General features: G+C 39.3%; 3 protein-coding genes across 3 annotated transcripts; 1 reads left to right on the forward strand and 2 right to left on the reverse strand.

The window, feature by feature from the left end:
- Window positions 1-22,916: 22,916 nt before the first annotated feature.
- On the reverse strand, window positions 22,917-32,840 carry IMPA1 (inositol monophosphatase 1). The gene is made up of 8 exons (XM_021550555.4): window positions 32,562-32,840; window positions 31,103-31,236; window positions 29,171-29,275; window positions 27,871-27,916; window positions 27,619-27,727; window positions 26,765-26,873; window positions 25,140-25,291; window positions 22,917-24,710 (listed from the first exon to the last, which is right to left on the reverse strand). The coding sequence occupies exons 1-8, from the start codon at window positions 32,622-32,624 to the stop codon at window positions 24,592-24,594; spliced, it is 837 nt and encodes a 278-aa protein (XP_021406230.2). The 5' UTR covers window positions 32,625-32,840; the 3' UTR covers window positions 22,917-24,591.
- A 3,433-nt stretch (window positions 32,841-36,273) lies between these two features.
- ZFAND1 (zinc finger AN1-type containing 1) lies at window positions 36,274-42,872 on the reverse strand. The gene is made up of 8 exons (XM_021550542.3): window positions 42,809-42,872; window positions 41,735-41,777; window positions 40,467-40,506; window positions 39,975-40,102; window positions 39,798-39,889; window positions 38,902-39,026; window positions 36,919-37,074; window positions 36,274-36,775 (listed from the first exon to the last, which is right to left on the reverse strand). Exons 1-8 carry the CDS (start codon window positions 42,861-42,863, stop codon window positions 36,605-36,607), a joined length of 810 nt encoding a protein of 269 aa, XP_021406217.1. The 5' UTR covers window positions 42,864-42,872; the 3' UTR covers window positions 36,274-36,604.
- A 996-nt stretch (window positions 42,873-43,868) lies between these two features.
- Window positions 43,869-60,702, forward strand: CHMP4C (charged multivesicular body protein 4C). The gene is made up of 5 exons (XM_021550564.3): window positions 43,869-44,203; window positions 51,156-51,333; window positions 52,567-52,681; window positions 55,244-55,352; window positions 57,521-60,702. Exons 1-5 carry the CDS (start codon window positions 44,008-44,010, stop codon window positions 57,583-57,585), a joined length of 663 nt encoding a protein of 220 aa, XP_021406239.1. The 5' UTR covers window positions 43,869-44,007; the 3' UTR covers window positions 57,586-60,702.
- The last annotated feature ends 2,571 nt before the right edge of the window (window positions 60,703-63,273 follow it).

A 63,273-nucleotide genomic window follows, 5' to 3' on the forward strand; every position in this document is an offset into this window, starting at 1 on the left:
CCAGAACCAGACAGATTTGGAAAATTATTATTGAACAGACATATCTCAGGGTAGAAAAAATGTCTAAGATTAGTTGTAAATGTATCTATATTAAATTGCAAACAGGAACATTGCAAAAGAGATTAAAACAACTAAACTCAACACTCCCCCACCCCCCTGAATAATTTACTTATTTCTAGCAAATGAAGAACAAGTATCTCTGCTCTTACCTGCTGTGTCCTTCAAATGCTGACTCTTTTTAAAATGTTAATGGTATTTGAAAGGTTTTTCATTAAAACATTGTTTTCTTGCCTTCTAGATGCAAAATTTCATCCTTTTGATTAAGGTTTTGATGTTTCCCAATAAAAATATTTCCCATTTTTTCTTATGGAAAATAAAAATGATCCTTAAGGTATTCAAACTTAGCTTATAACACTAACTCTGTGATAAACATACAATTTTTTACCAAAACTGCTTGTGTCTGAAGACTGACATATAGGTTATTAGTAAGTGCTTGTAATAGCAGAGAGTTGACATTCTCTTGCAAGTGAAGCAGAGTACACATCCCAGGTAAACCTCCCAGAACAGGTTATTCCCTATGGTTTCATTGTCAGCCTTTGCTGAGTCTAATATTCTTTCTTTGCCTACCAGATATTCTATTGATATTCTCTGTCTTCATAATTATTGCCACCTTATTCTTGCAAATAAGATAGCAAGTGATTTAATCCTTTCTCTTTTATCCCTACTTCTCTTATTTCTATTTTTAAGTGTTCTCAATAAAAGTTTTTTTAAAGTATATAATATATACATTCACATATATTCTATACTTATAAATGCATACATATGTGTGCATGTACATATATACATTCACATATATTCTATACTTATATATGTATACATATATGCATGTATGTACATATAAAAATATACATAAAAACATGTCTTATTAAGTTATTTCCTATATTACAATAATTTTTTGCAGGATGTTGATCTCAAGTTCCCAAAAGATGATCAATGACCTTTTTGGATATGGTGAAGGATAAAAAGAAACAATTTTTTCAGTATCATGATCCAAACAAGACTCATTTCCACTCTGTCCCTAAGTTACCCTATCCCCATGACAAATAAAAACCAGAATTTTCTAGTGAATGATGACACATGCTGCTTAGGCAGAACTGATGTGTAGAAGTGTCTCAGAATCCAATCCACAAGTTCTTCACTTTCATATCTGTCTTCAGCCCACAGTATTTTACTTTTCCCATTAACAATTCGGCTGAATCTGAATTCCCATTAACAATCTTCATCTGCTTCCCACTCCTCTGCTCCATTCTCAAAGGCATAAGAGGGCAGGCTCAGATAGGTGACTTGGATGTTCAGTGCTTTGGTCCTTGGCTAGCATCAGCAATAGGCAGGAAATAGCAGAGGGAGAGAGTGGAGAAATATCAAATGGAGTCATCTGATACTTAGTAAATCTGGGTTTAAGATGTGGCAGATGATGGTTTAAGGATAGTGTAAAGTAATGATGAAGAAAAGAAGCAGAGTAACAAATGAGGAACAAAGGACAAGAACTGGTGGGTTTGAGAACTTGATTATACAATGACAAAAGACTTTTTCTGGAACCTTTGAAAGACAAAGCAGGGGTGCAATGTCTGAGGCACTGGGAGGGAGTGAATGCCATTGAAAAGGAGGTGAGAAAATTCAGAGATCTGTAATGAGTAGAGAAACAGTGAAATCACTTCTGTATGTTGTCAGCAAAGAGAAAAGAAAATAAGAGAAATATTAAGAGTTCTACTCAAATAGTCTGAGGGGCTGGGGGAAAACCTGCCCAAACAGCTTCAAATATCTAGAGAAGGAACATGAGTTGGGAGCTATCCAGGCAGTATTCAAAGACTTCTCTGTGTAATTGATGGAGATGCTGTTGTCAAGGGCTCAAAGCTGTATATATGTTTAAATATTAACTAAACAACTGCCCTTGCCTTCTGCTGGTGCTATGTGTTTTTGATCCTGCTTCTCCATTATGGCATCCAAGGGCTGGAGCTGGAAGACCAGCAGAACCCAGCAGGCTGTCTGGCCATACCACACATTTTGTACCATGGTGCTTATGCAATAGCCATTGAGAAGGTGAATAATTCAACCTCTGAGTAAGATCCCAATAGAGGAACTGAGGGAAAAATAAGTTTTCTGGGTAGAGGGCTGTTCTGAAATTCTCATCTGTGCTTTCTATTGCTTAGGTCCTCCCTTGATGTTAGAAACAGCTGCTCATTCTGTGACCTTTTACTATCATCATGATTGGGGTTCTAACTATTTCACTTAATGTAAGTCACCTGGCACATAGGATTTTAAAATTAATTCATACTTAATGTCTGCTGAATGAAAATAAAGTTGACCAAATAATTACTTTTGAATTTGGCCAAAAACCTTCATGCTTTTGGAGTGGCTTATTTCCATGGGGATGTACTATCTTTAATATCTTTAATATCTTTAATATCTTTAATATCTTTAATATCTTTAATATATATAATATCTTTATTATCAGTAATCTAAACCAACCAAAATTGTTGAGGACAAAGACAAGACTCATTCACCTTTCATAAGATTTTTCTTCAGATCTGAAATGTATGTAACCATTGGAAAAACTAAGGTTGGTTTGGAAGCAAAGGTTTTCTCAAAGGAATTTATTATTTCTGAATGGCTGTATTCATCACATTACCTTTTGTCTCCAGAGTGTTACATTCAGGTTCCAGAGTTGTTTATAATCACACAGTACAGCTGAAAACTACTGTTTGCTTGGGAGTCAGCTTGAAGAGTTTTCAGACAGTCCAAATATGTCATTGTGTAAAATTTGTCATGATACAGTGGGTGAACATAGCCTACCCACCACTCTGAAGATTTAGGAAGATTTGTTACACTCATGCCTGGGGAGGGTGAGGGTGGGTGACTCTCTGCTCAGTGCACTGTGCAGTAAGAGTGCTTGTGCTCTTGTACCCCACAGAGGGCTTGTGCTCAAAACAACAGAGTGATGTAAGCAACAGAGAATGATGTAAGCAATACAGCTCCTGAGATTAATATGTCCTGCTGAAAGTCTGCTGCTTTGTGACTCTGTGAAAGGACCTGGCAAACTCAAGGTGCATCGAAGCTTAATCTTAATGAGGCACCCCCCTCTGCAGCTAATGCTGACCAATTATTCAAGCTACCACTGTGTTATTTCTGGTGGCCAGCTCTTCGTGCCCTTACCATTTCCCTAATCTTCTTTTCACTAAATCCTTTTCTAAATAATTACTTAAGAGAGAAAGCAGTACCAGGTAAAGCAGGATTAAAATACTGATCTTCTCAATGAACTGAGACTCAGAAAAATGAAGGCATCTCACAAATATGAAAGCCTCTAAGATTTAGTTTACTTCTGCTGAGTAGGATTAAAAGGGTTTTGACAACCTGCTGATGTTTCTCCCAAGGCTCTCCTCCCCAGCACATACCCCAGACAATAATGTAGAAACCTACTGAGGAAACTGAAGAGTACTCTCAGTTTGAAATTTTAGAATAAATCCTTAACTGAGACTTGGTGTATAAAAAACACTGAATTATGTTCAAAATGCAGTGATGGATAAATCTTTGTGATGTGCTGAAAAATTGTTATTAAAGAAGAGACTCTTTAAACAGCAGTTTTATCACCACTGGGGCATAACAGTCCAAATAGTCTTCCTACCCCTGCACAAGATATGTGCAGTTTGCCCTTGGGAACATATCTGGAAAAATACAGGCACCCTCCAGTACCTGATGGGAGCCTTATGTGTGCAGGCAGGGCTGGCTGATAAAAATCTCAGATGTACCAGCAAGGCTGGCATATTGCAGCCACAGCATTTTCTTTCCAGAGGAATTCAATTTTATTTTTTTGTTTGTTTTTTAAATGTAGCAGGTGCCCTGCTAAGAAATGCAGTCCAAGCTGTGCCAAAGCCCTGACGAGAAGTAATGACGAAAAGAGCCTGTAGCTGTGTGCCTTCACCTTTGGTGAGCATAACTGTGCTCTGGAAGCCTTTGACCAGCTGTAAATAAAAAAAAAAAAATAGTTGAAAAAAATACCTTAACATTTATCTTTCTAGCAAAACAGGATATATTATGCTGTGTACAAAAACAGAGCAAGCATTTCTTGCCTTCACTGAAGGAGATGTGAAATTCTGTTATGACACAGATGTTGATGTTTTCTGCTATTTACCTTTTTTTCCTCAATATGAGTTATTCTGTGTTAATATCAAGTGGATTTGAAAAGCATATAAAATCATTCAAAGCACTATAATAGATCTAACCTTTTTTGTAGCTTTCTTTAGACTATTTTTTCCTAAAAACTGTGGCCATTTTTTTATTCCATCAGTTTTGGAGTTATTCTCCACACAATCTGCACAGAATATCTCTACTCTGCTATCAGTGTTTCCAGCTGATGATTTCACCTGCATTTCTCATTCATAGCTTCCTTCAAGTTCCATGGGAGACAGACTTTTGTTTAAAAACTGAGTTTATAACTTTGTTGACTACAAAAAAAGCCCAAACCAAAACCCCACTAAAGATGTGTACCTGAAAAGAAATAGCACCTAATTTATCAATTTAAAATACATATATTTAAAATTACCCATATGAGGTCACCATTGTTTGTTGGGGTTTTTTAATACTGGGGACTGACTACACTGAGTTTCCTTACATATATATTTATTTCTATATAGTGTGACTAATCAGAGGTTGGTATTGAAGGGCTGACTATGTCCTTGCTAGTACCATGTGAGACCAAGTCTCCTCTGGCTTGTACCATCAGAGGACTCTAAATTCTGCTGAGCCGAACCCACAGAGACGTGTAAGAGAGTGGTGGGGTTTGCAAGGGTAATAACAATGTTTACAGAAAACCTGACCTGTAGAAAGAAAAAAGTGGACTAACTTCTGAGCCCAGCAGCTCTCCCAAAGTTGTCTTTGATTTCTTGCAAATCAATGTCGTTGATTTTCAGTCCTTGATGCACACAGAACTGCAGGTACATCAGCCCTGTGGGCTGCTGCCCATGAGGCAAAAGGCCCTCTGCTCAAAATCACACAAACTCTAACAGCAGCTCAAAACTTGCAGTTTTGTCAGTGTGCCCATGAGTTCTGAAATCTCTAGCAAGATCCTGGTGAGCTGGGTTGCTGAAACTCCTGTTTGAATGGTTTCCCACCAGGCATTAGGTCTGGACACAGCTCATCCAAGGGAAATTAGGACCTGGACAGGTTCCCAGCCATGGCCAGAGTGATCAGCCTGAACAACTACAGTGCCCAAGAGTACCAGAAGTGCTGGCCACCTGTATTATTGCCATGGTAGTCATGGCTCTGGATGTTGTCCCCTCCTGGCTTTGCCAGTCACAGTCACAGTGTGAGCCGTGCACGGCGTCTCTCCCTTCACCCATCACGGTGGCACGGCAGCCTGTGCTGCAGAAGGAGCTCTCCCAAGGACAGGTCCCAGACCCAGAGGCAGTGCAGTGAGCTGGGAGAGCAGACCAGATAAGCTATACCCACAGGACCTGTAATCTCATGGACCCATTAGCCACAAAACCTTAGAGTTACTGCTGATAAAGTAACACTTTTCTGATAGCATCATAATAACAGATGCAAAAGGGTTTCTCACTTTCATACATTGTGCTTATATACACAGATAACTTGCATACACAGATAGTTGGGTGGGTTACTTGAAAAATAATTCCCAGGCTCTTTAAATTTTGCCTTCTGTTTGTTACTACGTGAGAAGTAAAACTACAGAGCCCAGCCTACTGCTCTCTAATTTTGTCCAATAAGGGGAGGCATTTTTGCATTTTGGAGACAAACTGTGACAGAGCACTCAACAAACAGAAAAAAATAAACCCCAAACCAGTCGCTTGCCTCTCTGCTTCTTTCACCATTCCCTAAAATGAAAGTATCTTAAAATAAACTCAATTTTCATCATATAGTTTGATTTTGTTCCATTTACTTCTGTGCATTCAGAGTATTCTAAATTTCTCTGTGTCTAGGAGAGTGAGAAACACATTCTTCAGATAGAAGTTGTAAGTGCAATTTTTTGGCTTCTGACTGGGTTTTGAGAAGACAAAAATCCTCAAAAACAAGAAAGAAAACACAGAATTTATGAAATATTTTTCAGCTTGGGATAAGCTTAGTACAGTTAGCAATACAGTTAGTACAGACTGCAGCCATAAAAAGAAGGCAGCAGTTTTTTATAAAGACAAATGATGCTGTCAGACTGACAGTTTAGGCAGGAAGTAAAGGGGTTTAGTTTATCTTGATAAATAAGATGTATATTACTGTCAAATATATTATTGTCTGGTAACCAGAAACAAAGAGAGAAACAAAAGAAAGGGTCTGGCTCACTGTGGATGAATTATAAAATACCTGGAGGGGGAAAGAACTCTGAGAACAGCGTGAATAACACCCATCATACTGAGTGAGGGCTGCCTGATCCAAGCAGAGCACATACATATAAAAGTGACATTAGTTGTGATTTCCTTTGGAAATTACTGATGATGTTCATTTTAAGAGCACTGAAAATTGAAGGGTCTAAACTCAGGGGACTCCTATAAAACTGCACCTCCCCTTTCATCCTGCATACTAATACTACTGGATACTCAGTATCACCCACTTGTAATTTAAGAGTTTGTAGAAGATAGGAGCAACAGATTTTAACAGCATTTTTAGGAAGAAACATTTTTCTAAAAATAGCAGGGACCCAAATAACTTAACCAGTAATTTTTATCTCTCCTTTTTTGCTCCAAACTGTGGTTCATATACGGCAGAACAGCATCACAGGGGTGGGCTGAGATAGCTGGCTTTCACAATGTCCTACAGCTTTTCAGCTAGGTCATCAGTCTTAAAAGGAAGCTTTGATGTGCCAAATTAGGGCTAGAAAGTAATTTAGGCTGGGTTTCCCATTTCAAACTATCTGTGCCAGATATGGACATCAAATATTTCTCATTAGCTTCATGTTTTCTGGAATGAGCAAGAAATTTTCTGACTCCAAGAAAAGAATTGGTCTTTAACTCTATGGATGAGCCTTACCCTGACCTAAAAAAAATCAGGTAAATCTGAGCTGTGTGAGGATTCTTCCACTCCTTGCCTACTTTGAGCTGTCTCCAACCATGCTTAGTTATTCTCTGTGTTCTGGCTTTTGTGGGTGCTGTCTCTATGACCCTTCCTTTCCCCCCTGTTCTTTGCTCCTGCCATCTCTGCTGACTTCTAAAGGAAGGAGACCTGAGAAAAGACACTGTGCTCCAGGCAGCTGGAGACAGGGTCCCTGGAGCCTGCTGGGACACACTTTGGCCACGCTGTGTGCTGGTTTTGGCTGGCGTAGTGCTAATTTTCTGCACAGTAGCTGGTAGGGGGCTGTGTTTTGAATTTATGCTGGACACAGTGTTGATAATATAGAAATGTTTTTGTAACTGCTGAGTGAGTCTTGCACAGAGCCAAGACCTTTTCTGCTTTCCATACTGCCACACTGGTGAGGAAGTTGAAGGTACTTGGGAGGCTGCGAGGAGACACAGCCAGGACAGGTGACCAAAGGGATATTCCAGATCATAAGCCATCATGGTCAGTATATAAAATGGAAGGCAGAGGAAGGAAAGGTGGGAGTACATTTGGAGTGATGTCATTTGTTGTCCCAAGTCACTGTTAAGTGTGTGGGGCCCTGCTCTCCTGGAGATGGTTGGACACCTGCCTGCCCATGGGGAGCAGTGAATTAAGTCCTTGTTTTGCCTTGCTTGTATGCATGGCTTCTGGCTTTTTTTGTCTCTATGTCAACCCAGGAGCTTTCCAGCTTTTACCCTTCTGATTCTGTCCCAGATCCCTGGTGTGAGTGAGTGGCTGTGTGGGGCTTGGCTGCTGGCTGGGGTTAAACCACAGCATCCCACCCCAGAGTGCACCTGTATTTCTGTGTGTGTCAGTTCCTGCTTTGCAACTTGGGTCTTATTTCTCCAGTTGCCCAGTGAGAACCCATGAGCCCTCTTAGCTCAGTCCAGCTGTTCCTGAATACTTATAAAATTTGTTTCAAATTTTGTCCAGGTCAGCATGACTCTGGACAATTTTCTTTTTTTTACAGGAGCACCTCTTTATATTTTCCCAGCATTGCATAACAGGTAGAGAATTTAGTTGTATTACAAAATGCCTGGGCTGGGCTGCTTGCATTTTGCTGCAAATGTAGCTGAGAGTAGAGAGACAATGTCCAAAAACCCGAGATCAGAAATCAGCAGGTCTTGTTTTAACAAGTCCATTGAATCCACTACAAGCTTTTTGCTGAGTGTGCAAACAGCAACAAAGAATATTCAGTGCCCAGGTGGTGTAACTACTCCATTCTCTTCCCAATGGCTCACATCTGGCAGCTCAATGAGCTAAGCTGCAGAAACAAATAGGACACATTTCGCTGCCTTTGTGCATGTCTTAACAACATATTTTTTCCACTTTCATCTGGACAAAATCCTGCATTTGATGCAGCAGTCCTGTTCAAGATCAGGATTTTCTGTATGTGAGCTAAATTCTACCATTTTAGAAGTTTAACTACCTTCATAATTAATAGCTAGGGTTCTGATGATGTTGCCATAATAGATATTGAGATCTTGACTGCTGTAGTAGTGGTGCACACTGATGATTAGAGAACCTCTCCACTCCCTCCTGGTGCCACTCCAGTTGAGAAGTCTACTATTACTTGTTACTATAAATATTTATGCATCTTCCAACTTTGCAGCAAGCCCTAGAGGAATGAAAGTAGATTCTGTTTCCAACTTCTAAGTATCCTTACACTTATCATATAAACAGAAGTTTTGATTTCTGCTTCCATGTTTGTTTGGTTTTTATGGTCAGACACTGTCCCAGGGACTTCCAATCTCCTGAGGCAAAGAAGCAAAGGACAGCAATCTTCTAAAGTTTTTAACCGGATTTCTTCCTGTTGCTAACGTCTGTCAAATATGCATCTGTTTGTATTTTATCATAGAAGTCAGGCAATAAGGCTGGAAAGGACCTTGAGAGGACCTTGACCCTGAAGGGATCGACACTAACACTGCATTTCTGATGCATATATCCATATGTGTAACTTATTCTTGTCAGCTTGCAAGTAGATATTTCCCACCCTCTCCCAGATTTTTTGCCTTATGAGAATTAATATTTCTTGCTGCAGTTTAAATCTATGATCCCTTGTTCTGTCTTCACTGACTGTTCATTCTTTTACTTTTTGCAGAAGCTGCCTGAATATTTCTGGTAATAATAAATATGCCCTCAGTTTTCTCATTTCTGTTTAACAATTTTCCTCCTTCACAGTCCAAGTTTTTCAGGAGTCTTTCTCACTCCCGTTCATCAACATAGACCAACAGTAAAATGGTCTTTTAAAACTTGCTGCTTCTTTTTTTTGCTGTCAATGCTAAGGATTTTGCTATTCATTACTTTTCAGTAATGAATAGCAAAAAAACTTCAATATGATTCTGTGGCTGGTCCTTCTGCAGAAAACAGTTTAAAATATACTTTTATTCTGAGATGTATAAAAACAGATTATGAGGATAGTTAGTCTTTGGCTTTGTTTTCTTAGTCATCCTTCTGGCAGAAATACAACACCATTTACGCAGAAAGAGCTCCAAAATTCTTCCATGTACAGACTTGCAAGTAGGAGGAAAGGCAATTGGTGACCCATTTATGTGTAGAAAGAGAGGCAGGCTCTTTGTGAGGAAAATGTGAATTTGAAGAAATTAGTTTCCAAATGAGGAATTAATGGTCCTAACCAGAGAGATTTGGTCCTAACCAGAAATATTTAAGGGCTACAGCATGCAAACACACAAGGTAATGCTTTGAAATTGTATGAACAGTATGAAACTGTATGAACAGTATACAGAAAACTCAGTCTAAACTCAGCTAGTTAAAAGTGTTCAAACACTACCTGGAACATTTTCTCCATGACCAGAATATTTCCCTTTTGTTACCAGAAAGCAAAGCAGGAGCTTCTGCTGGTTCCATGCCTGTGCTCATGACACGTGATCATCTGGTGATGGTTGAGGCAGATTGAGCCCCAACTACATCAACCACCTGGGAGAAATGCTAAGAGCACCCCCAGGATTTGCATCATGTTGTCTCTACCCTGTAAACATTTATTGCCTACATTCCTCTACCTACACTGACAATTCAACAGATTGTTGAAAACTCAGCAGATATATTCATTTTTTCCAGTGCAACTTAACTGCTGCCTGGACACAGGGCTAACTTCCTTGTGCTGGAAAGGTTTTAGATGCTGCTTTCACTAAATAAGCTTTATAAAGTGTGAAGCTGCAAATGACATAATAAGTTTGGATATAGTGCTGTTATCAAGATCAAGAGGTTTTTATACATACACAGTGTGAAGCAATCTTTACAGTCAGAGGTTTGAATCATAGAAAATTATGGCTGGAAAGAGTTTCCACAGATCAGCCATTCTACCTCCCACCCAGACACTGGGTAAACTCTACCTACAGCTTTCCTGGCTGATATTCGTTTTATGTCTTGGTTAAAGTCTCCTATGATAAAGATTTTCATAGATTTCCTTAGACAATTTTTTCGAGTGCTTAACTATACTATTATTTTCCTAATGTGTAATTTAGACAGAGTTATCTTTAGAGAAGAAAGCAGTATGATCAGAGAAAGGTAATGTTTCTATTTATCACTAGTACGACTGCAATAAGAGAGTGACACACTCATATATCTTGAAAGCACTGACCCAGAGAGACCTGTGTATAAACATACATGGATCTCAGCATGGCAGCAGCAAAACTGGCAGGGAGTTATGCAAACAAGGTGGCTGGAAGTGCTGAGCTCTGACTTTTTACTAGAGTTCCTCCCTTTCAATGGCTGAGCCAGTGCTAAAAAGTGATGCTTCCCTCCATGCAGATTTCACAGCTCTGAATCTTCACCTGGGACACCTCCTTTAGCAGCAAGTGAGAGCTCACTCCTGTTCATCAGCACCAATTGGCAGGAGGAACAAACTCTTTTTGTAAATCGCTCTGTTGGGGAGCATTCATGTGAGTTGAGGAAAATTGGGTTCAATGCCCTCTTTTGCCTGGTGAGTTCTGACTCATAATTTGCACTCGGGTGCCTTGTCTTCAGATTGATCACAGTTTTCCGCTTTTGCAATGCCCTGCTTGACATGGAAACAAGTTTAATTGCACTGGAAAGCAAGAGTGTGACTTACAGTATTGCAATTAGATTCTTACAATGAAGCTTGGAGCAGTGGGTTTGGGTCTGGCCACAAGGATTGCATCAATATTTTATGCAATATTTGTTTCATGTAAAATGCAAACACAAACTTTGGCTGAAAGAGCATCACCCTCCAGCCCAACTGCTTCTCTCAGGAATCATGCTTACTTTCTGTGACTCACTCAGCGTTTAACTTTTCCACACAGTAGAACAAGTTCAGCAGGTGAAGCAGAGCCTCCCCTGCCCTTGCTTACACACCCTTTGGAAGGTGAGCAATGGTATTTTTAATCCTTTCCCACAAAGAGAACAAACCCTGTATCCCAGTTCCTGGTGATTGTTGCAGAGTGCTTAAAATATATTTTTTTAATCTGGCTAAATTTTTAAGGAAAACAGCAGCTTCCATTTGCCTTCATGTGCATCCAAGGTTAAGAGCTCAGCATGACCTTGCCTCCCACAAGGCAGGCAGAAGAATGTCTGGGGGGACAAGACAAGGGCTGAGCTGCACACGGCCATCCCAATGGGACCAGAAATGGAGTATCAGAATGGAGACCATTGCAGAAACCCCCCTTCCTTCATGGTGAAATATTAACAAACGCAGGTCTTGAGGGTTAAACAACTGGACTTAATTTACTGCAAACAACTGGAGTTAAATTTAAGTAGTTTTCCTAAGAACATGCAAAAGAAGTATAAATATGAAAACTTTTCATGTCTTGGTGAATGAAACTTAGCCTTACAATACCACTAATGTGTTAGGGGATATTGACTGCTTTTAAAAATGTTATCCTGCATTTTAGAGATCAGGACACAAATTAATTAATGTAACCTTCTTACTACTCTTCATCAAAGAAATTTTATCTAATTATAGTAGGTCCCGACAAACTCTTCCCCAGGGAGTTTCAGACTATGGTATTGCTAGGTGTGCTTAATTAATTAAGGAAGCACATTTAATTCAGTCATTCAGGAGCATTTTAGAGCCTAATTCTCACAGACTTACTTATCTCTGTTGTTTTAATTTCAGATGCCATGAATTTAATTCTGGAAATTACTTAATAACCAGTAGAGAGAATCTGATATTGAAATTGGCTTGCAAAAATGTGGAGAAAAAAAAGAGAATCCACAATTAAGATGTGAAGAAAAGGCAGACTAGGAAAGCAAAACACCAGAATTCAAAAAGGTATATTTGAGTAAATTCAGGAAGTGCATCCTGAAAATTTCATGGGAAGTTGATGAGAGGGAAGGTTAAACTAAGAAGAATGGCTGTCACTCAGAAACGATTGATAGGAAAGACAGCTACAGAAACAATCAGAGAGAACACAGAGGCAAATTGCCACCCTGTCATTTCATCACTGCCCTCAAATTCAAGAGAAAAAAGAAATGAAAAGGTGGTCATGTTCATAGTTACAAGAAAAGAAGAATGAGCTTGAGCAATTACAGACATGATCCAAAAGACTAAGGCATGAAAGAAGATGTCAAATGACAAGAAATTTGGCTTAAACAGCCTCAGTAAGGGAAGAACCAAGTAAGAGGAAGGCCTCTACTTCACTCGCAAAACAGCTTTACGTGGAGAATGCCAAAATATTCAGTTGTTTCTTTTGTTTTTGCTTAAAATGTTCAGTGATGAGCAGGTCTGTAACAATTAATGTAAGTCCAAAAAGTGTAAGATTTCAGCCTAGGTGAAGTATGGGATAGGGAGATCTTAGAAGGAAAAATTCTTATATGTTTGATGTTCCTGCATGGCTGATAAGTTGTTCAGAATAATATTTAAAGACAGACTGAAGCAACCTCAGTGGAGAATATACAGGAAAGGAAAAAAAGAACTGGAGGGGAGATAGGGAATAATGGGCATTGCTAGCGACAATTTAAAAAGTAATTTTAAGTATTTGGGTGCTGAAAAAAATTCTGTTACTTGCCAAACTGTATGTCGAGAGCAAATTATGTAATTTCAACATTTTCTTCTTCAAAAGGACAATTGTGCTTATAGTTCAGAAAGGAGTAATATGCCATTTCTTCTGACTTTAATAGGGACTTTTGACACTCCCTTTCAAAGTTCCTACAGGGGTATTAAGGAGGATGGAACCAGAAGAAAAGCACAAGCAAAAGTGTAATTCTCCATGATTCATTGTCAAAATTGAAGGACTTGTTTTTCTACAAGGTCATCGGTTAGGTTAAATTCAGCTTTCTACTTGAAATAAGAATTTTTTTTTTTCTGTGTTCACATGGAGTGGAACAAGAAGTAATGAACTTAAGTGTTAGAAATATTTATTTTAGACATTGGTAGGAACATTTTTAATTGTGTCACAAAGAGAAGGAAACATCTTCAGAGTCTGTGTCATTGGAGGCCTCTAATAACACTTTAAACATGATAATAACACTTTAAACATGAAATCACGGAATAGTTTGGATTGTAAGGGACTTTGAAGACCATCTGGTTCCAACACCCCTGTCATGGGCACAGACATCTTCCTCTAGACCTAGGTTGCTCAAAGGCTTGTCCAACCTGGTCTTGAAGAATTCCAGAGGTGGGGCATCCACAACTTCTCTGGACAACCTGTCCCAGTACCTCACCAGCATCACAGTAAAGAATGTCTTCCTTGTAGCTAATCTAAAACCTACCTTCTTTCAGACTGAAGCCACTACATTTGTCAGGGATGAACAATTGTAGTTGACTCTGACTCTTCTCTCCCTTCCTTTTTGCAGTGGTTAGAAGCATTCAAAAAAAAACTGATTGCAAATGCAATCAAAATAATTTTTCCTAACTCTAGAAAGAGAAGAACCCTCTCATTAATTCATGGAGTCGTGCACTTGCACAGCTTTGAGAATCAAAGCCTCTATCACATCAAATATCTGTGATGTATGTGAAGATCACTATTCATCTGTATCTTTTATATTTATTTCCAGCAGCTGCAATCATAATTAAATTCCAACATTGCTGATGTGGTTCATGTTAAAGCTTCTTGCTTTGCTGTGGCATAGCTAAGACACCTATCAGTCTCTGGTGATGTTAATTAAAGAATGAATATTGATTATAGAGAATATTAAAAAGAGTTTGTTGTGGGAGGAAAAAGAGCTATATCCAAATGTGGGCATTTATCAAGAGAAGCAGTAGCAACATGGAGAAAATAACTACAATGAGTGAACATAACAAAAGAGAGCTTCAGCAGATCCAGTTATTAAAAAGAAATGTCAGTGTTGCCTCCCTAGACTCAGCATGTGCACTGCTGCCTGCTGGGATGGAGGGCTCTGCTCCAGCAACACCCTCAAATGCATGTCCTGATATGAACAGTCATACAAGTGGCAGAATGAAAATTGCTGAGCAAAAGAAAATTTTCTGCTGAAAAATACTGACAGTGGAAAGCCTGCCAGCCTGGAACTGTGATACAGGGTACTAGGCTTGAGAAAGAGAAACATGCTTGAGAAATGCAGCTGACATATTTGAAGTACAGCTGTGTACCTGTAAATCAGACATCCTAAGGCACTAGTGATAGGCCTTAAAATAAGAGGCTGTAACAGAAAGTTATTGTCTGAAAAACTGGAAACAGTCTGTGAAAATAAAATGGTTCCAAGGGAACATCAAACAGCATCTTTTGGTTGTTGCATGTGCAAAAATGGAAATTCACAGCATTTATTGGACGCTTGAAGTGGTGACGTCCCACACTCCCTTATGCCTCTACAATCTAAAAGACATTTTCATCCAAAGTGAAGCCACTCTCTCTGAGTACATCTTATGCTTCACTTGTTTTTCTTTCCTAAACAGGTTAAATCTCACAGAAACTTTCAGCAAGTACTTGGACACTCACCAGGGATATCTGGCTGACTCCAGGCTCAGTGATGCAGGTCATCTCCAAACAGAGAATTTTGCATAATTATTTTACTGTATTCCCTTTGGGCACAGTTTTAGGGGATTGTCCTACCACCTTTGGGATGGTTGGGTAGCCCTCTAGGGTCAGTTTGTCCTCTCCTTTGGGATGGTTTGGCCCCTTCTGTAATCTATCTAATTCACTTGACACAGACTTAGTTTAGATACTGATTAGTGAATTGCTGGGCCAGTATTATATACCCATAGAAATAATCTATTGTAATACTATACAAATTGGCTGCTGCTATTATCTGCCATACTAATGATTAATACTGTTATTGATTGCTTATAATAATATTTATTGCTTGATATATGTATATCTTCATTTTATTAGTCATATCCACTTGCTATAATTGATTTTTCTGCTATTTGTGCTAACCTGTAATAAGGTAGAGCAACCTAGAGGATAAAAGTCTCTATGTCTTCATGTATTATGGAGTCCTAGAAGCCACAGTCATGGTTCCTACCCACCCACTAGTCAGATAGCCCATTAGGTTGTGACATGTTCCCAGGCATGTGCTTAGTTACCCTAACTATGCTCCATGGATCCACTGGGAATACAAGTGAACCTCCAGGTAAGGACATGACAAAATGTTTTGCTGGACATACGTGAAGCTGTAAAAATCAGTAACATCCAACTAGAGACAGGCTCACACAGGAGGTTCAAGAAAGGGAAAACATAGCTGCATTAATCAAATGGCTTGTCACCCACTGGAGATGTTTGAGAAGAAGCTGTTCTCTTCATTCAGATCTGTGGTGTTGCAGGATTTGACTGCTGAACACCCAGCTACTCACAAGGCCAGAAGCAGTGGGTGAAAAGGAACTGTTTACCAGAACCACCTCCTCCTCTCTGGCATGGTGTTGTCTTGTCACTGCTGAAAGTGGAGGCTCAGGGATGTAAAGCATTTTGGTGGTGATGAGAAGTAAGTATTTGACTAAAGGTCTCCTAGCCTAACCATGATAAAAGCAAATTAATGGGTGCAAATCAAATTAGTATTTATCGAGTAAAAGTTTAAAAAATTAAACTCTATTATTAATGAATCTTTACAGAAAATTTAACTTTTCCAAGCCTATTTTTTTCTCTTTATGCATGTGGATATTGGCTAGGTAATAAAAATGTATAATATAGATGTATTGAATTTTAGTAGATTAACATAGCATTTTCTCCTCATGCTACCAGGAGGCATTTCCATGGCTCCTGAATGTGGCAGCATGAAATCAGTAGAGTTACACATAGAACTACCTCACCCATCTCGGTTTCCTCCCCTGCCTTCACTCATCTAATTAGTTCCACCTCCTCCACCTTCACTCACCTAGTTCAAATTGCATCAACTACAATCTGGTTTAATGTGACAAAGTACCTGCTGTAGGTCTCTTCAGGCCCACCTACGTACCTGCTGTGAATGTGTTTGCTTTAAAAAGCCAGTGTGCTAAGAGCCAAAATGGAACCAAACCAAGCAAATTCTGTTGCATGAATCTCCTGTTTACCCAGATATCTTCCTTCCAGCAGAAAGGTATTGCAAATTGTCCTTTCTATCGTTAGCTTGCAAGATCCCTGCCACCATAAGACAGCCCCCCAACCCCCCCTTACATGCCCTTTGCAAAACAAAATGCATCTTGTCAATGGTGTTGCTGTCTGAGTTCATTGAGTTCAGGCTGTCTCTGAAGTCACCGATAGAAGACATTGCAACAAGCAGGGTGGGAGTGGATTTATAGCTCCTGCACTGCGTTTGGAAATGCCAGGGATAAATTTTCACAGACTGTAATGGAAGAGTCACACATCTGAGATTGCCTCTGTGTGTCATCATGCATATGTTGAAAGATATGAAGCAAGTGGGGAGAAAAAAAAGCCTTCAAATGATACAAAATTTTAATGAACATGCCCAGGTAAAGATGAACAGAATAGAAAAATGTCTTCTCTTATTTGATTTGCTGTCTACATTATCCCAATAGCTGTAATTTGATTTGGAGGTTTTATTGTAACAGATGCCACTTTAGAAAATCATTAGTCTCTTTATAGGTTGAACTGTAACTGAGGTTTTCTCACTTTCTTATCTTCTGTTCCATCTTCTGTGCAGATGGTGCCTTTTCTTGTGAAAATTAAGCCAATTAAATAGATTTAAATATTTGTGAAAAATGGACTAATTACTTACTTTCCTAGATGTTCTGCTAAAATAATTTTTTTTTTAAGACGTGTAAATATCTGTTTTCCAGAAAGCTCAATCTATAAGTTTTACTATGGATTACATCAGATCCACAGTTACAGAGCCTTCTGGACCAGAGCCATGTGTGAGCTGGAAGTAACTGCATTTAGTGCTCCTTTCAAGTAAATCAAGAGATGTACTTTTGTGGTATTTTTAAATTTTTTTTTCTTCACTTCTTAAAGTTGTGTCATTCTAAAGGGGAAGATAGGAGGGTATCCTATCCTAAAGAACTCCAGTGAAGAACATGTTTACTTGAGAGAGGGAATGGGGTTGTGATTTCTCTCTCTGCTTCCAATCCTTTGAATATTTTGTCCATAATTATTTCATTTAAATTAAAAAAATAAACAAATCAAAATAACAACAGGAGAATAAAAAAAACAACAAAACACAAACAAGCAAAACCCCCTAGACAATCAACTCTCTACTCTGGATTAACAAGAAGATATAATCCACTTGACTTCAGTTGAGATGCACTAAAGATTGCAATGAAAACTTTGGGAAGAAGAAATAAACACTAGTAACAGAATCTGCTGAAGTGGAGGAACTAACTGAATATAGAATTGGAGTAGCATTTCCTAAAATCTCAAGTATTAAGCTTAGCAGTTGGCAGGTACGACTGGCAGAAAGAAATTCTTCTGACTAATAACTTCTGGCTAATAACTACTAGTTATTAATTTCCCATGACACTTAAATAAAAGATAGGAGAAGTTAACTGAACAGGAATGTCTACTGTGGAAAACATATTTTCTCTACTAATTGATTAATTTGACAGAACAGCAGTGTTTTTCATTGTCAGCCACACAAAATGACTGTTGATGGGAATCATTATGTCCAGGCTTGCACTTCCTTTCAGTGGAAACTGTTATTAACATCTCAGTGCCTACAGAAGCAATGCTTTTTATCTCCCTCTGCTATGACAGTTTGTCATTATGAATTCCATTTCAACATAGTTAGCTGAATGAGGTGCACAGATGAAGTGGGGGAAAATTTACTTTTACAAAGCTATTACATTGCTAATTACAACTAAATAAATATTGAAACAGAAATTTCTAATAATATTAACCATTACTCTCTTTTAAATGTGTTTTGCTGGAGGACTGTGGAGAACTGTAACCACAATTTCAAGTATAATGAAGCAGAAATAAAGGGTGTTTTTATTATTTTTACCTTTCAGTAGTGAGGTAATTGTTTGCCTACAATAGGCCAATGCAAACATCCAGTGAAGTGGAGGTTTATACCATTAATAATAAATAAAGTAATCCTGATGAACTTTTACACCTGAATTTACTTGTTTTATTCTGGAGAAATTATAGAAAATTGAAAATCCCTACAGAGGTTTTCTATATACCTCTATAGATGTCATGATACTTGTTTGTTATGAGAGCTGGAAAAGAATGACATTTCTAAAATTAGAAATATTCCCTGCAGGTACTAATATAAGGTGGTACCAAAGTAGGACCTCCTGTCCCTGCTGCTGTTGGCCTATTCTGGCCAAGTCTCTCTCCTTCCTTCCCCAAGATCCAACACCACAGCAATCCCCAGGTCCCATAGACATATCTAGCTGGAACCCTCTATCTACAACTGCTTGTCCTTGGCCAAGAGCCCCAGTGCCAGAAACAGCATTAGGAGCTTTTCTCTTGTCCAAAGGGAAATTTGTAACTGGGCAAGGAAGGACAGTGTAGCTGTCTTACAACACCATAAATATACACCATCCTGATCCCCACTAGAGTTACTTATTTTAATTCACCCTGACCTGTATTAAAGGGCATTGCAGATAGTACAAGAAATATCTCTTCTTTCACTACTTGCTCTTAGGAAGCAGAGTACCTTGGGGCCTCCCAACAGCCTGTGGAGATGTGCTTGGCAGTGTCCTTATGCTGGGCATGTTCTGTGTGGTGTGCCCTGGCAGGGCACCTCCAGACATGTTACACGGAGGGCAGGAAAGCCTTTCCCTGTGAAAAGTCTTTTGTGGGAAGCAGTACCTCTCAACAGCCACACTGAGATAAACAGTGAACTCTTTGTCAGTAATGCACTTAACATCTAGGACATTGCCTTCGTAGGCAAGGTCATAAATACAAACAAACTCTTTACAGGATGCAGCACAGAGACCTGTGAAACCTTGAAATAAGCAGATGTGTTACCTGTCCATGCTTGAGCAGATCCTGAAAAATATAGTCTGAATATACATACTATTATACAGGTAAAATGCAGACAGCCACTATTGTTCCTTTACATCATCACAATGCATTTGGAGGCAAAATATTGAGCTTGTTTTCTCTTTGGAAAATATAACAGTTTTATCTCAAAACTCATAGAGATCTCCTTATTTGCATCTGGGTTTGTTGTTTCAAGGCTGTATCTGCATACAAGATTAATACATTTGTGCCTAGAAGATTATCTGGCAGGCTTAAAGAAAAGCTTTTAAAAAGCCATGTCCTAATTTATGACAATAAAAATTACAGGGGGAAATTACTACAACCTTAAATGCAGTATAATCTAATGACTTGTATGTTTTTATCTTATTTTAGAGTTTAGATTTGTGATCTTTTGTGATTGATACCACAATCTACAACATACATTGAAAAGGAGGGAACATTAACTCTGTGGTACAAGTACTATTTCACACTTCTTCTGAAGTCACAAAAAACCAGAGCTAAAGTCCTCAAAAAAAAATTTGGCATAATTCTTCTGAATAGCTCTCATTTATCCAACAATAACTGCAGGGAGCAGAAGGAAGGGCGGAAGGGAGGCGTGGGCAAGGGAATGGTCTCTAAAGCAAAGGAGCCCTGGGTCTCCCGGTGTTTCCCTGGCTCCGGCTGCCATCTAGTGCTGTGCCGGGAGCGGTGAGGGGCGCGGCTCTGCGCGTTCGTGCATCTTCCCCGGGACCGCGCTCCGCCTGCGGCCACAGGCAGGATAAACAGCACGGAACCGCCTCTCCCGGCACAGCAGCAGAGCAAGATACCACCCAGAAAGCTGAGGAAGAGCTCCTGTGAAATGATTTCTCAAGTATTTGCAGTACAACCACTTCTAAATAAAGTGATTCGCATGGTTGTAAACGTAGTCTCCGCTGAGATAAGGAGTGACATAACAAAACATAGACCTTAATTTTCCACTGCATGAAAAGGGGAGGCTGGTTTACCATTAAAATGCTGTGGCACAGCCATTGCTATTACATTTTCTTCCTTTTTTCCTTCCACTTTAATGGGAGTACAGAAAGCCCAATTTTCAACTAAAGCAACTTTAGTATAGAGAGAATCACCTCTGTAAAAGTCATCACTGGAATTGTGCGAACCAAGAGTAAGTATGCCACATTGTATTGCAGGCATCAGTCATCAAAAGAGCCTATAAGCTTCTGGAACAGGATGTACACACATCATTAGTTTTAGTGTCTTAACAGCTTGAATTGTGCTAGAAATTTAGCTCTGCTTTGCTTTGTAAGAGAGCATTCCATTCTTTAATCCATTCTCCTCCTCAAACAGGCAGGAGTTCGTAGCTCTTTCATACAGTGCCATAATGTGCTCTCGGCTGAGCGCAGTCCTCCAATTTGTTTGTTCCAAATGCTGCACAGGGCTTTGAAGTGTGTCAGATTTTCTTTTGATTTTGTTTTGTTCTGTTGTTTTAGTAGGCAGACAGCAGATAATGGGCACAGAGGACATTTCAGTAGCTCCCACTGATCTTTAAGAAGTTGCAGATCTTTGTGTGAAAATTGTACAAACTGGAGAATGATGTGACAGACTCCACTCAATGTTGCTCTTGGTGCTGGACAAGCAGTAATCCAGAAGTGGAACAGATTTTGCCATCCAAGAGATCTGGCTGACACTCCTGAGGTGTCACATCATTGACATCCTTGTGATGCCTGGAGTTTGTGCAAATAAAGGCAGCCATTCCAGCTGCTGTAGATCCAAAACCAGTGTGCTGTTTGAGAGTTGCTTGCCAGAGCTGTAGCAACAGGATAAGACTGGTGAAGGAAGAAATTACCTCCCTCACAGGTAATGAATAGAAATGAATCAGCAGCTGGCTTTGAGAAGATGGGAAGAACCACAGGAAGAGATGTTCCTTATTTAAAATGCTTAAATACCACGGCCACAAGATGACATTTTATATCTAGTCAGAATGCCTAGTTCGCATGGACATTAGACTAAGCAAAATTAAACCACAGCTTTATCCCACAGATATGAGGGAGAGTTCATATTCCAGAATGGGGAGGGAGGCAGAGGAGGGATTTTCTGCAGGGCTATAGAGGGGGCTGGACAAGAGCCTGAAGCCTTTTGTGACTATAGCAATATTTCACACTGGGAAGAGCTCTGCAGGATTACATCTACTGGAATCCTCTGCTTTGCAGCTAGAGCAAAGCCCTGCAGGCTGTCACAGGAAACAATCACAAATTATCAGCAAATCAATAAATGGAGAGGGCCAGTGACGGATCATTGCCAGGACAGTAGATGAAGGCTCCTGCATGTACAGCAGTGCTAGAAGTCACTATTACCTATTTTGCAGTACTACTTGTTTTAGGTTTAGAGTAAAAATCAGTTCCCTCCCCTGAAGACCTTTGTAGAGCAGTAGACTCTGTAGTAACTGTAGTGACAATATTTACCACTTAAATACTCAAAGTAAAGGTAAAGGGACTGGTTAAATTTGCTTATATAGTTCTCTAATTTCCAGTAGTAGTTTTAAAAATTTTTTTCACTTGCTCCAGTTGCTGACTCTGTCCACTTGATCCTCTTGCACCTGTAAATTTTGAGTGTTCTTCACTCAGAGCTGATTTCAAACCACAGTGGAATTTTCCAGCTGAAGTCCTGCATTATTCACTAAAAACCTATGCAACAAACTTTCCTGTATAGTTGATCCTTCATGAGGAATATTCATGACCTTAATTTGACACTTCGTCTGTTCAATCTGTGGTAACTGCCCTTCCTACCCAATTGTCTCATTGCCCAGCAAGAGCTATCTTGTAGATATATAATTTTATCCTAAAATTATTTTTAAAAATCTAAGAGGATTAATTCTGCCACTCCATCTTTCAAAGCAACAAAACCACCTCTAATAGTTTTGAACACTCAGGGACTACCTCATATGTAAGTCTCAGAAGGATTTTGAATACAAAGCAATCTCAACTTGTTTTATTACAAAAACTTGCTAAATTACTGACCAGATCAGAGATGAAATGTCTTTAAACTCAATAATTACATTTCAGTGTCCTTTCACATGACAAAAGAAGTGGGCACATATTGAAGAGGTATCTGAGATGATAATGTTTAGCAAAATGGCTAGTTTCCAACACAAATAGAGTGAAGAGGGTCAAGATAAGAAAATCATAAAAATATTTTCCTCAGATAACATTATTGGGAAACCTAACAATGAGAAAGCCACATGCTTCAACCAGCTGATAGACCTCTAAGACAAATGACTGGCAAGATAACCCATAAAGTTTAAGTCTGAAGTTTGAGATTGGAGATGATTAATGAACCATGATCTCACTGGAATAAGTTGAAATATTTGCTCCAAAACCCAACTGGAGGTGCACACATAATCCTACATCTAAAGGCACAACACTTTATGATCTGTGCACATCAAAGGCCAAGAAGTGGTGTTCAACTCCAACAGTTTGAGGCCCACAGATCCAGCTTGATGCGTCACAGCACTGGACCTGATGAATACTAAGGAAACACAGCTAAAGCCACTGCTGCTAAAGTGTATTTATTTCTAACATCTTCTCCCATCTTAAGTACTTTTTAGACGTATCTCCATTTCACAAATAAAGTTATGCAGATTTTGTTATTCAAAAGCCACAGAAATGGTACAGTAGACATTTCAAAAATAACAACGATCCCACATGTATTGTGTACAGCAATAAAGTTACAGTGAAATGCTCAAAAGGTTTATATCCTTCTCAACAGGAATTTAAAAAGCAAAGTAATTTTAAGTCTGGCTTTTTGGGAAGACTTTTAAATAGGAGGCTGACCTTGTTAACAATAATCATCTGGCATTAGATACATCTAAAAATTAAGTGTTTCTGAAAAATTTGCAAAAATCAACTGATATAAAAACCTGACATTTAAAATATGCAATCTGATGAAATATCAATATACCATTTTTCAAAGTAAAAATAGTGGGACAGCAGTACAAAAAATCAGGTTTTCCAAAGCACTGCTGCTTCTTAACTAAGTAACCAATGACTTAACTTTCTTTTTAAACAAACACACACACAAAAAAAAAATCAGTCTAAAAACCTGACATATTTTTTTTTAAAGTGCATTAATTATCATCTAGTGCACCGATGCTTTAACAATCTTAAATACAAAAATGCAGAGAACTGGTACAATTTTCAAAGTTTACAACAACTGACATCTAGAATTAAATCACTAATAATTCTTAATTTATAAACCCTTTAGGTTCAGGTATATATGTTCCTCTGTGTACATTCTGTAAAACACAATGGAAACCTGGTCCTGGTTGGTCACTGCTTTTGTAGCTTTTATTTTTATGAAAAATTATAAAGTTATGTAAAAATATTGGCTATGGGCTTTTTTTTTTTTTTTGCCAGCTGAAGTACTAAAAATTGTCTTGGATTTAATGATGCCTTAGACTTTGAAGCACTCTCATCGATGAAGAAACCCAATCACAGTTAACAAAATGTAAATTATACTGCATCTTAATTTCAAGTAAGTACATTTGGTGATAGGTGTGCTCAGAACTTAATTCTGGAAGATGAACATATTTTCTGGCACAATAACTTATTTTCAAAATTGTAATGGATTTGCAAATGTACTGGCCACATATGAGGCTAAAGAAGAGATTGTGTCCATCTACCATTGGAAAGGTAGAATGAGGACTACAAAACCAATAAATAATAAAGGCTTTAAATTGTAGCCAAAACCACAAGCAACCAAGAGGTTTGGAAATGTGTGAACCATCTCAACAAAAAGTGCAATGAGGTAAGGAAATGGATACACTGGAGACCAGACAAAGAATGGATAAACAGTAATGCCTTCATCTTTTTGGGTTCAGGATCAGATGTGGTGATGTGGTGTTAGGACAGTGGGTTTTGTTTTTGTCACTTACAGAACTAGAGATCTCTATTTATCTATACATCAAAGAATCTCTTGCTATGTGTTCCAGTATAGTACTTGAAAATACTAGTTGCATATTTTGCTTATTTTCCTAGATTTTTATCTAATTGTGATGTTAAATAAAATACTCCACAGTTAAAGCTTGCTTAAAATGCTGTTCAATCTCAAAGCTCTACTTAGCAGCCACACCAGTACTGAAAGACTACCATCTATTCAAGGCAGAAGATCACCATGTGGGAAAATGAGACAACATTAGATAAGGACATTTATGGTGCAGCTTTGGTGTTCAGTTGGTTGCATCATCTCTTCTAAGAGGAATTACTTGAAGTGCTTTGGCTATTCTCTCTCCGATAGCTTGACTACTTGCTGCAATTATTCTTCGAGACATCAAATCAAATGGTCCACCTAGACAGCAAAGCAAACAAAGCAACCAGTTTATATTAAAAAAAAATTAAAAGTTGGTATGAAAATAAGCACTGAAAAAATTGAGTGTAAATTATACATTATTATTTAGGACCAAATTTTTCCTCTGGACAAAAATACATTTAACATAACAGGTAACTCATATGAGCTGCATTTAAATTCTCTTCAGTGTATGTTTACTGTCTTTTTTCACTTTTCCAGAAGTCCAGCCAAGGGAGTAAAGCTTTTCTTCTTGCTTAAGAGCATACAATTAACCCGTTCTTCATCTATTAAGGGGTTGGGAACTGCTCAGCAGTGGTAGCTTGGAAAGAGGACTGAAAAGAACTTCTTGCCTTCTCATTTCAGCTATATTTTGTTCCCTATTAGCCATTTAAAAGGACAAAGAAGTATTGTGCAGGCCCATGTATTTACCTGTTACATCCAGCAGTACTCCACCAGCTTCAGTAATAATGATTCCAGCTCCGGCCATATCCCAGCAGTGAATCCCCATTTCGTAATAGGCATCAGCTCCACCAGTTGCCACAAGGCACATGTTCACAGCTGCTGTACCAACAGCTCTAATCCTAAAAGAGATACAAAGATGTTTTAACTGAAAAGAGTTTGCAAAAAAGTTACAGTGTGTGTAACAGACAACACAGAGAACACAGAAATTTCATGATGGAAGTGAACTGAACTAGGGCAGGCATGATGAAATGCTGCAGTGAAATATAAAAAAATGGGAACAAAGTGTTGCTTAAATAGCTTGAAGAATTTCAAAATACAGCAAATTTCTAGAAATTACATTTACAAATTCTGTAAATAAATTTTTGTTTAAACACATCTTAAATGATTCCTTATGTACCTATTATGGAAGATAACTTCCCATGAAACAGTAAACAGTAACAGTCTATTCTGCTCTTTGAATAGCAGAATTCAAGGAAAGTGTACACTTTTCAGTGCTGAAAACTCTTTTTTTTTTTTTTTTTTCAGTTTCTCTGCTGATGCTCAGTAAACATCTGACTTGCCAAACCCTCTAACAGTAGTCATAAAAAACAAATTACATAGCATAAATTTGGTCTGGATAACTTCCATCAAACCCTTGTGTCACAAAATCCAGTTTCTTTTGGAAATGTCAATGTACTTGGGCATTTTATATGTAAACAATAGTTTGAGATTGGAGTTAGGTTGCTTCTTGCAATAGTTTAGCTGCTATCAGTCACAATTTAATGTACAGTTTACTGATGTAATTTAATGTACAATTTACAGTCTACTGTTAATTGAAATAACTACAATTTTTTATACAAGTCACACTTGCTAAGTTGAATTCGCAACACATCTAACATGTATTTCCTACTTACATCTTAGATTTTTTGCTACTTTCAAAAAGTCTTCTGATGTTGTTAAATAATTTATGCTATGTGTTAAGTGTCAAAACAAGAATCCTGAGAATCTTAGCATAAAACTTGCTAGATCAGAAAGACAGATAGGGTTGAGTAACAAAAAACTGTCTACTGAAACCAACTTTATACAAGATGGTTTGTGGAAATGTAGACCTTTGCTCATCTGGAGGAGAAAAAGCAGGGAATGCAACCAAAATAAGAGCAGTTTATGGACAATTTAAACTACTCAGACAAATCAAAATTGTATGGTTTTCAAAGAGGAAAGGGAGACCTACTTTTGTCTTATATATATAAAACAATTTTCATTACTACAAGGAAAGGAAATTAAGAAATGTTATATAGCTTCTGTTCATCCAGTTTTATCTAGGCGGGCAAAAAAAAAAAGGCACAAAATTGTATTTAATTTTTTAAACTAGTAAATACAACACTTTGTAGTCCTGCAAGCCCAAACATGTTTTGTTTCTCAACACTGATTGTTAGGGCTCTCTTCTGCATGTCTCAGGTTGAAAAAGTTAAACACAGCTTCTCTGTGGAAGCTACCAGACAGAAACATTTAAATCATTTCATATTTAACGTGTTGCAATCAAAGCTCTAAAAATTATCATATTTACCACTGTCAGTATATATAAATATATATAAAAATAGAAAGCATCTTACCCATGAATAGGAATACTGAGAAGTCTTTCCATATTAGAAAGAATTATTTTTATAGCCTCTGGATCACGATTTGACCCCAATTCTGTCACTAAAAGGGATTTTGTAATGTCTGGAAAAGAAACAAAACCTCACTCTTCCAACAGCACAACTTAAATAGTCACAGTAACTAGCAGAGTTTACTTCATTGCTTTCTTGCAAGACTGAATACAAGGGAGATATCTTAATAAAATACTACATACATCAAACATAAAAATCTATTATTATTTGGAAAATTGCAAGAAAAAAATACAGGAAGTATGATCTGCTCCAACTGTGCATACACTTTAATCAGTGCCAGTACTATATAGAATTCTATTGCTATAAAATTTAAAACAGTCTTGAGATACTTGAAGATGTTATTTGAAGCATTAATTTTACTTGATGTAGGGTTGTAAGCATGGAAGAGTGGTACTGACTTAAATCAATAGGTCACACCTGGGAGAAGCTGAATTGTTTGGCAGATTTGTTTAAAGAAAAATCTCCAACAGATTGCAGACATACAGGGAATTAAAAACAAAGAAACAAACTAACAGAACGACAATATATGGGAAAGAAAATCTTCAATTGTCGAGTCCTGATTTTGCCCAAATCACATAATATGCATCAAAGAGAACATAAAAGGTTTTTCTCAACACAGATCACATCATATGCATCAAAGAGAACATAAAACGCGTTTCTCAAAACTAGACAGCCAAAGAAAGTCTTGCAAAACAAAACTATGAGCGAAGAAATACTAATATATCCAGGTCCCAAATATCTCTTGTCTCACTTGCAATCTGGTAATTCCTATAAAAAAGCTACTCAGTTCAGCTTACCTTCTTGGCCTGATACTTGAAGTTTCTGACCATTGCAAAATGCACCTTTTCCTTTTCTGGCAGTATACATTTTGTCTTCTATACAACTATACACAATTCCAAACTCTATCTGCAAGAAAAAGAAAAAATATCTTGAGGGGTTTTTCCCTTTATTCCTATTTCCTGTGAAATAGGAAATTACAGAACTTAGTTGTACTAGAAACAAACAATTAATTTGAATTTGAATAGATATAAAAAAAATAAAAAGTATACCTTTTTGTTTACAACAAAGCCAATTGAAACTGCCACAAATGGAAACCTACAAAACAAAACATTTCACTAATTTATGATGAAATACTAAATTCCCTTAATTACCATGCTTACTCTTAATAAAGACAGTGTTCAGCTAAATGTAATGCATATTTCAAAAACAAACTTGGACTATACAGAATCAAGTTTTCTGAAATTTGCATGATTTAGCTGAAAATAGAGCCAGCAACACTGATTACCATTTGAAACAGAAAGTTTTCTACCCAGTAGGGGCTGCCATTCCTGTTACAGCTGTTCCTAGCCTAGGGACTGTTTTTTATAGCCAAAGAATGCAAACAAACCTCTATGCTACTAATATTTCTCAGAAGGAACAAGCTGACCAAAATGGTCTCATAAAAAGAACCATGTTACCTCTACCACCACTTCCCCTTTCTCCACCAAAGCCATGACAAAGACAGATACTGAAGAATGCAGGAAGGGTGAAGACAGTGGGATTATGTAAAACATGGTGGATTGCATCTCAGTCTAAGTTTGAAACAAACAACCAATTAATTAATTTTTACTTTTTTTTTTCAATTCCTAGACATTTGCTTTTATTTTTCTGCAAAAAATACGAACTTTTAAGCCTGTAGATTCAGCAGAATGAGTTCTTTTCCTGTAACTTTCTGAACATGTTTAGTAGGATTCAAAGGTGTTTGAAAGCCATTGTGCACATAGTGGCAGTCATTTCAAAACTGAAATCAAGCAGACTCAGAAAAGCTCACTGGGGCCAAAATCTATGACATTTAAAAAATGTAAGGAAAAGGCTATCCGTGTTACTTTTAAATCCCCTCCTCATTTTGGTGTGAAATATCACTGGTGATATCCTGCTTTCCTTCATAGCTGGGGCTCCCAGATCTCAATGGATTTGAAAATTCTTAGAAATCAGCACCTGAAGCTTTTATTCCCTTTCTGATGATGCTACAACTTCTCATTCTGAAACCTGTTCCTGTTGAAATCTGCCCACCTATCTTTGAAATCCATGCCAAAGGCTGCTGAACCCTGCTATAAAATATAGACCTCATATAGAACAACTGATGTAGGTAACAGAGCAAAACTATTACAATACTCACAGGAATATTAAAATGCTTGTAAAGACTGCCCAATGGCTCTCAATAAGTAGCAAAGTTTAAGTATTAACAGGTTCATAGTATCTTTTTTAAAGCACTTTAAAAATAAGAAACAACTTTCCTTTCATGGAACTGGAGAAAGAAAAAAGGGTAATCAGTTGAGGTTGCTAACATAAAAAAAATGAAAGGTGGACCTGTGTACAAAGTTGGTAGTTCCATCAATAGGGTCTATAATCCATGTGGGGTTATCTGTCAGAATGCTGCCCTCTCCAGCTGCAACAGATTCCTCGCCGATAAAGCTACAGTAGAAACACATTTAGAAATTGTTTAACATGTCTGAATTACAACATTGTCCTTGACATTGAAATTCTTAAAAGTGAGATGAAGCTCTGACTACCAGTGATCATACACAAGAAGCTGAGAAATAGAGTATTTCTCCAGAAAGCACCAACCATATCTGACCAAGCTGGTATGAATATTTATGATGTCAAGGATAAGCACAATATGCGGAGAAAATAATTTTATATATCAACCAGAATTTAGCATTCAGAACATTGATTTTTCATAATTTTTTTCCAGTAACAGCATCATCAAATTTTGTCCAGAATGTATACACCTTTCAGCTTATACAACATTATTTTGTACCTTGTATTTTCAGTGAAGAACACCTCTGTGGTCTTACGTACCTGGTTAGAACACTGAAGCAACTGTTAAATTTGAAGACTGATTTCAACCCTAATATGACAGTCAGTTGTTAATCTCAAAGCTTTTGTTTTACAAGCATGACAAAAACCATTGATAAAGGGATGAAACTCAAACCAGAGCTCCTGAAGAAGATGGGTGAGTGCATGCTCAGCCACAGTACTAAACCCCAGAACCCATAGTGCCACAGCACCCCAAATTTCACAAGTTTTGCTGCTCAGGAAAGTGTTTTAGACTGCAAAATTATTAGAATGAGTCTAAGTGGGAGGAATTCTCTTTGAGGACTTTTGCAGGTTGTTACAATTTATCACATATTACACAACCTATGAAAAGTTTGCAGCAAACACGTGCTTTCCTCCAAAAACATGGAAAATAACTGCTGTGAGGAAACAAATGAGATCTCTTTAATATTGACTGGGAGTTTTATGATTAACTACCGAAGTGAAGATGACTAATCAGAGAGAAACAGCATGTTTCCAAAAAGCAGCAGACCTTCAGAAAAACGAGACTGAATATGAGTGGATGAGTAATTCACTAGGAAGTTCAGCACCATTATGTCTAATGTGACATTGGTTACCTAAAGTAAAAATAAGCTAATATATTCTGAAATGCTTATCAGTGTCACAGAAACTGTTATTTCAATGTCATTCCACAAGTCTGTATGCTTATACTAATTTGGTTACTGAACCTTTGCACCACCTCAGTTGTTCCAGTTCTGTATAAATTTCTTATATTTGACATACACAGCTACACTAACAAAATCCCCAAGAAAATGAAAGAAAAAAATAGTAAACTGACTTTAAACTTGAGCCATTATGACAAAATGCTAAAGACAGACATGTAAGCAAAATACATACAGATTACCCTTCAAGAATGCATTTCTCAGGGGGTGGGGAACAGGGCTATAAAGAGGGACAGAAGAAGGGGGGAAAAAAGGGGAACGGCAATTAAGAAAACCAGTATGTTATATGACAGTCTGTCATGCAGAAGAATATCCTATCTTCTTTTAAGGATATGTTATGTTGTAAAATTGTATGAGATATGCCAAAGGCACACAGTTCCACAGGACCCACCCAACACAGACAGCAAAGTCACACTAGTTTCAAAAGCAGACAAGAAATTTGGGTTGCAGGTCTCCTGGGGCTACCTTTGACTTTCCCACACAATAATCAGGAAGCGTATTACAGTTGGCTCAACTGGAAGTGACTTTCAGCCTAAGTTTTGTCTCATGTCTGCAGACCTGGGGACACCTCATTTTGTTGCTACAGACCTGGGCAAAACCTCAACCCACTACTACTCTAAAATACTTAATTTATCGAAGGTATTGCTACAACTTGCCAGCATGCCTGTTATAGTAAGACTTTACCACGCAAAATCACAAACTTTCCACTTTTCTTCTGTCAAAAGCATACAACAAGCCATACCTGTGAGAAGGATACTTTTCTTTTATCAAAGAAATAATGAAGTTTTCTACTTTTTGATCAGTTTCTGTCACTAGATCTACAGGTGAACTTTTAGTCATAACAGATATTTCTTCTTTGAGTGCTCCACGGATTATCTGTTGAAACAAAAACAAATAGAAAAAAATCTTGCACTGTTAACAATATGGGAAATATTAGTTTTTGAAAAAACAAGCATAATTTTTACAGTAATTTTCTGTAGTGCACACACAAAACACAAGCAGTGACATAACCTGGATTTAACTGCAGGAGCTGGAACTTGCATCTCTAGTCCCTACAGAGTTTAACATGACTTTAAATCTAAGCACAAAAGGAGAATCTCCAGATAGATGAGACTGGAGTCCATTTTGTAAGGACAAGTTTTAGATTTATAAATTTAAATATCAGAATTGAATAAAACACCTAACACTGAGCTGAAGTCAGGTATTTTTAGCCAGACCCTGCATTTATGAGCTTAAAACTACCAGTATCAGCTTAAGCAAGAACCCATGCCTCACAGCCCATAGAATTATTTTACTGTAACTCAGATTTTCTGAGGGAAAACTTTAATGAGGTTGTTGCAGAGAAAATGTTCCACAGACTTTGCGGCTCCAGGGGACTGAATTATTACATGTGCCATCTTGATTGGTTGCCACAGCCTTCAAATATACTAAGAAGAGCTACTAAGAACCAAAACATTTGGTAACCACGCGTGCTAAGGCTTTGACAAGATGTACAAACTTTTTATTGTTCTAAGCCACCTTAAACCTCATATGGCAAAATATCACCACTGTAAGGGATGGTTCTTATTTTCAGAAGCAAAGCAGTCTTCATGAAGAGAAGCAAACAGATCGGTTTGGGGTGGAAGGAGCTTAAAAGACCATCTAGCTCCAGCTCTCCTGCCATGGGCAGGGACACCTTTCACTAGACCAGACTCAGAGCTCGGTCCAGCCTGGCCTTGGACACTTCCAAGGATGGAGAGAACACAATACGGTATTGAGTGCCATCAACAAGGCTCAAAGTTGGTTGAGATGTTCAAAGTACAAAGCTGATTGAGGTGTTCACAAGAAAAGACTGTCACCAGCTTTTAGGTGGTGAAATACTAAGGCAGACAAGAGTAGTTTAAGGGTGAAAATCAAAATGCTCTTTGTTAACCACAATTCTGAATTTTATTTCTTAAATCAAACTTAGGGAACAAGTTACTCTTAAGTCTTTAAATGGATTCCAAGATAAAGAAAAGTGCACAGTTGTTTTCTTAAGTTAACCGAGTTCCAAACATAAAAGACACTCTAATCTTGCACTTCAGCATCACAAACTATTCTGTCCATTTAGGTTTTTGATAAAACACTCTTCAAAAGAAATTCCAGCACCAACCTCCTTCAAAAGCTATATACATATTAGACTCAATAAATCACCTTATTATTTATAAAGAGCTTATACATACCTCCCCAGCTTTCCTTGCTAAACCAACTGCATAATCCATACATTCTTGCCAGGGATCTGCCATCTTTCCCGAGATAAAGAGCCTAGCAAGAGGAGAGATTATTACCAAAAATTACTATGCCATGTTTTCTTCCTTTTTCTGTACAAATCCGAGGTTTTTTCCTTCCCCTGTTTAGGGACAGCTCAAACGAGGAAGCAGGCTGCGCGTCCTGCGGCCCGGGGCGGGCCGTGCGCGCGGCCCCGCACGGCGCCCGAAATGGCGGCCGCGCGCCCCGCCCCCAGCGCCGCCGCTCCCGCCCACGCGCAGGCGCCGCGCGCGAGGCCGCGGGCCCGCCGCCGCCGCCGCCGCCGCTCGGGGGCGCCCGCGCCTGCGCGTGAGGGAGCCCGGCCGGGCGGCGCCGCCTCGGCGCCGGCGCTGCCAAAGTTCACCGGGGAGTGTTGAAATTAGACTTGGATGGAGACTTCTTGTTAGTAATCGGACTTGGCACGGCGGAGATACCGCATATGCTCTCCCATGGAGCACGCGATTGAAGTTTATCATAGAACATAGAGTCATAGAAAGGATGGTTTGGGTTGCAAGGAGCTTTAAAGATCATAAAGATCATACCCCTCTGCCGTGGCCAGGGATACCTTCCACTAGAGCCGGTTGTTCAGAGCCCCATCCAGCCGGCCTTGCTCCCTTCCAGGGGTGGCATCCGCATCATCTGTGGGAACCTGTGTCAGTGCCTTAGAATGCTCATGGAGGGCGAGTTCACAGTCAACAAATTCTTAAAGCAATTGCAGTGCAACTGAAGCATCTTTAATATTAGTTAAAATCATACAGAAGAAAAAAACCTCCTAAGCCTGACTGATACCAGTTTCATTTTTTTTCCCCCTGTGGTCTTTTGAGCCTATTTTTTGCAGTCAGGTAAAGGCAAAACACTGCGGGCTTGTTTTGTCCTCACAAATTGCAGCTGATTATTCACTGTCCTATGTAAAATGGTGATCTGGCTAAACAGGGCAAGGGTTGCAATTTGCTTTACACTCAAAATAATCATAAAATGTCTACCACACCAAAAGAAGCAGTCTTACCCTATTGCCCCAATGCCAATTTAATGCACAGCTAGGCCAAAGGGGGTTAGTTTTGTCTTTTCCACATCACTGACAGTTTCCATTCTCACTGAATCTGTTGTGTGGGGCAAGTCACTGTGCAATTCCACATTTCCTCCTTCCCATCTCATAAACAAGAATAAACCTGCTTTCTGCTTTTTAAAGTATTCACAGTCATTAAAGAACTACAGAGATGATAAGCTGTGGTTTTATTGATTATTTTTCAAATCATTCTTTACAAGGTTTTACCAAAATCGCACAAACCACTGAAGAGAGGCACTTTGGCTCAGATCAGTTTTTGTTGAGGCAAGCAGCTGAACATGCCTTAGTACAATCTAAGTACAATCTAGTCTGCATGAATGTTATGAAAAACGTTGTTTTTTTTGTTTTTTTTTTTTGACATCATTAATGTATACTTAACATTACAGCAAGAGTTTAACAGGAGATTTCAAATTGTGCATCCACCTTAAAATCAGCAAAAGTAAAACAGGAATGCCTGAAGTTCTCTCCTAACAAGTGTAAGAATTTTCCTAATCCAAACCACAATTTCTATTCCAGCTGAAATGGAATTTTGTATTTTATATATGAGGCTACTAGGAGAAAAAGTAAGCTGCAAGGTGTATTTTTATATGTCACCTGATAAACTGGATGAACAGAGGTGACATATTGATAGAAAAAGTCTGCAAACCAGACTGATCACACCCCAGGGTGCATACTTTTCCAAAACAGACACATGAAAAGAAAATTGTGAAAATAAAAGTATGAGAAATTACTGCCTGCTTTCTTAGTGTGATATATTATTTCTTGTTTAGTACAATATTGCCCAGCCGATCTAACATGTCACGTATCCAAGCAGAATTGAACTCTCGGTGTTAATAAAACCCTTTCCACACTTTTGCATATGTTACAAACATATGTCAGGCAACCTTGCAGCAATGTTTGAACTAGAAAAAGGCCAGGACCTGCTACCACAGCATCTCACAAAACGTTTGTAAATCCTTGACCTTGTGCATTCTCTAAAATTACAGCTAGAACAACTAAAATGCTTGATATTCACGTATTTTTGTAGTTTGGCTGAAAGTACTGTTTGTTGTAAAATCGGGAAGTATTTCTTTTGATAAATTCCTTTTCCTTTACATATATTTTTTTTTGCTTTAACTTCTGCTAGTAGATAAAGTTCTGTTTATTAACTTAGAAGTGAAACAATTCAACACCTTCTAAGCACAGACCTGTAAAATTAACAGTGGTTTCAAATGCAAACTGACTCCTCCAAAGTATTTTCATTTTTTTTTTCAAATGTAGTTGTTGAATTTTCTGTATGAAAATGTGCTAAGATAATGAGTTTACTTAGTGTTTTGTTTTGTTTGTTTAAAGGCATGTTGGAATCTAAAATGGTAAAATGAGAGCAGTTCTTACTTATGCAACAACCTAGAGGTCTGGAAAAGTTTCTGCTTTTGTTCCTAGTACCATTGATTAGGGTGGAGTTTTCATCTTGTCTCAATTATTTATCTGTCAGACTAATTTGGTTTTGCTTCTCACTTTCTGAAAACTACCTGGAATGAGCTTGTGTGTACAATCCTAGACACATTCCTGGAATAAGATGATAGTGAAAACTTTTTGGAGTCTTATCAACTGTGACTTGCCATGTTTGTACTGTCATTTACAGGCTGATAGCTCTTAGCCATTACTGGCAATTGATGAAAGCAACCATGCTGGTAAAACCTTTGAGGTCGCCTCAAAGATTTACAGCCTGCATCCCAAGTCTATCTTCTCTTTATCCCTAAAAACGTTATTTCAGTTATTTTTTCTGCAAATGCTACAGCAGAAAAATCAAGGGCAGGAGGAAGGGTGTAAGTAGAAAACTCTTAAAGACTTAGCAGAAGATTTTCTGCTAAAAAAATGACCCTGTTGCACAGAAGTATTTTTCACTTGCTTTGTAGCAACAGGGTGGGAAAAAAGTTCTGTTTAGGGCTCTTCCCAGTTCACTGGTTCCACAAGGCTGGTTGGCTCTTAATACATATTCTTTACGATAGCAGCCTAAGATTAAAAGAAAGATGAATAGACAATTGAAGATGAAAGGGAGGAAAGTAAGTAACAAGGGAAAAGGGAACTATTCCTCTTGTACTAGAAAGCAAGGTAACAACTGGAGAGACAGGCAGGGTAAAGCAGAAAAATGCTCCTGTACTTTCCACTGACAGGAGACAAAGATTTCCAAAATACCCAGCCACTGAAAACCCTTTCCTTCATGGAAACCAAAAACATCTTCCTTTGCGTGATATCCCCGCCACATCCAGTAAAGTAATTTATTCATACCTAAGTCATGTTAAAACTACAGTAAAGAGTACTGTAAAGCAAAATAACTGGCAGGCTTACTGAGATCTTTTATCCCCCACCTAATCACACAGTAAGATTTACAATCAGGAAGACACCTGAGTGAATTCACTTCTGCTTCATAAAGCTTTCCTCCCAAATGTCCTTAAACTATTACAAGAAGAAAAGGTGAACCTGGTGTATGGACAGTGCTGGTTTCCAAATGCCATCAAATCTGTTCATGTAGATGTTCATGTAGAAAAGATGCTGCATTAACATAATTTGTTTCTTTCCTTCAGAAAACTGTCACAATGCAAGTTTACATTTTCATTATTTATTAAGATATACTGTCCCCACTACTTACACAAAAATAAATAGCAAATTTAAGAAAAAATTCTTTAATTATACAGCTTAATAGAGCAAGAATTTATTCCCTGAATGTGAATATCTGTAATATTAGTTATTGTAATTTTTCTTTCAGGACATAGTTTTTCTGTCAGTCAAGCAACTGAGAAATTGATGGGAACTGTGTCTTTACAATGGAAGACAGATTCTGGCATACCAGTGATTTAAAAAGAAAACTGGACTTGCTTTAATACCATGCTTCTAAAAAATACTGGAATTTTTTTTGTGAAAATGTTTTGACTAACTAAAGTAGGATTCTGTATCTTCTATAAATAGAACATCATTATGAAGATACTCCAGAATTATATTCCCTCCATTGTACAGTGGATAGTCTTTATCAGATAGCCATGTTTCCAGTGTGTGCTCAAATGGCAAGGCTTCTCCAGAGGCAGTATGGCATAATCTCAGTTTCTGTAAAACAAATAGGACAGAAATTAACACGAGGATTTGCCTATCCAAGATGAAAGAAGTGGGGTGGGAGAGGCACAAATAGCTAAACAAAAACTAAAACCAAAATGCAACAACCTGGAAAATGTTTGTTATTGCTTACTTACTTGGGATGTTGATTTGTTGTTGTCATTTTTAAGGCTTGCTAAGGAAGCTGCAAAATCTACCACTTTGCCAATACTCCACTTACTGCAGAAGAACATGGGCTTGCTTTTCTCTTTGTTCCCTTTTGGTAAAAATACTTGAAAGTAAATTCTTTCTGTCTAGAAAAACATGAAAAATAAGACAAAAATTAAAACAATTGATGAAGACACAATGCCAGGGCTTCACAGAGGAGGTCACATTTTCTGGGGACCAAATGAATTGTGGGCAGGAAACAAACCCTGTGATTCACTTGGCAAATTAATTATGTTGGAATTCTCCCTTGAGCACCTGAGGGGTGGTGTTCCACCCTTACTGGAGATAAAATAAGGAAGGCTTAGGAAAAGCTTTTGCTTGTGGTAAAGCTGATGGTCTTACCACTCTGGCAGGATTTAACCAACGGTTTGCTGACACTGCCATGCCCTCTGCTGTGCAGTCTGACAATGACATTCATTTAAAAGAAAAAAAAAAAATCCAGGAATCCTAGGATGATCATGGAGTTGCCTGCATGTTCCACCTGTCCTCAAAGTAATGGTTCAGTCAAGAAACGTAATGGTCCACTAAAATGAGCTCTAAGACAAAGCTTCCTTATGAGAAAATGGGGTAAAGCCTTTCTTAAAGCTGTTTGAATTTTAAAATAATCAGCAGACACTCATCAGATGTCCAGTGGAAGAAGCTCATTTTCCTGCTCTCCAACCAGTAAAATGTTTACTAAACCCCCTACTGTCAGACTTCTTTTTTTTAGGGTGACAATGTTCTTATTAACTACTACCCTTATGAAGTTTAAAATACCTGTTGGTCCCTTTACTAACTCCCGAAGTAAAGGGCACATGAAAAACTGTTTCTAGATGGGGACTGCATTTACCTTCATAGAGATTTGGATAATTCCCAAGAATAGGTACTTTCTTGTCATTTCAGGAAATGAGTGAAACTTGGACAGATTTTTTGGCCTGAACAAACCTGGAGTATGCCCAAGTAATCATCCCTTTACCTGTGTAGAAACCTCAGCTGTAAGAAGATTATCACAGTACCCACTGTATTGTACTGACTGTTATCTGTACCTCCTTCCTCCCCATTTCACAAATGGGATAATTGTGTTATACAGTTTATGAAAATCATTTCTCACATGGGTTTTTAACACATACAAATGGTTTTGTATATACAACACTCTCAATCTTCAGATGCTAATTCTGGGTGAGTAGCTGAATCTGCACCTGAAACATCTTGGTACCAATCTAAGTTGGCATACTCATCCCTCCACACTCTCAAAATTAGCAAACTCAAACACTTAAGGCACATTCTTATGATAAGATTTACTTTGTCCACTGCAATGCCCAAACATATGAATTCAGTCTTGGTGGGAAAACCAAGCAATTACATGTTTCAGGACTAGGTGACCTGAAATATTGATATTGCTAGCCAAGTATTAAGATTTGACACTATCTGCACAAAGAGTCCAGGTTATAAGGAACAACAAGCTAAGATGTGCTATAAAATTCTGTGCTGCACTACTTACAAAATTGTGCTACAGTGGTTCTAGAAATCCTGTTCTAGTATAATAATGAATTCTATGTTCTGCTGATCATCAAATTCTGCTAAAATAATAAGATTTAATAAACTTAGTGCTGTCATCTTTCTGCCAAGAATTCCCAGAAGACCCCATTTACCCCAGCAGTGTTATGTGACAGCCATGTGGCAGGCAAACACATTTCTGCTATGAAGTAATAGAATTTGATTCCACTGCTCCAAACTCCACACAGACATCTTACAACAGACATAAGACTAGTGAGACTGCTTTTGGGTACCAGGCTAAAATGTACATTGAAGGGGTTGTGGTCTTGCAAAATTAAATCCAAAATCAAGCTGAGGGAATTCCATGAAAATCAAACAATTTAGAAATCTTTCCAGTTCCTTTGAGAATTCAATTATTGAAAACAAACATCACTGACCTGAGGCAAAGACTTGTCCCCACATGCATGCATTTTCAGCTTCATTAATGCCACTTTTGCTGCTGTCTCACTGTTTTTTGCTCCTTTACGTTTTTTGCTTTTCACTTCGTCACTCTTTTTAGAATCTGAGAACAATATTATTCCTGTTAGTGTGATCATTCTGAGAGTTTCCTGAGGATATTATATGACATAGACCCACTTAGTCTGTTGGGTCTCATTGTATCGCACAGGATCCCATCCCTTTTTGTGTCTGTTCATTTTCTCCCAAAGTCATGTATCAGCATTTTTTGTTCTAGCAGAATTCCTTTACATTGAAAGGTAGATGAACATTTTCACCATGTAAACACAGGCTGCAAAAGCCAAATAGATACAAATTCTGAAGTTTCTACAGCTGTGGCCATCACAGCATTCATATGGCAACATTTCAGGTCCTCCTTTCTACACATAATCCCACTGTCCAGCTGGGCAGTGCTAGAGTTTGTTTAAAACCTGCGAAACATTACATGGTAGAATCAGACTTTTCTAGCCATCTTGATTGTTAGGTGTGATCCAGCAGATTGACATGAACATCCAACACAACTGCATTGTTTGCACATGGATTAATATGTAAATAAAAATGGCTAGGTACAATTCATTATAGCATAGTACTTGTAGAATGATGACAAAACAACAATTCTGAAAGAAACCTGCACCCTATTTATTCTTTAGAGATTCTCCTTGTACTGTTGTTTTGGCTCAGTTAAGATGAACAGTATTAAATGTTGACATGTAAGTTTAGGGCTATTCAACCAAGGAACTCCCATGCTTTCTTCTTATTTGGTCAAACCTGATCCCTCAAAGGAGGTCAAAAACTCAAATAGCGTTCTGAAAAAAATGTAAGAAAAATAATATCTTGCCTATAATATCTTGAACAAGCTGCTGAGTGGCAGCCATTCGAGGTTTCGGTGTGTCCAGCTTCTCACATTCATGGTCTGATTGATGACGATGTCTGTAAACAACAAAGTAAAACTTCTATTGTGTTTTCTATACATTAGTGAATGAATACTGATGTTTAAACACTCTGTTCCACCCACCTGAGACAAAAATGTTTTTCACAGTAAGGACATAACACTGGCAAAAGCTCCTTTCCATTGCAGTCCTTGTATGAGCATGGGTAAGATCTGTGCTGATCAGGTTTCACAGTGCTGTTTCTTACATTCACCTAGGAGTATGTACAAAATATTTTGTGTAAAAAACCAGATACTACAGATATAAGTTACCAACCCAACCAGCTTTCTCAAAGATCTGTGCTAGCTCTCCATTTTGTGGGCAAACCTGGTCCAGCTATTCTCTGCTACTTTTGCCATGGTTAAGTTTAGCTCAGAGGTTGAACAAGAACTGTCATCCTACTCAATGTCAATTTACTTCTGACAAGAATAAAAAGAGTAGATTCATTTTTTTTAAGCCTTTTACATTCTCAGTTAAATAATTCACACTTATATACCATATGTATTCATCTAGTCTGAAAACAAACAGCTAAGTTGCAAGGAATTTTAATGTAAGACTGCCACATATTATTAGATTACCTCAGAACACCCATGAGCATCTCGGCTCCTGTGCTGAAGGCTTTGTGGAAAAAGAAGAAAATATCACACTGTTACCAACATTCCAGGAAAAAAACCTTACATGTGAAAACATTTAAGTGTTTAAAGAGTAATCTGACAAGTTTTAGCATGGAAAAACTTCAATTAGATAATGAATCTTCTCCAAAGTTTGTTCTATCCTATGCATTTCACTTCTTGAATGGATAGATCATATTCCTTCTCAGAATGTAAAACGTTTAGCTTTTGGAACTTATGCTTCAAGATAAACAAACCATTTCAAGAGAATGAAGACATTAGCATGCTTAACTTGAGTTGAGTTCAAAGCAACCAGAGCTTGATTTTTCAAATTTCTTCCATAATGGCAGAAATCCCTTGAAGGCTTCTGATATGTTAGAAGTGAAAACTGCCTCCAATCTCTGAGTTTCTCTCAGCTGCCCTCTGCTAACCTGAACTGTAAATCAAAGTGCAGGCCTCGATTTCCACCTTGCAAGAAATATCAAATTTTTTTCAAGAGGAAAACATAATCAGCCACCTCCTTTTGTGACAAGGTCACCCATTTATATGACACTGGGAAACCAGCCAATGTGGTGGTTTGAATTTTAGCAAAGCTTTTGACACTGTCTCTCAGAGTGGTCTTCTGGACAAAAGGTCCAGCACACAGCTAGACAAATCTGTAGCACAACGGGTGAGCAAATGGCTGATGGTTTGGGCTTAGAGAGTCACAGTTAATGCCATTGCTTCAATCTGGTGGACACTGGAGTTCCCCAGGGCTCCATTTTAGTGCCAGTGCTCTTTAATATTTTTATAAATAATCTGGATACATGTTATGGTTACCAACCATTCTAAACCAGGAAGAGCTGTCAACTCCCTTGAGGGTGAAGTCACACAGAGAGATTCTTGATAGACTAGAGAACTAGGCAGTCACCAACTGTATGAACTTTAATGACAGCAAGTGGAGGATTCTTCTCCTGGGATGAGGAAATCCTGGTGACCAGCATACAACATGAGGAAATGGAAAGAGGCTGTGTCACAGGAAGTTCAGGCTGAACATTAGGAAAAAGTTCTTAGAGAGGGTGGTTGGGCACTGGAAAAGGCTCCGCAGGAATGGTCATGGCACCAAGCCCGTTGGAGTTCAAGGATTGCCTGAATAACACTTAGTTATATGCTTTAGTTTTAATCCTGTGAGGAGTAGGGAGTTGGACTCGTTGACTCTTGTGGGACCCTTTCACTCTGTGATTCTACGAACTTACCAAAAGATACCTGAACAGCCATCACATACAAAGGGAAGAAAATCTGAAACAAAAAGATTTATTTTCAGTTAAGACAACATGGTTGTTTGTTTTGGTAATAGTTTCTAGCTTAATTTTCACATTATTAACTTTTGTTTACCAGCATCACAGGGTAGGTATATTTACAAGAATATTTAGCAACTGCATCTACACTTTAGCTAAAAGTGGCTTTTGTTAACTCCCCTAATTATTATTACACAAAAACATACGAGCAGGTAAATTATACTTACATTAATTTCAGAAGTTGGAATTAGGCTTTAAATTCAATTTTTTTTCAATATCAAGCTATGACACTGGAACATATGGCTAGTCATCAACATTACTAGTTATGTTAAAAACTGAATTTATTGCAAGACCACTCAGAACACTATTTTCTGACAGTGGACAATTTACATTTTTTTTAATGGGCTGCCAACTGGAGAAGATGCTGGCTCTTTGGAAGGGAGAGCATCTCCTCCACTGGTCATAATGATCCTGCCCCTTCTTCACATCATATCGTACATACTATTCTTAGGTGATTAAAATTGCACACACTTCCTAAGCATCTGTACACATCCCCTGGCTACCACATAAATTCTTACACATAAAATCATTTCACTGTCTGCCGAACTCCTCCACGTCATTAATGGCAACAAATGCCACGTCCAGCCCACTACTCTGCTTTTCCATCTTTCGGATTTTATGTTGACAGACCGCCACGCAACTGGAGCATGCAACTAAGGTCACGATCATCTCGATCACTTCATCTGAGTGGTCCCTCAGAAAGCTTTCGGTACAGGCGGTTCTGCTGCTTCTTCCCGAGCTGTTGTATTTCCAGTCACACTCTCCGAGATCACTGAAGGCAGCAAGCGTGAGAAGGGGCAAGCGGGCTACGAACCACCCAGTGACACAACCGAGGTGACAGGCGCTGGCACGGGGCCGCGCAGGGCTGCAGCAGCACAGAGGACTCCCCGATCGGGGGGCACCCCTCGCAACTCGGCACTGTCCCCAGCCCACCATCCCCGTCTCCGCCGGGACCCGCCGCGCTCTCCTTACCGAGCTGGCGGCACTCGGGCACCCCGCAGTGCTGCCCCACCTCCAGCTCCGCCATGTCGGCGGCACGCAGGAGGCGGAGAAGCGGCGGGACCCGCCCGGGGCGGCCGGGGCCGGGGCCGGGGCCGGGGCGGGGCCGGGGCCGGCGGGACCCGCCCGCGCCGGGCTGAGCCGGAGCCTGAGCCCACCCCGCGGGCTCGGAGCGGCGGGGCTGGCGGCGTTGCTGGGCTCGGGGTAACCTGCTCTGATCGGCCCGAGCCTCAGCCTTCGGTGTGCCCAGAGCCGCGGCTGGTGCTCCTCGCGTTGTTCCAGGGGGGAAAAAAGGCATGTTTTGTGTCTTATTTGTGTCGCTGTTTGCGTCGTTCCATGGGGCAGAGGCTGGTTCCCTGAGGCAGGGCGGAGGTAGCCCGACTGCCCGAAGCACTTCGTGCACCCTGAACCCTGTTGGTGCCACTGAGTTTTCTTTAGCGGCGCATCCCCCAGTTTTGTAGAAAAACACATTTTTTTCAGAATTCAGTGTTATTTTCCCAACCCTGACCCGCGTGCACGCTTGTGCCCGAGGGTGATGCCCTCCCAAAACACGGTCCCGCGGCATGTCTCCAATTCCTTCCTTCGAAGGAGAGACTGAAAGCGTTGAGCCTCTTCAGCCGTGAGAAGAAACGACTGAGAGGGGACATCACCAATGTCTATAAGCTTCTTACGGGAGGGTGGCAAGAGGCTGGGGCGAGGCTCTTCGTGGCGCCAAGCAATAGGACGAGGCAACAGGCAGAAACTGTTGGCACAGGATTTTCCACCTGAATACAAGGAAGAAATTTTATTGTGTGAGTGACCACGCAATGGAAGAGGTTGCGCAGTCTCTCCCTCTGAGAGATACTGAGCCGCCTGGATGCAATCCTGTGCCATGTGCTCTGGGATGACCCACTGTGCGTTCTGAGATTCTGTGACGGGAAAAAGCGCCGGCCCGGCCCGGGACGCTGCGGCCGCCCCGCGGAGCTCGCCGGCTGCTCCCCCGCTGCCCGGCGCTGGCTGAGGGAGCGGAGCTCGGCCGCCGCGGAGCCGCCCCCGGCCCGCCCCGCCGCCAGGTGCGCCGCCGCCGCCCGTGGCTCAGGAAGTGCTGCCGCGGCGTGTGCCGGGCGGGGAGGCTCCTGAGGACCGGCTCGCCAGACCTTTCTGTCGGCGGGCGCCGAGCTGGGATCGCCGCCATGAGCAAGATCTCCAAGTTCTTCAAGGGGGGCGGCTCGGCCGCCTCCAAGGGCCGCGGGGGTCCCTCGCCGCAGGAGGCGCTGGCCCGGCTGCGAGAGACGGAGGAGATGCTCAGCAAGAAGCAGGAGTACCTGGAGACGCGGATCGAGCGGGAGCTGGCGGTAGCGCGGCAGCACGGCACCAGGAACAAGCGGGGTGAGTGCGGGCCGGGCCCGCGCGATTAAAGCCCGGAGCGCCCTGGGTACCAGGGGCGCTCGGGTCTCGCCGGGCTGAGGCTGGGCCGGGTCCCCTGGCCCCGCAGGTGTGCAGTGCTCGGCTGTGGGCTGCGAGCGAGTATCACCGCACGCGAGGCGGGATGGTGGTTTTGGCATCCACTAGTGTTTAATGAACTGTGGATTCATCTAGTGGGATGGGAAATTGTTACTCCTCACAAATTTGCTGTCTGGTTTCCTGTGCGATTCTCCTGTTCGTGCTTTGCACCACCGTCGATGCAGGTACTGGCTGGATACACTGGCTGGAGGGCAAAGTGCTGCTGCTGTTTGGGGGCTCAGCATTGGCTGGGCAGGTGCGAACGAGATGAAGGATGTGCGGATCTCCTGTATATTCACAAATCAGTGCACATTATCCCCATTGCTGACAACTGAGCAACACAGTGATGCAATGATTTGTCCAAATAATGTAAGAAGTATATGTGAAACCGAAAAAAGAATGATAGCTCAGAGCTTTTGTGACTGCTGTTAGCTACAAAGGAGAGGATGCTAAGGTCTGGCTTCTATGTATACTGATGTTGTCACGACTGGGAAGCAAATGATGGTAGTCAGTGTCTTGGGGATATACTGGCCTCAGAGAAACAAGTTAATTATTTCCTGAAGTCACATAGAGGCCTGTTTGCCTGAGCTGTATTTTAATTTAAATGCTTAATAACAGAAGAAGGATATTTTGAATTAAAGATTTGTAATGTGACAAGAAAGTAGGTCTTTTGCCTGCTTGTTCTGTTACTCAGTAATTTATAAAATAATGCCTTGTAACTTCAAACTTGTGTTAGAGGTGTCCTGCCCTCTAATGTATTTGTAATGCTTTAGCATTTAATAATTATTAGCAAAAGGCAGTTTAACTAAACTAACTTTTAGTTAAAATTGATTTAAAATTGTGGGTCAAGATGGGACAGATTTGAGGGCACAGTTGAGGGACTAAACTCAGTTGAGTGCTCAACTGTGACAGGTGCTCAAGAAGATGGGGTCTGTCACAATTGTCCCAGTCTCACACTTTCTATTCCCCTGGCTTCAGCTGGAGTGTCTCTTGGTCCCTTGTCTAGGTACTGGCACCTCTGTACTGTCACAGTGAGCTAGTTCAGGAAGGTGATCCACCTGGAAGCTAATTTGCTATGGAACAAAGTGACCAGGTAGCTCTTGGGACTGAATTAATTGTGGAAAAGCCTGAGCTGCAGGGCTGGTACAAGCAAATAGGTTGGTTCCCATGACTGTAGCAATTCCTGGTTAAATCCAGACATGCTGTTCTGAAACTTCATCCCAAACCTGAATTATAAGATGGCACATTTGCAGAAAGAAGCATTTCCTGCCTCGCTCCTGCCCTTATGCTGCTCCCTTTCTTTCCCTTAGCAGAGTTCCCTGAAGGATGTGTTTAAGAAAGCTGGATATTTTTAAATATTATGGTTTTCTTTGCCTGGGTTATTCTTTTTACCCAGGACGGTTTAAGTTCCACTTATCCAGTTGACCTGGTAGCTACATGAGTGCTTGTGAACCTGTGAAAGAGAGAGAGGGGGGCACAGACAGGAATGAGAATTTGTTGGAAAAAGGTAGATCTGCTTCATCTTTAACTCAGCGGATTGATGGTGGTTTCAGGTGTATGTTGGCCTTTTCCTTCAGGCATGTAGCATTTGATATCTGAAGTTTTTCTCCCAGATTGTTGCTTCCACTGCAGTGCTCAATATGCAGTTGCCCTAGTTTTTTATGTATTAAATTGTTCATGAAGTCGTATTGCAAACTGTAGTGTTGAGCTGATTGTGGTTAAAAACAACTGCCTTTTATTTTGTCATTTGCTTAGGGAGGAACAGTTTAAAACAGTAAAGAGGCAAGAGTAGGGCTAAAACTGCAGTGGGGCAGTTCTTATTCATGCCAGAAATGGTTCTAAAACCAAAATGGGATAACCTAAGTACAGTCAGGAGAGAAACAATATGAACCATACATTGTTTAAAATATAACCTTGCTCTGCCAAAGTGCTTAAATTTAGCAGGATAGTTAGTGAACTTAAATCCCCAATAATGGCTTCATTTGATGTGTCAATTGCTTTACAGTTTAATTACTGTTGATTTACATTGACATCATATTAGCTAGTGTGTAGTACTGTATAGCTCAGAGAAAATATGTGCTAACCACCATCTATTGTAGCATTATGTAAACATACATACAAATGAGAGAATAAAGGTTTTAATCTACACTGCCTTGTTGAAGTGAGTGTTTTGGTGGGATGTCACTGCTTATTTTCAATGTAGGTTCTTTTTTCTTCACTGCATCTGTATAGAGGCCTATGGAAACTAAAATGGAGCTATCAGCAGCTGGAGCAAGATGTAGCTAGGGATAGAAAATGCAACAAATTAGCATGATCTCACTTGATTTTTAGGTGCATGAGTCTGAGTCAGTTGCACCAACACAAGAGAGAGCAGATTCAAGCACCAGCAATTTCTCGTGACTTCATATGACTCTTGAACAGGTTTCATGTGACATCAGTAGGCTTAACTTGATTTAAAAGCTGTAATGCATTAGCTATGCCATAGATGTGAAACATCATTGAAATTGTCCTGGCTTTTCCTTTATGGAGTATCTCTGCAGTTTCTGTACCTAATCTGAAATTACCTATACTTTTGATGGGATGCATTTCCAGCATTCCCCATTAGTATCCGATTGTAGCTAGACCACTTCAAGGTTTTTTGTTTGCTGAAATTCCTCCTGAAGAGGTTTTGTCATGAGAAGCAATATTTTTTTTACGGTTAGCACCGAATTCTAATGTCTCTCCACTCCAGGAACAAACTCTTAAAATCTCTTGCTGTACTTTTTGAGGGTTTCTCAGTATAAGCCAGTGCATAGCTGCCAACTCCATCTACATGTTGGCTTTTCTTATCCATTATTTTAATGAACATAGAAGAAAATATAAAGAACAAGAAGTGATACTGAATATTTGAGAACTTTGTTTAAAAGGAAATGTGCTTTCTGAAGCATGCCTGTAATTGTGAAAATAGCATGAATGTGTGTTGTTTCAGCCCAATGTCCTTGACAGATCCTAAAAAATATAAAAAAACTTAATAAAAACAATAAAGTTAAGCCATCCAGAATAGGATTAAATCTTAACTATAAAGAACCACATAGTACAACTGAGGACAAAACCTATGAAGAAAGTGGGAAAAACAGGGAGGGTTTCACAAGTAGATGCTGCTAAACGTGTGTTACATTTGGGCAGGGCACATGTAGCCCTGTAGCATTCCTTTTCAGTGAGTTGGGTGTAACCAGGAGGCTGTGGAAGCCAAACAATGATGTGGTAGTTGTGTGTTATGATGGACAGGGCAGTCACGCCTGCAGCAGGCTGTGGGACAGGTTGGGAAAGAAAAGCCCTTGGTGTGTCTTTGCTCTGTGAGTTGCAGTGATTGTTCTCTGACTTTCATGATCACATTTCAAGTGTCTTGCTGTGAACTGGAATACTTATAACTGGTCCAGGTCATTATTATTCTTGATTTAGTGTCCCAGCTGTAGCTGCATGTGGCTTCCTCCACAAGGCTTTAAGGACTGTGAGTGCTGACAGTGAGCCTAATTAGGGTCCTATGATTTTTATGGCCTCTGCAGCATTGCCCTCTGTTGTCCCTGGAGTGAGGGAGATCAGAAGCTGCAATCCATGAATCCCTTGCAGGCCTGAAGTGGAGTTTTGTGAGCTGTATCCAAGAATGAGACCTGGTATTTTCACAATCATGTTGCATCATCAGAAGAAACACTCTTTTCCTACTTTAGTAGTTTCATCATTATAAGGATTATTAGACAACTGTTTTATTTTTATGACATCGTTGGTGCTTTCTGTACTGATGGGTGTTGGCAGTAGGCTTGACTGGTAAAGGTGGTATTACTGCACTGTTACTTTTCAGTCTGATCTGTCATGAAACCATGAGAAGGGTGCACAGCTATGCAATTACTTCTGCTTTTCCTTTTGAAATCTGGATATTCAGTGTGACCAGGATTCTTATTGCCAGGGTGGCCATTAATGCTTCCTTACTAAAGTGTCAGCATTGTAGTAATATTGGAAAAGTGCCCTTCTGTATAAAAGGAGTTCATTAATATGCAAACTTAAACTGACATAGTCTTCTTTTGTTCCAGACACCTTATGACTATAAAATAAAAACTCATATTAAAAGCAGTGGTTCCTAGTCTATGAGCTGTATCCTGCTTACTGGATTCAGGAGTACAGGAAATGTACTAAAGCCCAGCCAAGTGCTGACATTTAAAATTTCAAGAGTTGCATTGGCTTTTTTGGAGCACGAAAGAAAAAGTGCATGAGACTGCTTTTGTGTTTTTTTCCTGGACAAGCCCTCCACCTCTTCCTGAATGAATTGGTGTTAATTACACTTGCTTCCTCAGACTCTACCTCTGCTCAAACTCATCCTCCCCAGTCTGTCTTCCTTCTTTGAGATCTTTGGAATGGGGAGCACCATTTCTCAGTGCCATTCTTAGACCTTCAGTGAAATGAGTTTGCCTTTTCTGCTCTATTTAATTATATTTTTATATTTTAATTATATTTTAATAGATACTTCCTTCTCTTCTTTGGTAATTACAATGTGATAGCATTATAAAGCAGAAGCATTTCAGTCCTGTAAGACTTGCACACAAATTTAAAAATGCTTGTAATATGCAGTGGAAAAGCACCAAAATTCTAGGTACTTTGTAAAACACAGGAAAATAGGTTTCAAATAACAAGGAAATTCTCATAAATTAGTGATAGGAGCTCCTGTAGCAAAATACTCTGCAATAAAGGGCATTCATTTAGCACAAGTCAGGAAAATCATATAGTGTGGTTGAGAATTTATAATGCTTTGGTTGATAAGGAAGGAGTATGAATTTATTTCCTATGGACTGCTTTATCCTGTAAGTGACTGGTAAAACTAAAGAGAAGGAAGATAATATCTTGTACCACATTAATTAGGAAAAGCTACTTATGAATAGCTGAAGTCGCAGAGAGTTTAGTTTCTCTTGTGTTTTCTTGATTTGGGTGTGGTTTAATGAAATGATCTTCAGGATTTTGAAAACAACTGCTTTGTGTTTAACTGAGGAAATCCATTTTCTTTGTGAGCAGCCAACAATAACAGCACCATTGCAGAGTCCCATTTCTGAAGAGCACTGACTAGAAAGTCTGCCCCATGGTAGGTGCTTGCTCCAGCTGAGCACTCCTCAGTCCACAGGGCCTCAGAGTCCTCTCTGGCCCAGCTGTTGTTATGCAGTTTCAGACTGTTACCTTTGTCTGGAACTTCTAGCTTCCTAACCTAAGAATCCAGGATCAAATTTGATCCAGTGGAAGCTAAGAAAGGAAGTGGCTGGTGTCTTAATTCTACCAATACTAAGCATAAATAAGTAAGGAAATAATAAGTAGGTAAGCATTGTTTGGGATTAAATAAAAATAAAGTATTTTAGAATTGCCAGTGAGAATTTTACAGTTCTTATATTTGCCATTTGCATGACATCATCTGGTGTTTGCACAACTTCAGAATATGCATGATCTTTGAACCATCCCCCAAAACCTTGGAAAATCTTGGATTTGAATGTTGTGATTAATCTGTTGGGATTGTGGTTTGCTGTCCTGAAACATCTCACTCCCGGTGGTGGAAGGCATCTTAGCCTGTGTGAATGCCTGTCCTTGTACAGCTCATGATGAACAATTTTGATCATGTTGATTCAAGCATTTGTCAACAAAGCATTAATATTTTTAGCATGCTGTTACGCACCATAACTCTTTGTGCCCTCCTTGGGGGAATCCTAATTTCATTTGAAAAGTTGTGTACCCCAGTGTCAAGGTTCAGTGTTACTGTGTGTGGGTAATTTTAACAGGATAGTAGCAGTAGCTGCTGCTGTTGGTTGAGTTTGGGGAGGCCACAGGGGCTTGTAGGTTCTGAATCTTTTTAAAGATTAAATGTAGGAGACAAGGGAAGGAATGGGGGTGCTAATAGCATTGAAAGAAACCAAACAATGGGTTAACTCAGTCTCTTGTTTTGTTTGGTTTTTTAGCCTGGCATATGTAGTTTGGAAAGGACTGTTATCAGGAAATGCTTGTGGCAAAATTGTGTGTGTCCACACCCTGAGGCCAAGAGAAAGTTCTCTTCTCCTCATGCTTGTCATGCGTGCGTTTATTCTGGTAATGATTTACTCTGGGCAGAGTACGCTGCTCATAATTTAATGATTATAAAAAACTAATCTCAACTAATTTACAAAGATAATGGGGTGTAGCTGAATTTGACTGTGTCTGTGTCTACAAAGTTATTTATGTTTTTAAATTCTAAGATTTAAAGATCATGTTCCTAAGTGATTGTTAAGAATGGATGAGCTAAAAGCTGGAGAAATGCAAATCCTTCTCTGTCTTAACCCATCTGCCTAGCTGGGCCATTTAGGCCCTCCATTGCACTTCACAATTACTGCTGCTGAGACAAAGTTTAGAAAGTGCCATTGATGGAGTTGTGGTTATCATGACAGTTCTTACACTGGCTTCCTTAGGTTTTACTTACGTTTTGCAGCTTATTCTTTTATTCTCTCTTCTGGTTCCTCCCTTCTGACTTCTCTCTGATGTTTTTCTTTTTCCTTCCATCTTCCCTGCTTTGCCTGTGTGCACAGGATGGAGTTCAAGATCTCCCACAGTGGAGGAAGAAGCTTCTTTTCCTTGTGGTGCTAGGAGGAGTTAATCTAAAAGAGGCTTCCCAGCATGTTCATGCAACAGCCTGTTGGTGATTAACAGGCTGCCGATCTGGTGTGCTCAAAGTTTGTCTCCCTCATAGTAAGGTAGGAGGGTGAGAATTATAAATTCTGCAGGTCAGCTTGGTGCTGAACTACTTGTCCTTGCATTTTCTATGAAAACACACAATGCACTTTGCCTTTTCTAATTCCAGCTGCCTTACAAGCACTGAAGAGAAAAAAGAGATATGAGAAACAGTTGAATCAAATTGATGGGACACTTTCAACCATTGAGTTCCAGAGAGAGGCATTGGAAAATTCCCACACCAACACAGAAGTGCTCAAGAATATGGGTTATGCTGCACAAGCTATGAAAAAAGTACATGAAAATATGTAAGTGTTTCCTAGTAGCTTCCAAGTTGAACTTACTAACCACTTTCAAATTATTCCATTACTATAGACTGTTGTATCAAGTTAGATAGTTTTGACTTCATTTTTGGTTTGAGCACTGAATGTCAGGAATGCTATTAGTGTTATATAGTGTTATATTTGGCAGAAAAATATCTTTTCCTAACAATAAATCTAGAAGGAAGCTCACTTAACTGGTGAGATCTGTTTTTTTCAGTCCGTCTTGGCAGTGGAGAGTGGCCTCTGCCCTTGGTTTGTCTAGAAGAAAATCTAGTCATAGAAATTAGGTGCACTCTTTTCTTCAGAATCCATAAACTGGACTGTGGGATTGAAAGTCCTGATTAAATGCACTCCCTTTCCCAACCCACCGCCCCCCCCCCCCCCCAAAAAAAAAAAATTACTTTTTTTTTTTCATATGTCCTATATTGTTTCAAAGGGTGTTTTTCTGCCTGAATAAACAGAGTTAAATCAGAAGGGTTGTTCTGGGAGAAATAAACAGGAACTGAAACAATAACGAAGTTAACAATAAGGGGAAACCTTTAAATGGGGTACAATTCTGTTAAGTTCTCCCCAGTTCTGATGAAACCTTAACATAAGAAAAGATCCATAAAATCATAGAATAGTTTGGGTTCAAGGGGACATTTAAAGATAATCCTGTTCAAACACCCTGCAGTGAATAGGAATATCTTCAACCAGATCAGGTTGCTCAGAGTCCATCCAACCTGACCTTGGGTGTTTCTAGAGATGGGATAGATACCATTTCTGGGCAACCTGTGCTGGTGCTTCACCACCCTCATTGTAAAAAGCTTCTTCCTTGAATCAAATCTAAATTGACCCTCTTTTGGATTAAAGCTGTTATCCTCTGCCCTCCACAACAAGCCATGTAAATGTTTATCCCCATCTTTCTTATAAAGCCCCTTTAAGTACCAAAAGGCCTGCAAAGATGCTGACCTTGGGGAACTGCCCATGGGCTGTGACTGGCTGGCAGAGGTATGAGGAGCACAGAGAGAGAGACACTCTGCTGCAGTTTGATTTTTGTTATAATCCTGACATGGAAGTAGCTGGGCTGGGTGTAGGTGAGGAAAATTACTCCCTGTGAATTCTGCTTTTTATAGAGTCATGGGCATAAAAAGAAAACAGAGTCTGTTAAAGTGAGTGTGTTCTGTAGGATTTGATTGATACATCCTTTAAAAAAATATTTTTATGTTACCTTTCCAGGGATTTGAACAAAATTGATGATTTGATGCAAGATATCACTGAACAGCAAGATGTTGCCCAGGAAATTTCAGACGCTATCTCAAACCGAGCCACCTTTGGTGATGAGTTTGACGAGGTTAGTACTTCAGGCCTGTGAGTTTTAACTCCATAGTTATTTTGCTGTGCAGTGGTTTGTTTCTCAAGAAGTGTGAATGTGAAATTCCTTGGTTCTAGCTCACTCTATCTAGGAAAGTTGTAGAATTGTATTATAAATATAAAAATTAAATAAAGCCATTATATATAAAATATATAATGTACTAAATAAAAATCTGTAAATACAAAAATATAAAAAATATTTTTATTTTTTGTATCAATTTTAAGAAAAGCATTTTTAACTGCACTCCTGTAGTTATTGTTCTCATTTGAGCCTCGGAAAAAGGTCACTAAAACATGTAATTTGTACTACTCCAAGTGGACACTGAAACATATAATTTTTTTGTTGCTCCAAATAGACATCCATTTGACTTAAGTGCATGTCTCTATGTCATGGACAGGCTACTGTTCATAATTCTGAATATTTAAACCATTTTTTAAGGTCATTTTTGGTGCAGGTCCTTTCCCTATTGCCCAGACCACAAAAGTAGATCTGATAGGTAGAAGTAATACCTGTTGGAGTCAATAAGGTTTCATTCTAAAGCTCTTTTCTTCTGAAACCCCCACAAGGCATTTAGGACCTTCTCAAAAATTGTTGCAGTAGCTTTCATCCAATGCCCCCAGATTTGATTTTGTACATCTAAACAGGATATAAATTATTTCTGATCCAACCATGGTTGAGGACTCAAGGGTCAAGGTTACTCAAAATTCTTGTAATTTCTGGAATGCAGAGATGGATGTCAAGCTCAATATCACAACCACTTTTGTCTTGTTTTTCAGTTTTGTTTCAAAATGGCCAAGCACTAAGAATCATTTGAAGAAAGTCTTGAATACTCAAACTGTTCACTGTATTCCCAACTAATTTGTTCTTATATTCCCAAATGGACAAAAAAGAAAGATATAAATGCTATATTGCACATATTGACTTGATTGGGAGGAAGAAGTAGTTTCATTCAATAGCTCTAATTTGTTGAAAATAGTAAAGAATCTTTGTATTTTGTTCCCATTACCTGTTTTCCTGTATTTCCCCTTTGAATGTAAATTTTCCAAGAAACATTTAGGCATTACTGGCACAAGGAATGGGATTTGGCCTGCGCTTCAAACACTTGAAAAGCATCCTGCCACCCCAAACAGCTGTACAGTGTCTTGCTTTTCAACAGTGCTTAACTTTTTGGAGTCTAGGCTTAGTAAGTATGTTGTAGATTGACCTGGAAGTTTCTAAGGGATACCAGTTGAAGCTGATGTGCATTGTTCCTGTTTGGGAAATAAGCCCCTGTCACTTGGAACATCGTTGTACCAGCTTTTGCATGGGAGCCTAATACTCAGAGCACTTGGCAGTAACTGGGAAACCTGGTTTGCAGGCTACTGCAACTTGAGTGTGCTAGAATCAATGACTTAATTGCTGGGATATAAGGTGGTTAGTGTTGAAGGATAATGTTTAATTGATTTTTTTTTTTTTGAAGGATGTTTTTTCCATGCATTTGGATGCATTTTCTCTTCACATGTGTCCCGTGGCTGTAAGGAGACCATGGAAGCATGTGATTTCTTGTGCTCCAGATGGGCACAGAAACATAAGAGTTTCTTCTCCCTGGGTGGTCACAGTGTATGTTTGCCTTAAATTATAAAACCATGAGAAAGTAAATTCAGGCATAAAGTCCTGTGGTGGCTATGCAACTGTCATTTTAACTTCTACATTGGTGATAAACAAAGTATAAATGTGTAGGCAAAGCCCATTTCAGTACCTAATAGTTCTTATGTTGCAACTTCTTTGACACTTACCCCTCCCCTCTCTAGTTGTTTTTGCCCATTGTTTCTTTTAAATGATTTTATCAATGTGGCAGAGGTCCATTTCTTCACATACATGTACCATATAGCTTCCTTTCTTTGGGAAACTTCAGCTGAGGAATAAGTTCCTTGCTTTTTTAAAAAGCATACAGCCTTTTTATTTTTAGCATTGTACAAGTGGATTAGATCATCTGTCCAAATCAGCCTCTGCACCTAAAAGCCCATGAGTGCAGCATGTTTCAAGAGTGAATAACAGGACCCAGGAGGACAGTTTTGATTCCAGTCCTGCTTTGAAATCACATATAATCCTGGACTTATGTGATAGAGCTGAAGAACAGTGTTTAATGACAGTCTGCCGTATAACCAGTGGAAGGTGTTATAAAATGGGAGAAATGGCACATTAAAGTTTGAATCCATTGAAGAATACAGGCTCTAGATCTGGAAGAACAAACCTGAGGACAGCAGAGAGGCATTTTACTCCCATATTTGCCTTTTTGGCATGAACTGTACTGCTGTTAGTTTTGTTTTTAGGTTTATTTCTTGTCCTGTTTCTAACTCTCATTGTCCTATTTTCAGTGTTCAATTAATGTTTACTTAACTGCCCATACTTAGTAAAATTGCACATTTAATATGCTGTTTCTTGATATGTCCTTTCAGGTGTAAACTGTTTTTTCAGAAGTAGTTTGCTTCACAGTGGTTAAATGTGCCCTTGCATGTAACCACTGACAGAATTTGTAAGTAATGTTTTCCTTGAATTTAGGATGAGTTGATGGCAGAATTGGAAGAACTGGAGCAAGAAGAACTGAACAAGGGAATGAGAGATGTCACATTGCCAAGTGTTCCATCCACATCGTTGCCTTCTCGTCCTGGTAAAATGCCTGATTGCTATTTTACATTTCTCATGATTAAGCCATACTGTGAGAAGGGGGAGAGGAAGAGAGGGTTTCAGATATGAATTTAACTCTGTTATAACTTTTAAAATGTTATAAATTCCTTTTCCTGTTTTTGTATCTGCTTAACAGAAGAAGCAGAGTGGGATTTCATTTTGCTCAGTGAAAGCATTTAGGACCAAATTCTCTGTAGATTTGGGGTGACAAACTCGGGGAACCTGACCTTGCACATACACTGATGAATCTACTGAAATGTAGTAAGATCATTGAGGAATGATCTTTTTTGCCTTTTTTTTTTTCTTCTTTTTGGCAATTAAATCCTTAGTCTCTTTCAGTTAGAGCCTGACCTAGATTCCAAATGTTTACGTCATAAAAATCCAGTTTTGCAGGCGTAGTGGTTTGATATCTTCCGCTGGTATTTTAATTAGAAATGAAGGAGGCATTGGGAAGTACATATTTAAAGACATATGTTCGTTCCTTTGCTTTCTTTGTACTGAATAGGCTTATTTCTGGTATTAAGCTGTAGTTTTATTTTTCTATAATTCTGCCCTGTTCATTTTGAATTCAGCCAGAGGCAGTCAACTTTTAATACACTTTTCACTGTCAGTTTAAAGACTTGCTGTCTACTGAAATTAGTAAAAGATTATAAACACTTGATGGTAAGGACAGTACACATGTGACTCAGGTGGTTTATGGTTTCTGCTACAGAACAGGTTACCTAGACCAGCTCAGCTTAGATCCTATGATATGTGTTTTGGCAGATGACACTTAAATCCTGAGAAGCAGTTTAAAATGTTCAAGCTGAGACTGTGGCTTCATCTACTGAACTCAATTGCAGAACAGCTAGTTAAAAAAAAAAAAAAAGGATTTAGAAAAGCCGTGAAAATCCAGTGTGGCCATTTATGATTTGTTCATGCATTGTCTTCCCAATCCAGATCCAGCTGTGCCAGTTGACATTTTTATTAAACCCAGACCATATCCATGTGCTTCTCACTATTTTAATTTTCTACATCCACCTGTATGGTTGTTTCAGGCAAGATTAGCTGTTTACAATTATATAGTTCAAGGCTGTGAAAAACTAGCTTATGTTTTCTGAAACTCTCTGCTTACTGTCACACAGCAACAGCAAAATTAGACCAGTTGATGGATCTATGATGCTTCTGATTGGAGATGCATGTTGCCCTCCTAATTTGAAGATGAGGAAACTGCCAATGAAGCGAGGCATAGTGACATTCCCCAGTCATGCAGTGAACCTGTGACACTTGCAGAGGAGGGAGTGCAGCTGTGGCCCCCCATGTGCTTTTCCTTAGTCCCTGGAGTGGTAGTGGAGTTCCCCTCTAGACAGTGGCCCCTGGCCCTGCAGCTAACTCAGGTGGGAGCAGTCTGGCTGCTGTGAAGGTGCATGCAGGTGTCGGACTCAATAAGTGTTCCACTGGTGGCTGCAGAGATGCCAGTCCTGGTGTTCACAGCCCACAGATGGAGGAGGCTGAGCCTTGGCTTTTGGGCCTCTAGTCTGCAGGTCAGCAAATGAGGACAATTAGGGTGAGGTTTTGGTTTAGTGAATGCAGGTGATGTGTGATAGGAGATTTGGGTACAAAGTGTGTGTGGTACCTGATACAGAGCTGGGAATTTCTGTTGCAGTGAACACAGCAGTTAACTGATGTCACCTGAGCAAAGCAAGTTAAGGAATATCTTTCTCTGTTTAATAAATGACACCACCTGTTAAAATGGAGTGAGTTCATCCAGAGACTTGCATGTGCAGATCCTCTCAGCACTATTTGGAAAGGTAGCAGGATGTGCAGCTGGCCAGGATAGGTCACTTTTGTTCGTTTACATGGTGGTGAGAGAACTGACAACATTCTTGTGGGCCTTTTCTGGCTGTGACAACCTTTAGAAATTAAATGTTTTTTTCTGTGTGAGTCTTTCAGTAGGAATGATGTCAGACCTATATTGTGAACTTGAGGGTTTTACAGGAAATAATGATTGGGCAGAATAGCCACAACTCTTATGAGCTTCATTCCTGCATTACTCATGTTCAGCTTGCTACTCAGTAAATTGGTCTATAGAACTATAGAAGTCCTCATACTAACAGATAGAATGGTTCTGACTGTTACACTAGTTGATGGTTATTGTCTCTTTATCTACAGCATCGACCAGGAAAAGAGCAGAAGATGAAGATGAAATGAAGAAACTGGCTGCCTGGGCTTCATAAGAGGATGGTCTTTTTGTAACATCAAACATTGTAGTGCAGAATGTAAGGAGCTGCACTGCTGTTTTATAACCACACTGATTTACTGTGGTTGCATTTCATACAGGCTGGGATTTTTTATGGCACATATTGCTTAAACTAGTGTTACTCCCATATTTCAAAACTAGCTGAAAAACCAGCAAACAAAGGAGTTAAATAGTTGCCTAAACCTTCAGGCATAATTTTTTTTCAGCCTCGTCAAGAGATTTGTTTTATTATTAGTATCAGTTTTTAATAGGTACTATCTTACCATGTCTGTTGGTTTGTAAAACCCATGTGCCTCACTTATGCTCAAAGCAGGATTCATTTTTGAAATTAGAAAGTTTAGTAAGGGCCCTATAACTAGAGGGTTATTTGGTTCAGACTGTTTGAATATTAGCAAAAGAGTTTAGTACATGTCCTCACTTGCAAGTTCTTTGAGCTGGAGTACTAATAACTATTCAGTTAGACATGAAGATTCAAACAGTCTTCCTGGAGCAACTTATGGTGTCCTAGATATTAAGAGGAAGCTCTTCTGTAGGCTTATTGAAGTGGGATGTGTTATTTGTTTTAATTGGCCAAAATGTCCCATGCACTCCTATAGGTCAAGTTGCATTGTATTTTGGATTATTTCTGACTAGGTTACAGAATTACAGTGATCAAGGAAAGCAAAATGTCTAGATTGTTACAGATTCCTGCCAAACACTACTGATTTTCATTAAGCCTGTCAAATCTCCAGAAGAGATTTGACCTTGCTGTTTTCTCCTCCACTACCTTGTCTCTTTCTAGGATGAGTCTTTACTTTGTATGACAATGCTCGTCCTCATCAAAGGAATTAGCAACACATTTTTAGTTACACAATTTCAAAATAGTTTTAATTTCTGAGCATCTGGTTCTTTTCTCTTACTCAGTTTGTGAATGGAAATGATACCAGTGTGTTGCATTTGCAAGACCTTTTTAAACCCTGGTTAAAAGCTGATTCTGGGTTACTTGTAAAGTTGGTATGTTACTGTTCAACAGCATTTTAGCCTAAGGAAAAAATGCCACTCTTGAATGCTAAACTACTACATATATGGAGAGATTGCTGTTCAAATACAACCCAAAAATTAAATAGGCTGCTTTGTACTAACAAAATATTAAATAAATCTTAAGCTCTATGCTAGTAGCTTGCTGTTAATCACAAGAAAATAGTAGAACAGTGTGGAGTTCCTAGGGGTGTAGGAAGCAGAGTCCTTGATCTAGGTTTCTTGTTTTTAAATTAATTTAAATTTAGTGATGACTGAACCACCTGGGGAATAGTGGTGGACTTGGTTTCTGTAGATCTTCAGCCACAGAAGACTGACTTCTTCTCCTGCAGGCTTTACCCTGTGATTTGCTGGGTGTTCAGCTTCAACAGGCTTCAATAGCCTTCAGCTTAGTGGATTTTAGGTTAAGTATATAATGTGTTTCTAGACATGGTCTGCTCAGAGCCTTTCAAGTTGAACCCTATGGATGTAACCCAAAATGTATAAACCCTTTGGAGGGTTTGACTTTTTCAGGACTTCCATTCTCTGTGGAGAAATTGCTTTTGGATTGTATCTGTATGAGAGTTGAATCAAGCCTTTTTGTTCAGAGTAGAGAAAATCTGGAATTATTTTTGTTTTAAATACAAAATAAAACAGAAGGGAAAAAAAAGAGGACAGAACTGCCTTAAATTTAAAAATATATTTTGAACTCTGAAAGAGTAGGAAACCAAATATAACAAAATGCTACTTGGTTTTAATGCTTGCTGAAATTCAGCATGAGAATACTAGCTGAAAGCAGAATACTTAGTAAAATATTCAAAGTTATTTCATACTCATTTGCTAATCCTTCTGGCTGAGTCCTGTGTTCAAGGTGTGCAGTTTATGCAGGTCTCAGAATTGGAATTGTGTACAGAACATATCAGCACACACTGGGTGTGTGACTGTGCAAGGCTGGCAGTGTCTTTGTGGACACTTCTGGTATTTCTAAATATGAGGCCATGCCAACACAATCCCGTAGTTAGTTTGGAAAAGCTGGCTTCCAGCCTCTGTTCTTGGTTGAATTAGTAGTTAAGAATGCTTAGCTCTTATGTAGGTAGCACTTGGCATATTCAAAGTGCTCTACAACCTAATGGGTCTCTAAGCTTCTATTTTGAAACTAAAATGACTTTCAGTCTGCTTTGGAAAATGGGGGCCTACTGTTTTTGAATAAGAACTTTGCATGTGAACACTCCTCACTGGAGACAAAATAATCCTGCAGAGATCTTCTTTGACTGCTGCCCTCCAGCAGTGTTTTGGCCAAATGTTGATCCTGAAGAAGTTTCAGGTGTTTTCAGCTAATTAATGTTCAGACCAAGCACTTTAAAAACAAAACTTTTGAAAGGTGAGGAAATGAAAATGAATATTCAGGTGAGCTGCTCTGAAAGCTTATGTATAGTAGCTGGTGATCCTGAAAGACAGACTCATGTACCAGTTCATAAGCCAGGATGTGAGGTTGGTGAAATTATACTCAGAAGCACTGTAGTGATACACAGAAATGAAAATACACCATGGACCTCCGTAATTGGAGTGATTTTTTTTGGTTTTTGTTTTGTTGTTTTTTTTTTGACCACAGTTTTCTTCAAGGGAAAAGGGGTTGTAGGGATTTAATTCAGCTGAGGGAGTGGCTCTTTCCTGTGTAAATTTGGATAACAGTGGGACAAATGGCCCTTTTGTATTTGAACATATGCCTCTCTTCATGCCAAGATGGTATTTGTTTAGTATGTAAGTAGTTGAGAGTGAATAGTGTCAATGTGTTATTGTAAATGTACCCTGCTAACTGGAACATATTTTACAGGAGGACTGTTGCAGCAGATGGTGTACTATAACTGACTTCCTTTCTTGTTGTTTATTTATTCTGAGATTATTTGTTTCTCATAAGAGGCTTAGACACTTTTAATCTGGATAACTTTTAAAAAGGGGAAAAGAAAGTAAATAAAGAAAATAAAAGTAAAACCAATTCATGTATGTATATATATATATACACACACTGTAAATAAATATTTTGGTGTCATGTTTGTGTTACATGATTTTATTAAATTTCTTTTCCCATCAGGCAAAATTGTAAGTACCCTCCTTACACTGTCATTAGGATATAGTGCTCTTTTAAAGGATGTGAGAATATTTTTAAACATTTTTTGTTGTATTAATCTTTCAGCAGCCAGTTAGAATTCAAGAATTCTTTGAAGTTGATTTGGTTTACAAAAAAAACAACAAAAAACCCAGCCCAATGTAAGCTGTGGTGTTTGGGCTGCATTCCTTCACACTTAACCACTGTTCAAGAAATTATTTTAATTTAATATATCCAAAATATCTCCCTCTCCTCCCCTCTGACCTGTAGATCTTATTATTGTTTCTGAAATTGTTTCAGTGTTTTTCACTTTCCAGGCCTTATTTGAAAGGCAGAATGATCAGGTCTTTTAAAAATGAAAAAGAAAAATATACGATAGGCAAGACTGAAGTGCGACAAATACAAAAGGCATTTTTTTCATTAATCTTACTAGAATCTGTTTAAAGTCTGTGTGTGTGTATAGTGTCTCACCTATAGTGTACACACACATATTTTCATGCATGTATGAAATGCTGGAGCAGTGGTTTAGGACCACCATCTGTTGTGGAAAGGTTGCAGTTGCTGGGGCAGCTTCTCTTTTCCTCTTTGTGAGTCCTAAGGGCTTTGTCACAAAATGCCAAGGAATTGCTGTGGTTTGAGCACTTGTCTGTGTCTAAAGCTGTAGGGGGGGTAGAAGAACAGGATGAGTGTGCAGGGGGAATATTTAGAAAATCTCACTGTCTTCCATGATGTAGGGCTTATATTATTTTAATTACGTCATTTTTTTAGAAAAAAAATTTAGTCTCAAAAATTATTTAGCAATTCATCTTGAGAATGACTAGTAGTATAATTTCAGGTAGCTGTCATGTTTTCTCACACCTGTCCTCATTGCAGAGCCTGTGGCAAGACTCACCTTCATAGCACTATTGAGTCAGGTGAATATTGTAGGAAAAATATAGCTGCTTTATGTGACCTTGATCATAGTTTAAATGGTTTGTTTTGTTATCAGCATGTAATTAATTACCTGGTCACCATTGGATTACACTCCTAGGATCAATATCTGCAGATCAAACTAGATTATATAGTTATGAAATGCTAATATGTGCCTAGAAATTTCTGAACAACCTTGTATACCTGAGATGACTGTGTCTGGCAAGGTCACATGGGCCTCTGTGCTGCCCTGCTCCCCTCCTTGTAGTGTGTAGTCCTGCACACTACACTTGTGGTTTTGTATTTTGGTTATATGTATGCTAGCTGACTTTTCCCCCTGCAACTAGAAGTCTTCTGATAATTTCCTGGTTGCTGTTTTCTACAACTGAGTGTCAAATTCCTCTTTACCAAGATAAACTTTGGGCAAATGCCATCCTGGGGAGTTTGGGCTTGACAATTAGGCAGCCCCTTACAGTCTGTGCTGTCTCAGCAGCCTCTGCTACCCAGGCTGTTTTCAGGGCAGCAGGGCAGTGTAGGTACCCTTCAGCTGACTTTCTCAAAGGGCTAGGATTGAAAGGCGAGTTGAGGATTTGTGATTTGACCTGAATTTAATCAAATAGGTGGTAGGCCAGTTTTCTGAGCTGGTGGCTTGCTCCCGTGTCAGTACCTCCCATTCCCATTGTTGTGACATCAGTTTCACTATATAAGTTTTATAGGGCAAGGAGTGTTTTATGGGTTCAAACAAGATTTACAACTCCACCCTGAGTTTAGCACCATTTCCTCAAAAAAATTAAACTTGTATTTTAGGAGTAAAGTGAGTGCTCAGATACACTCTATCCAGATAGCTTTACTTTTGTACTCAGCTTACTAAAGGGACCTTGGTGCAGATGCTGAACAAACGAAACTCAGCTGGGACTGCAGATGTATGTGTAGGGTTGTTATATTACCCCATACCTATATTGTCTGTACCCTGTGTGTATACAGGGTTTTGGAGTGCCCGGTGTGGCTGCTGCCCAGCAGCAGTGGTGAGCTCCATCAGCGCCAGGGCTGGGACTCTGCAGACCTCCAGGAGGAGCTCTGGGTTCAGCATACAGCAAGAAACTCCAGCAGGCTGGAAAGGCTGCAGTTTTCTCACAGGACCTGATTTCAGTCTTACTGCTCATGCTGGAGGAAAAGGCCTGCCTGGAAGTGCTGTTCCAAAATCAGGGGTGAAACTCTCCCACTCCTCCGAGTCCTCCCACAAATACCCACTTGTTCAGAGCTAAAATGCTCTTTTAAATACTAACCCACCTTCTTGGCTGCTTCTCTGGCTTTTGTCTCTTTTCTTCTCGTCTCCTGTCTATGGCCACCTTGGCACCCAGCTTCGTTCCCTGCTCTGGACTAATGCAGGAGCTCAGAAGCAGATGGTCATGCAGCCCCCTCTCTACACACTCAGGCCAGAGCAAAGAGCTAAGACCAGCCTCAAAGGCTTAAATCTGTTAAAAATACAAATTTTCAAGAAGTTTAATACTGGCTTAGTGATTTGTGCCTTGCAGTGACCAGCTGCAAGCTGGATGTCGTTGGAACACACTGAGGACACTGAATTGCAAGAGGGATTTCTTGGTCAAGTCTGTCTCTCAGACCCTGTGAGGGTTCAGAGCACATCAGTCATTG

The sequence above is a fragment of the Lonchura striata genome, chromosome 2 (assembly GCF_050655825.1).
Source record: "Lonchura striata isolate lonStrDom1 chromosome 2, ASM5065582v1, whole genome shotgun sequence".
Lineage (NCBI taxonomy): Eukaryota > Metazoa > Chordata > Aves > Passeriformes > Estrildidae > Lonchura > Lonchura striata.

Coding starts and splice junctions, on each gene's coding strand:
- IMPA1 (XM_021550555.4), bottom strand. CDS start 32,624: ATGGCAGATCCCTGGCAAGAATGTATGGATTATGCAGTTGGTTTAGCA. Junction 29,276..31,102: donor GAAAAGTATCCTTCTCACAG/GTATGGCTTGTT, acceptor TTTCTACTGTAG/CTTTATCGGCGAGGAATCTG. Junction 24,711..25,139: donor AGTACTGCTGGATGTAACAG/GTAAATACATGG, acceptor TTTGCTGTCTAG/GTGGACCATTTGATTTGATG.
- ZFAND1 (XM_021550542.3), bottom strand. CDS start 42,863: ATGGCGGAGCTGGAGGTGGGGCAGCACTGCGGGGTGCCCGAGTGCCGC. Junction 41,778..42,808: donor GCCCGAGTGCCGCCAGCTCG/GTAAGGAGAGCG, acceptor TTTTTGTTTCAG/ATTTTCTTCCCTTTGTATGT. Junction 39,027..39,797: donor GCTTGTTCAAGATATTATAG/GCAAGATATTAT, acceptor TATTGTTCTCAG/ATTCTAAAAAGAGTGACGAA.
- CHMP4C (XM_021550564.3), top strand. CDS start 44,008: ATGAGCAAGATCTCCAAGTTCTTCAAGGGGGGCGGCTCGGCCGCCTCC. Junction 51,334..52,566: donor AAAAAAGTACATGAAAATAT/GTAAGTGTTTCC, acceptor TTACCTTTCCAG/GGATTTGAACAAAATTGATG. Junction 55,353..57,520: donor ATCGTTGCCTTCTCGTCCTG/GTAAAATGCCTG, acceptor CTTTATCTACAG/CATCGACCAGGAAAAGAGCA.